General features: G+C 32.7%; 4 protein-coding genes across 10 annotated transcripts; 2 read left to right on the forward strand and 2 right to left on the reverse strand.

Annotated features, from left to right (window-relative positions):
* The first annotated feature begins 7,007 nt into the window (after nt 1-7,007).
* On the forward strand, nt 7,008-12,685 carry LOC107892180 (protein TPLATE). Its single transcript, XM_016817190.2, has 7 exons — nt 7,008-8,244; nt 8,597-9,193; nt 9,422-9,783; nt 10,131-10,434; nt 11,016-11,138; nt 11,240-11,695; nt 11,881-12,685. Exons 1-7 carry the CDS (start codon nt 7,123-7,125, stop codon nt 12,406-12,408), a joined length of 3,492 nt encoding a protein of 1,163 aa, XP_016672679.2. The 5' UTR covers nt 7,008-7,122; the 3' UTR covers nt 12,409-12,685.
* A 2,602-nt stretch (nt 12,686-15,287) lies between these two features.
* Nucleotides 15,288-19,279, reverse strand: LOC107892179 (COP9 signalosome complex subunit 3). Of its 2 annotated transcripts, none has more exons than XM_016817189.2 (11): nt 18,999-19,279; nt 18,426-18,541; nt 18,078-18,324; nt 17,921-17,978; nt 17,722-17,811; nt 17,457-17,480; nt 16,848-16,937; nt 16,607-16,765; nt 16,392-16,513; nt 15,615-15,687; nt 15,288-15,513 (listed from the first exon to the last, which is right to left on the reverse strand). In XM_016817189.2, exons 1-11 carry the CDS (start codon nt 19,181-19,183, stop codon nt 15,445-15,447), a joined length of 1,233 nt encoding a protein of 410 aa, XP_016672678.2. In that variant the 5' UTR covers nt 19,184-19,279; the 3' UTR covers nt 15,288-15,444. The 2 variants fall into 2 exon arrangements, with proteins under 2 accessions (XP_016672678.2, XP_016672677.2); XM_016817188.2 differs by having other exon boundaries at nt 17,457-17,522.
* Nucleotides 19,280-41,685: 22,406 nt separating this feature from the next.
* Nucleotides 41,686-44,543, forward strand: LOC107892178 (phosducin-like protein 3). Its single transcript, XM_016817187.2, has 4 exons — nt 41,686-42,739; nt 43,240-43,383; nt 43,790-43,995; nt 44,144-44,543. The coding sequence occupies exons 1-4, from the start codon at nt 42,498-42,500 to the stop codon at nt 44,296-44,298; spliced, it is 747 nt and encodes a 248-aa protein (XP_016672676.1). The 5' UTR covers nt 41,686-42,497; the 3' UTR covers nt 44,299-44,543.
* A 1,515-nt stretch (nt 44,544-46,058) lies between these two features.
* LOC107892177 (ankyrin-3) lies at nt 46,059-51,499 on the reverse strand. 6 transcript variants are annotated; one of them, XM_041101798.1, is made up of 4 exons: nt 51,021-51,499; nt 48,661-48,936; nt 48,218-48,355; nt 46,059-47,891 (listed from the first exon to the last, which is right to left on the reverse strand). In XM_041101798.1, the coding sequence occupies exons 1-4, from the start codon at nt 51,321-51,323 to the stop codon at nt 46,344-46,346; spliced, it is 2,265 nt and encodes a 754-aa protein (XP_040957732.1). In that variant the 5' UTR covers nt 51,324-51,499; the 3' UTR covers nt 46,059-46,343. The 6 variants fall into 6 exon arrangements, with proteins under 6 accessions (XP_040957732.1, XP_040957733.1, XP_040957737.1 ...); XM_041101799.1 differs by lacking the exon at nt 51,021-51,499 and adding an exon at nt 50,155-50,258; XM_041101803.1 differs by lacking the exon at nt 51,021-51,499 and adding an exon at nt 49,793-49,809.
* Nucleotides 51,500-72,089: the final 20,590 nt, after the last annotated feature.

The raw sequence follows: 72,089 nt of genomic DNA on the forward strand, positions 1-72,089 counted from the left end.
TTAAATGAATCTGACCATCCAAAGTTTTTGTGATTCCATCCTAGAAAATAAAAATAAAAATTTACATTTATTATCCAAAGCATTCTTTGGGTATTATGGGTGAAAGCCAAATAACTTGGTTTTCGGTTACCTAAACCTCAAAATCTAAAAAACTTGAAGGATCACCAAAGGGATCTGCTGTCAAACCATCGCCACTACCACGAGTCACCACTTTCATCATTGTCAATGCCACCGTCACCATCGCCGTCATTGGGTCACCGTCTACCACCATCGACAGCTGTCCAACCACCACTAGCCACTACCGAATGACCCACTGCTAGTCTTTTACCGGTTGGCTGGGTCAGGTTTGCGTCATCTCAATCAGTTTTGGATGTTCTCGGTTCTCTGGGATTTGTCGAAAAATCAGGTTACAAAAATTCCTAAGCTCTTTTTTGACTCACATGATTTATTTTAAAAAATTTAAATTTAAAACCTATGTGGAAATGATAGTCCACGATCTAATTACATATCCAAAATTTAATAAAACCTAAAATTACCCCCAAACTAATTTCTAGAAATCACAACTTTGAAAAAAATACTTTATCATATATAATTAAATAATTAAATATATTCATTCACATGCATAACCCAAAATATGCATATAATTAAATAATGTCACATCTTATGAAAATTAACCAAACATGAAGAAGAAAGAAAATTCGGTATCGATTTATACTATAAATATAGCATAACTTGGCTATGATTTCAATTGTTAGAAAAATCTAGTTAAGAAAATGATTTTCAGTTATAGCGGAAACTTAAAAATTTTGAAAATCGAGCCAGTTTGTGATATTTATAACAATAAAGTTTTCCCAAAAAGTACTTTTTCTTTGAGCAAGAAGGATTTAAATCATTCCCGGCTTTCAACTGAACGACCTTCTCCATCCTCATACCTCGAATTGTGTCGAATGTAGGCTTGAGCAACACAAATCAAACTCAGAACAAGAAACTAAATTATAACTTTCAGAGGGAAAGTAATTTCTCTCTCTCTGAACTGAAAAGTTTGTTATTTTGAAAAATAGAATTTATGCTTAGGAATAAATTCTCCTTATGTTTTTTGCAGAATAACAATAAATGGATCAAGTATATTTTCCCAGAGGTGTCTAGAGAGAGATCGGAGAATGATGGTTGAATAAGAATGACACAACTAATTTATTAATAGAAAACACACTTTTACTCTAACTAGGAGAGAGAGGGGCGACACTCCCTAAATAATAACACTAGGGTTTCTACATTGTCTCATGTAACATGAGAGGGTTTGGGTCTCTTCTGTATTGAGTTCAATTATATGTGTTTTTGGGGCTTTTAACTCAACACTTTATAATTTAATTCAACCTAATATTTATTTTCTATTTCCCAAAATAAATACTAATAATTAACTTCATTAATCAAATTAACTAAATTAATTTCTCAATCAAATATTTTTTTTCAACTCAATTCTAATTATGTTGAAGTCATGACAATTTTACTATAAAAGAATCTATAAGGAAATATATTTAATTTCCACATTCAACGAATTCATAATGGCTAAATTAATTTAATTCTATTTTCAAACTTCAATTATTTAATTATAATTAATTAAATAATAATTTTAAAACCTTAAATTAATTTTCAAGTCATTTCTATACTTAGAGAGAAAACGTATTAATTTGAAAATGTGACATGTTTCTCTAACTTTATCATTTCCATTTATTTTTATTTATTTGGTTCTACATGTAATTCATTTCTGATTTCAACGAGCTAGCGAAGGGACCGATTTGACATATATAATTAGGGCCCAAATAATTTAAAATTAAGTTCCAACTTTTCACCTATTAATCATAAACTTATTTAATCATGAAGTCATATTCCACTATAGTATCATGACTAAACAATCCCTAATTACATACCATTATAAAAGTTACTCAAGAAGTGTTCGTCCAATGACCTAGATATGTAATGGTTTATGATTTCTTAGTATTCCATCATCCTATTTCATGTTTAAATGCTTTGGAATGGTTGTTGAGCCATTAGTATGATTAATAAATGATATTTTAACATTTTGACATTTAGGGAAAGTTGTTAATTTTGTATGTATTTGAAGAGAGGTTGCTAGAGGTGATTCTAACAAGGGAAAGGAAAAAGTGATGGATTGAAGGCCTTGGAGAAGCCTCCAACCATTTTTGTTGCTTGTAAGTTCTCATACTAAACTTCCTTGTTATTGTGTGTACTAGTTAATTTAATGTATTTAATGTATTATTTGAATGTAAACTATGGTAGGAAAATCAATATAGTTATCATGTTAGCAAGGTAGCATGAAAACATGGTTTATGTTTTAAAAGGTATATTTATTAGTGGTGATAATGAGAAATTTGGAAAAGGATTTTGTATGTGTACAATGGCATGATTGACTTGTATAACGTGAATGAATGTTGGGTTCATAAGCTATGTAAAGTGGAAAACATGAATGCCTATGAGTGTTGTAACTTTAGACAAATGCACTTGTTGATAAATGTTCACTTGGTTCTTGTTCCCATGTAAACTTGGTAGAAAGGTTAGGATATGATTGGCATGCCAATTAGGGTCATATGTGCATTTATGTATGGGTTATTATAGAGTTGGAGTTATATCGTGTCATTTGATGGTTTAGCATTTGTTGTGGATCATCGAATGTACATCGTCTCTTTGGGACTATCTTAGTGTGGTGGAGGGATGTACATGATGCCTTCGAGCTTTGCACTTATGTACCTTGGTGTGGTGTAGTTCTATACTCTTATGAGCATTCTTGGTGTGGTGGTAGATTCTCGTGTGTCCAATTCCATTTTACTAAGCTTATATTGGGAAAAAAACTTTATACTGATAGATACTTGATTATGGGAAATGAATATGAAATGGTTATAGTATGAACTTTAAAGAACAACTAAAAGTCTTTACATGTGTTTCCAATATATATATAATTGTGTTCTATGAGATGATAATAATATATATGTTAACCATGTTAGATGTGCTACCCTAATTGTTGGTTAACATGATTATAAATTCTTATACTTAACTTGCCTTATGTGATGTAACTGAAAATGTTGTAGTAAGCATTTATGTTCTTATGGCATTTGGTATGCTTACCTCCAACAAGGCAAGTATAGTGAATTTCATTTGAAATTACTAATCATTATTTGCTTACGCTAATTTTTTTATGTGTAGATTGTTGATTTAGGGAGACTTGATGCCTAACTCAATTCGAGACATCACACTATCAATGAGACCTACAAGAGTATGAAAGTGACATATTTTTAGTTGTGGCATGTACTAAGTGTCACGGGGCTAAACCTTTCGTCTCATAATCCATGCGGCCTTAGGCAATTCCTTCGCTTCAAATGTGCTTAAGTCAGCCTAACTTTTGCAAAGTGAGGATTCTCGCAGAATTCCTGTAAGGCGCCAAAAATATAGCGGAAGCAATCTCAAAGACAAAAGAAGCTTGAAAGAACAGAATAACCACAAAAAAGAAATGCACACAAGGTGTTTGAGTAAATGCTCTCAATATATTCTTTCACTCAAATAATACAAAACAATGGATGATTACAAATGAGGGGGAGACTCTCTATTTATAGTTGAACCCCCTCAAAACCAATGGTATAGATCGAATTACATTGATGGACATGATCAAAGCATATCTATAATTAAGGGATTTACATAATCTACCATATAACAAAATCAAATATTATTAGATTACAAATATTCTATTATTAGTTTCTCTATTTACCAAGGCAGCCTTAATTTCCCATAATTGTCTCACTAGGCCATCAAGGCTTCAAGTAGATGGGCTTAGTCACTTGTTCATCAAATCAAGCCAACTTTCGTGGGTCAAATAAGCCCCATTTAATAGATTGACCTCTATAGGACGTTCTTTGTACCATGGTCATGGGCTTTGAACCACGGCCCATGAGTCTAGGTGCCTACATAAGTAAATATGTTAATTTCATATTACTTGGTCTTTGTGTTGAATGTTGTTTAAATTTGAGCTTGCAAGCTACACTTGTTATTTCATCATCTTATCCTTCTTTTGGTAAATTGATGATATGCATGGTTAATTCCTTTGAGGATTATAAATTGCAAATTTAAAGTTTGTTATAGTGGCTTTCATACATATTTGAGATATTTTTAAGCATGTGTTAGAGATATCATGAATAAAGGGACTTAATAAAACATTTTGAAATGTTTTGGACATATTTAATGAGTTATGTCGTGACCAAAAAATTACAATATCGCAACCTTGCCACCAGACATCGCATAATTCACATCGCAACATCGCTACTCAATAAGTGTTGCCGTGACGTCAAAAGTCCCCACGTTGCAATGTCACACCTGTTTTCAGCATTGTACTATTTTAAAGTTGTTTTGACCTTCCAGAGATCATTTTGGGTTCCGATCACCTCCAATTAACCCCGAATAAATCTTAAATGATTTTAAAACTTTGAACCTTGTCTAGAATATATTTTATTTATTTTATAAAAATGTTTTAAATTTCCAATCCTTAAACAAATCTAATATTTCTTACTCGTACATTCTTCGGTGACATCCTTCAACCGTACCGATCGTCTGAAAATGGTGAGGGATGTTACACATACTATCAATCCCACCACAAACCAGAATTTATAATTTGAACATAAAACAAACAACTCTTACCATATAATTATTCTCTTGCACTTAAATTTTCCTTTACTTATATTTTAACTTTTTTAAACTTTTAGCTTTTTAGCACATGTAACCATTTATGAAAAATTACATGGAATATGCGGATAATCATTCGATGCCCTGTTACGATATGATAAAATGTTAATTACGATATTTCGGTGTGTGCAAAGCACGACTTAGCCATCCGAATCCCATAATATGCAAAATGTGGCATTTTGATACTCCCAAGCGCTACAAGCAGCCAACAAACACTGTAAAGAGCTCATGTACTCTATAACATGCCAATTATATTCAACTAGCTTTCCAACAATGTTCACAACAGCTATTATTAACAATTATTGTTTTTATAAGTGAATTACTTGGTTTTACAAACTTAGTTTTCAGGGAAAAACTCAGTGGAGTGGGATCTAGATCTTTAATGCGAAGATAAGATTGCTATACCAATGTGATAGAAATTAAATCATTGCTTTTACAAGATTAAAGATAGTGAATTATCTTTCTAGATAAAACTCCAGCAAACGTTGAAAAATCAAATTGCGAAAGCAATTGTTTTACGTTTTTTTTTGGAGTTACTATTAGTACTTATAATTATTCCTTATAAGTACTTCCTCTATTTATGCAATAATAGATTAATTTCTTTCAAATTACGTTTCAACCCTATTTGTTATATTCAAAATTCAACATTTTACTAATATATTTTTTTTTCAAACTACTGATAATCTTGATGGATGTATACGTGTATTGTGTTTACCAAATGTCATTTTCACATTTCATATAATCTAATTGAATTTGGACCTTTATTTTTTTATGCTTCAACTATAGTTGAGAAAATTGTATTTGAGTCATCGGTTTAATAAGTTATCAATTTAATTTGGTACAAATCATTTAATTAAAAATCCTTCAAATAAGTTTAATTAAAAAAATAATAAAATATTGGGTAAATTATACTGCAAGCCACTCTAAAATAGTGTCGCTCCTATTTTGGTTACTCTAAATTTTTTGGTCAATTTAGTTACTTTAATTAAGATAATTGTTCGAATTGGTCACTGTCGTTAAAAATTTCTTTAAGCCACTAACGAATTGCTGACATGGCTTTTTTTTTTTACTTTTGAGTATAGCTAGAGACCTCTTTATAATTAGTTCAAAACACTTTCTTTTTTTGTTTACTAAGGTTTGTAAGTTTTCTCTTTTTCTTTGTTGTTGTTTGTTTCTTAGGAAAAGTAAAAGAGAAAAATAGGATAGTTGACTTGTTTGTTTGGCTTAGGTAACTGTATCACTCTGTTCTCTTCTTTAATTGATTTTCTCTTAACATGCAAAGGAGAAAAGAAAAAACTTAAAAATTCCTTTATAAATACCTTAAAATCTTCCCTTGGATACCCTCAAAATCATCTTTTCATTTTTAACATTCAATACCCAGTAGCATTAACATAATTACTATGAAAAGAAAAAAAAAAGGCAAGAAATATTTTTGAGGAATCATTATTTTCATCAATAAAGTTGAACACCCAACAAAACTAGATTTGTTAATAAACTAAACACGCACAATAAAACACAACACAACCCAATTCTAGAAATTTAAGAATTAAGTGGAAAAAATAAATTTTCTTAAATAAAAGAAAAGAAAAGAAAAACTTACCATACTAACATTAGATCTTGAAGAAATTGCAAAGAATCTTCAAGAAGCACATAGCTGAATCCGAGCACAAATCAAGCATGTACAAATAAACACTATGAGCAAATTACTCACGGTAAAACCTATTATCAACAAACAAGTCAAAACTATCCTCATTTACCTTTGGTACTTTTTCCAGGAAACAAACAAACAACAAAAAGGAAGAAGAGAAAACTTACCAACTTTAGCATTATGTTGCAAATGAAAAAAAAAATAAAGACACATCAACATCCATTAGTGAATTAACAAAATTTTTAACGATAGTGTCTAATTCAAGCAATTATCTTAACTAGAGTGACTAAATTGATAAAAAAATAGAATGATCAAAATAAGAACAACACTATTTTAGAGTGACCTACTGTATAATTTGCCCCAAAAAATATTATATGCCATGAAATTTAAACATTTACCCCCTTAAATTTATATTAAAATTTGTTCAATTTAATAAAATACATATTTCTATTAAATATATAACATTATTTAATATTTAAAAAAATTTTACAACCAATAACCAAAGCCCAAACCAACAAACATAGGCCGAACCGAAAACCGAAGCAAGTTCATATACAGACCCGGCCCAATTTGGTTCAACCACAATGCCAAGCTGGTCCGGAGCCAACATTTTCACTTTGATAACTGCTTTCTTGCACCTCTTCGTTGTATCAGATCAGATCTTCTAATTGACTAGTTCGAACTTCATCCCGATGTTCCATTGAGAAACCTAAAGAATTTTTTTGTTAATGGATATTCTTTTTGCTCAAATCCAAGCGGATCTCCGCTCAAACGATGCTCTCCGCCAGTCCGGCGCTCTTCTTTCCGCCCTCCAACAATCCGCCGCCGGTCGCGACATTTCCATAATTGCCAAATCCGCCGTTGAAGAAATCGTCGCCGCCCCTGCTTCCGCCGTCTGCAAAAAGCTCGCCTTCGACCTCATCCGATCCACTCGTTTAACCGCCGACCTTTGGGATTCTGTCTCCACCGGCATCCGTAACGACTTCCACTTCCCCGATCCCGATGTCGTTGCTGCTGCAGTCTCCATCCTCGCTGCCATCCCTTCTTATTCCCTCGCCAAACTTATCACCGATTCCAATGCCGAGATCTCTGCTTGTTTCGATTCCCCTTCCGATAACCTCCGGTTCTCCATCACCGAGACTCTAGGATGTGTTCTCGCTAGAGACGATCTCGTAACGTTGTGTGAAAACAATGTTAATCTTCTCGATAAGGTATCAGCTTGGTGGGCTCGGATTGGGCAGAATATGTTGGACAAGTCCGACACGGTTTCGAAGGTAGCATTTGAATCCGTGGGGAGATTATTTCAGGAATTGGATTCAAAAAGGATGAGCAGATTAGCTGGTGATAAGCTTGTTGATAGTGAAAATTCTTTGGCTATAAGGTCAAATTGGGTTTCTTCAATGGTTGATTTCGTTTGGAAAAAACGCAGCACTTTAATGGCAAGGTCATTGATTCTGCCGGTTGAGAGTTTTCGAGCAACTGTTTTTCCTTTAGTTTTTGCAGTTAAGGCAGTGGCTTCGGGGGGATTGGAAGTTATAAGGAAGATTTCAAAGGGTTCTAAAGTGAATGGGACTGTGGTGGATTCCAATGCGGAGAAATTAGTTGGTGTGTCGGATTTAGTCACTCATTTGGCTCCATTTCTGGCATCTTCGCTGGAACCTGCATTGATTTTTGACGTCGGGATTAATATGTTGTATTTGGCTGATGTGCCTGGAGGGAAGCCTGAGTGGGCTTCACAGTCAATAATTGCCATTTTGACACTTTGGGATAGACAGGAGTTTGCTTCTGCTAGAGAAAGTATTGTTCGAGCCGTTGTTACTAATCTTCATTTGCTTGATCTTCATATGCAGGTGTGTTTTTCTTTTTCTTTTTTACAATTCTTTTGCATAAATTAAATTTGGTTTTCTTAGTGTGTTAGAGATAGGTCTGAGTCATTGATATAGCGAGTTTATGAAATTTTACTGGTGTGAGCGTTTCAAGGTTAGCTGTCACACTGGGAAAGAATAATGAAATATATATGTTAGAATCCATCCTTAGAAGTTTCTTTATTTCTTCAGTGTGTTGGAAGTCAGTTCTGATATTTTTTCTTTCCAGAAGTGATTTTTGAAAGTGGTTGTGTTTGCTATTGCTTATAAGCCCGAAGGTCATAATGTTTGAACATTATGTAGAAAACTGCTTGATATTCTAAAATTTCTCATGAAGGTATCATTGTTCAAGAGGCTGCTTCTTATGGTAAGAAACCTGCGTGCAGAATCAGACCGAATGCATGCTTTAGCCTGTATTTGTCGGACAGCTTTATGTGTTGATCTCTTTGCAAAGGAAAGTGTTCGAAGAGGTCAGAAACCTCTTGCCGGAACTGATATAGCTTCTCTTTTTGAGGATCCTAGTGTAAAAGATGATCTTCATAATGTTACAAGTAAAAGCTTGTTCAGAGAGGAGTTGGTAGCAACTCTTGTTGAAAGTTGCTTCCAGTTGTCATTACCTTTACCTGAACAAAAGAACTCAGGTATGGAGAGTAGAGTGATTGGAGCCTTGGCATATGGAACAGGATATGGTGCATTAAACTGGACAGAGACAGCTCTGGAAGTGGTGGAAGTTTGCAGGCCTTGTGTCAAATGGGACTGTGATGGAAGGACTTATGCAGTTGATTGCTATTTGAAGCTTCTTGTTCGGCTCTGTCATATTTATGATACCCGGGGAGGTGTGAAAAGAGTCAAAGATGGGGCTTCCCAAGACCAAATCTTAAATGAGACGAGATTGCAGAACTTACAGCGTGATCTTGTAAAAGATCTGCGTGAGGTATGTGAGATCTTATTGAGAACTTAAATGCTACACTATATCTTACAAGATATGTTGTGCTCTGCTAATAAATTTTGTTTTGTAATATGATGTATACTATTTTGATGGTGAACTAGTAAGTAAAGAATAATTCTAATTTCTAAGGGTGTTTAAACATGATTTTGCTATGTTTGTTACTATTATTGTTATTTCATGTCGACCTCTGGTCTCTTGGTGTCCATTTGCTAGGTAAGTAGCTCGAGAATATGTGCACGTCTTCTTTGGGCTATTTCGGAACACATAAACCTAGAAGGCCTGGATCCACTTCTTGCTGATGATCCTGAGGATCCTCTAAACATCATCGTGTCAAATATCCACAAAGTCCTCTTCAATGCGGATGCATCTACTGATACAACAAATAGGCCTCAAGATGTTCAGGCTGCTCTTCTATGTGCTCAGCGGTTGGGATCTCGTCATGCTAGGGCTGGCCAGTTACTAACAAAGGAGCTCGAAGAGTTCAGAACCAGTACCTTGGCTGATTCTGTCAACAAGCATCAGTGCCGTATGATTTTGCAGAGAATTAAATACATCTCTAACCGCCCTGAAAGCAGGTGAGGTTTCTGTAAATAGCCTTATATATTCTGAGTTCTTCACTGATCACGTAGATGATGTTTCTTTAGTTTAAGTGCTTTAATGTTCCCTTCAACAGCATGCTTTTTAAAAATCTTTTGGGCTGAATGTTTATTGATAACCAGCATGTGCTATAGAAAGATTATTCCCTTATTGGCAGTGATATTTCCATTTTTGTTGCTATATTAATCTTGTTAAGATTAGTTCAACTGAAGTAGCTTCCTCCTAGTGTGTTTCCCAGGTCTTAAAATGAAAAGGAAAAATAGATCCATGTGTATAATTGACATTCTTGTAAACTGACGGGAGATATGGAATCTTTCTTTTTCAGGTGGGTAGGGGCTAGTGAAGCTAGAGGAGACTACCCATTTAGCCACCATAAACTGACTGTTCAGTTTTATGATGCATCAGCTGCCCAAGATAGAAAACTGGAAGGGTTGGTTCATAAGGCTATTTTGGAGCTTTGGAGGCCAGACCCTAGTGAATTAACACTTCTACTAACAAAGGGAATAGACTCCGCATCACTTAAGGTTCCTCCAACTGCTCGTACTTTGACTGGGAGCAGTGATCCCTGCTACATTGAGGCCTATCATCTGGCAGATGCCGGAGATGGAAGGATCACTCTACATCTAAAGGTTAAAACTCTTGTTTATTTATGTTTATCTTCTTTGCCTATTAAACCCTTTTTCTATATGATCTGAGGTATAACACAATTCTGTCGATCTTCCCGAAGCTTATGTAGAATAGAGCCAACTTAATTTCTTGAAACTTATCTAAATCAAATGCCATAGTTGTTTGACTTTATGGAGGCCTTGAAAGGTTATCTTGAGTGTTTTGTAAGTGGTAAAAGAGATTCTACCCTTTTATACAGTGAAGTTTTAGTAGAGGGTTACTAAAGCTAGAGTCATATGTTTATTGGTTGCTTACTGCATCAGCAGGCATCAAAGTACTTCATGTTTTTACCTCAATCTATTGGTGCAACTTTGACATATTTGAGAAATGAATAAATTTTTTTTCATGTTTCCATCAAGATGGCAAATAGTATGATCCAGTCAGTCATGTTATGTGCTACAAACCATTTTTTCTCATCAGGCATGATTGTCCAAAAGCAGTATCCATAATTACCGCCATCTCATTTCATGTGCTGTTGTTCTAGTTGCTACGATGAGTGATTCCTATTAATGATATTCCCCTGGTTGATTGGTGAATTTTGCAGGTTCTTAATTTGACGGAATTGGAATTAAATCGTGTTGATGTGAGGGTTGGATTATCTGGTTCTTTGTATTTTATGGATGGGTCTCCTCTAGCAGTACGGCAGTTGCGTAATCTTGTTTCTCAGGTTGCTTCTCATCTTTGTAAATAAGAATTTATTTTCCTTTCGGTTGTCTGATTCTATGGTTTCAAATGCACCCTTCTGAAAATTTTTGTTGTATCTTGCAGGATCCTGTGCTTTGCAGTGTGACAGTAGGTGTTTCTCAATTTGAAAGATGTGGCTTTTGGGTTCAAGTCTTATACTACCCATTCTTTGGAAGTGGTACTGTAGGAGATTGTGATGGTGACTATTCTGAAGAGGATCCACAAATTATGAGGCTAAAGAGAAGCTTAAGGCCAGAACTCGGAGAACCTGTGATTTTGAGGTGTCAGCCTTACAAAATTCCATTGACCGAGCTTCTCTTGCCACATAAAATTTCACCTGTCGAGTTTTTCCGTCTATGGCCTAGTTTGCCAGCTATTGTGGAATACACTGGCACATACATTTATGAAGGAAGTGGCTTCAAGGCTACTGCTGCGCAGCAGTATGGGTCTTCTCCATTTTTGAGTGGACTGAAATCACTGTATTCCAAGCCTTTCCACAGAGTTTGTTCACACATCATTCGCACTGTGGCTGGGTTTCAGGTAAGGATTCATTGCTTTAAAGATATTATTCTAATGTAGGCTGGATCATAGCTGATAATATTTCTTTCTTTCTCATCTTTTCTTTGATGGAACTGTCTCGATGTTTGTTGAAACAAATGTAGTTATTGTTTGAGGCTTTTCAGTTTGTTGACAAAACTGATATTTACTTGTCCAATATGTGACAGCTATGTTATGCTGCAAAAACTTGGCATGGGGGCTTCTTGGGCCTGATGATTTTTGGAGCTAGTGAAGTGAGCAGGAATGTTGATTTGGGTGACGAAACAACAACCATGATGTGCAAATTTGTGGTCCGAGCTTCAGATGCATCAATCACTAAACAGATCGAATCGGATCCGCAAGGTTGGTTGGATGACCTGACTGATGGGGGTGTTGAATACATGCCCGAAGATGAGGTGAAGGTGGCAGCCACGGAGAGGCTCAGAATTTCAATTGAACGAATAGCGTTGTTAAAGGCTGCACAGCCAAAGAAAACTCTGAAAACTGAGGATAAAGCGGAAGATGAGGAGAGCGACGAAGACGATGAAGATAAAGAGAAGAAAAAGAAGAAAGAAGGGGAGGAAGATGATAAGGCAAAAGGACCTTCAACGCTGTCGAAGCTAACCGCAGAAGAAGCGGAGCACCGCGCACTGCAAGCAGCCGTGCTACAGGAATGGCACATGTTGTGTAAAGATCGAAGCATGAAAGTGGGTTAAGTTGGTGTCAGGCATTAGTTAGTTGATTGGAGTTGCATTTTTTACCCTTTGTTGTAAGTCTGCGTTTGGGGCATTTCCCTTGTTCATCTACCGGCCTTGTCTGTCATATTCATTTACCAGAGATGGAATGTTAGATTTTAAAAAGCGCTTGGTTTCTTCTGTATTCAACACATTTTTGTATGTATATCATCAATCTCTGAAATTAACTCTTAACACCAGGTTCTTGGCATTGGAAGGCCTATGTTTTGATTCTAATATTACTTAGAAATATTTTTCACTTTTTTATAATTTAATTTTAATTTTAATTTTAATTTATATGTAAGTTCAATAATCCAAAATTATAAAATAAAGATAAAAAGTCAAGACAAAATTATTACTATTACATTAATTTAATTTAGTTGGGTGGAATGGATGGATATTGTGATCCATAGTAGACTAACAAAAAGCACAAATGACCGATATACATTTTAACAATTTTTTTTTTAAATATAAAATATCCAAAAGAATGAAATGACCAATATAGATTTTAATTTTTTTATAAAAATATAAAAAAAAATATTTAACTATATTAAAAGGCTTAAATGACCAATATACTTTCTAGAAATATTTTTATCAAATTTAAAGTATTTTTTAAAAACTTAACATTGGATTGACCAAAATGATATTAATTTTACCTTAAAAATAGTCTAAAAATTAATACCAAAGTTTGTCCTACGAAATCTGAAGAAAAATGGGAAAAGAAAATATTGATATTTGATTTGTCTGATACAATTGCAGTTGCAGTTGGTAAAACATGGTGGTAGGAGAACCATAGTGCAATAAAACGCGAGTTAAATTAATGTATTAACATTTGATTAAAAAATTCAGAGAATATATTCATACAAATTAACTTTCTAATTTGTTAGATATTCAAAAACACCTACGTATTTTACATAACACCAAAATTCACATAAAAGATAATAAAAACATACACTTGAAATATGATACATGCAATCCATGCAAGTTCAATAATCAAATTCATTACTTTTATTTACTTCATCTTACATTTTAGTTACTTACGTTAACATCTTGTAACATTTTAGTCACTGAATCATTAACGGTGTAATGATAAACTGACATGACACGTTAAATCATCATTTCAAACAAAAATTTTAGGTTAAATTATACAATTGATCCCCATATTTTTTCGTTTTGAGTAATTTAATTTTTTTCTTTATGTTTTTTTAACTTTCCTTTTTTTTTCTTTATTTTCCATTCTCTTCTGCTTCTTCCTTTGTTTTCCTCCTTTCTCCATCTCTTTTAATATAATTTTTCTATATTTTTCATTTATTAAAACTTTTTTTATGTTTATGAAAAGAGAAAACAGAAAGTTGAAATCAAAATAAAATTTGTTTTGCATATTCTCACCTTACAATTACAAACCCTCATCGTTCATCAGTACTTTAACGAACCAATTTGGATCTCTCAATGACCTAGTTCACAAGCTTGCCTCACTTGAAGACCTCGCCAATCATGACTTATGGCAGTCCACCCTCAACAAAGTTTTCTGAGCCCGCTTCCTTAACCTCCTAACCAACTCCCACAACCACATTATCTATCTTACCTACAACATTCTCGCCCTCTTGAAACTACGGTATTTCACGGATTCTTCAAAAGAGCTCTACACTCTCAATGACTAAAACGACCTCCATACGAAACTCACCATCAACTTTATCCAAACCAATTTTGTTCCATGCTCTTTTTCTCTCTTCAGTTCATCCATACTCAACTTCCAATCAAGCTTTCTTGAGAATATCTAAAAATGTTTAGATCAATTTTATCGTTTGCTTAATTAATCTACACAATTCTGTAGAAGTTTAGAAACAAAAATAATTTATTTTGACTATAAAGAATTCAATTTATGTTTAGATTTGATTAAGTATATTTTTTTATATTGATTAGCTAGATCCAATTTTAGTTTCAAAATTAGGTTATATTCAAACTGATATTTGATTAAGAATGATTGATATTTGATTTTCAGTAAAATTCAATTTAGGAATCATATGAAAGAAATAAGGACTTGGTTTATTTAGTACGCAAAAATTATGTTTCTGCAGTAAAGAATATGAGAAGAGAGAAAAATAAAAGAGAAAAAAAAGAAAAAATTAAATTGTTTAAAAAAATAAAGGTATAGAGACTAATTTTAACAAATGAAAAACAAAAAAAAATATGATAAAAGAAATGGAGAATAGAGGAAAACAGAAAGAGGAGAAGAGAAAGGAATAAAAAAAAGAAAAAGAAAAAGTTCAAAGAACATAAAAGAAAATAATTAAATTACTCAAAACGAAAAAAATATAAGACCAATTGTATAATTTAACTTAAAATTTACGTTTGAAATGATGATTTAACGTGTCACGTCAACTTACCGTTACACTGTTAATAACACTTAACGCTCAGTGATTAAAATATTACAACACGGCAACGTAAGTGGCTAACATGTAACATTTCAAACATAAGTGACTAAAATATAACCTGAGACAAACAAAAGTGACAAATCATTTAATGTTGACAAATATGCTTATTTAGGGTGAGTTTGGATGGGCGGTGCGTTTACCTACGGTTAGTGTAAAAACAGCAATGGCGGTGAGATTAGATACTGTAGTAATACTGTAACGTGAGAGAAAAAGTAAGCTAAACACACTGCACCGCACCCAATCGCCGATCCAAACCCACCCTTAATTTAAACCAACACAAACACTTGCATAATTTTCTAATTATAAGCTTTCCAGTTTTTCCCTTTTTTTTTTCTCTAGGTGCATGAAATTTCAAAGAGAAAAATGGGCACCTCCATTGCTTCTCTAAATTCATCTTAAAATTGGGAAAAGTTGAGCAAAGACACATGAAAATCAACTAAATCTATTTAATCAACAACACACACATGTTATGTCAGCAAAACTATATCAGAAAAAAAAAATTGGTCACCTCTTAAACAAGTTGGACCCAGTTGAACATATTTGTATGTCTTTACTATAGTTTCTCAATTGTCATTTTAACCATTCATATGTTAAACCTTTGAGGAACGTTGTCGAAGTCATCAAAGTCGAACCTCTGTCGCTCTCTCCCGGCCTGAACGCCAGATGCAATTAGCTAATAGACGATCATTGGTTCATAAACAATAGTATTTAAGTAACAACTAAACTTGCTTTGATGTGAAATAGCAGATTCACCTTAAGTAGATACAATGGATCACATGACATTAGTTCATCCAGACCATTCAGCTTCTTAGACAGGGTCATCAACCTGTAAAGAAACATTTATTCACAAAAATAATTCCATACAAGTATAAACATTATAAAATTATGGTGATCATCCTCGCATTATATTCAACTTCAACATTTAGTTCCTATATTTGATGTTTAAAGATTTGGTTACTCGACATACGTGGAAATTCTTTTTTAAAAACCCGAAAGCTCGAAATCCGAAATTCTATGTCATTTAAAAGATGAAATTATGGTTATTAAAATAGTTAGCTTTCACTAATTTATCTTTTCTTAAAAAAGTTAATGACATTTTGAAATTATAGCTCAAATTATGATTTTTGTCCATGTACTATACTATTCAGTCCCCATACTTTTAATTTGGCATCATTTGATCCTATTATTAATAATTTTATGCCTTTGTCTAAGTCACTAAAAATTTCATGTCTTATGGCTATAAAACTAGTTATTTTCCTCTAATTTGTCTTTAAAAATATTCCAACTCAACCTCATGATTTGGACTTTTTTTTATTATAATTCCACATCAATTAACAGAGTTTTCTAACAGTATTAGTGATTTGGACCAAGGCATAACATTAATAATAGTAGGAGGATCATATTATGTCAAATTAAAGTACAAAACTAGATCCTCGAGTTGAGCATAGTACAAGGATGGAAACCATAATTTGACCAAAAACTAATTATTCAAACAAAACATGAAATCAGTGTCTATTCTATAGAGTGCACCTTTGGATTGATGAGTCAATATGCTCAATCATTTCGCAGGTCTTATATTGTTCGGGATCTTCTAGGAATCGAACCATCCCATCCTTTTGGTTTATCGTTGCATATATCTCACCATCTTTAATCTAAAATTTGACACAAAAAACGTCAACAATGTAACTTTGTAATATATGAAATTGCAGACATTAATTAACCAAAACTGACAAATCCAGAATTACCATTTGAAGAACATGCATTTCCGCTTCCTTAGGGCTATTCAGTTGCACTCTATTAGCAATATCTTGAAGTGAGAGGGTTAAATATGTCTGTGTCAACCTCTGGATATTTCGTTTATACATAGATGATACAGCTTGCTTCACCAAGCCTAGATTGTTGTCCTGGTAAAAGTGTAAAGCCTCTTTCAAATGGTCAAACGAATAAAGGAGCAATAGCGAGTTTAAATTCAGATATAGCACTTACGCTTTCGAATTTATCCTTGTTTGCCTCTACATATGTCTCTATGTCTGCAATTTTGCCGTTGCTATAACTATTTGCCAGTTCGATATATGGCTACTCAAGGAATAAAAGTAAGAAGTTAATTAGTAAACCGAAGAGAACTAGTGAAGTAAACCATTCATTCTTTTTATGAAGGTATAAAGATACAATTTTTGAAGGTCCTAATTGGTCCAGAGCTTAAAAGCGCTCTAATTGAAACCGAAAGTATCAATATTGTATCAACCAGGCCCTTCCATCAATCTAGCCGTCAATTTGAATATAAAATGCAAGATCAGATCTGACATGGAGGCCAATTTAAACACGTGGAGCAATCAAGCCAGTTTAAACTTTTGAAGGTTTGAAATTTTAGGGATTTCACACCAGATTGGCCTTCACATTAAAATCTGAGCTAGCATTTAATGCCCAAGCTGACAGAAGGACTCAATTGATATGATACTAAGACTTTAAATACTTGATTATGATGTTTTGAAGCTTGGGACCAATTTGATATGTGGGTCATAATTTGGGAACTTTTGATGCAGTTAACTCTTCCTTTTTTAGGTCATTATAATCAATCTCGGAACCTATACGTACCTGACATAAGTTCTTCAAATTTCTCTGCGCAACTGAAGAAGCATACTTAGGGAGATTGGTAGGGGACTGTAACCAAAAGAATGTAAGACCATGGGAAAGATCACCGCTCGGAGATGAAGAAGAGAAAAGACAAACAACAGCTTAATACATAATACAATTTGAGAACCAATCTTATCATCCGTTCTTTTTTTCGTTCTTTTAAAGGATTTGTCTGTACATCCTTAATACATAATACAACGTGATGAATGCTGATTGGTGAACCTACCTGTCCATGGTGAATAAGGGAGACCAATATGTACTTTTTAAAAGCCTCGACAGCTATAGCATTAATGGTAGACATTGGAGCAGTCACAACCTAGAAAATTACCATACACAAATAAAATTAGACTAATTGGAAGTTAAGACTCTCGGAATTTTCGTACCTGACCAATAATTTACAACAGAGGTGTAAAGAAGTAACGTACATTGTGTAGAAGCTCCAATGCTTTCCGGAACCACTTTTTTCCAATGCTTATCATTCCCCTATTGTAATGTCAAATGGGAAACCCAAATAAGTTATTCCCCCTCAATGATGCTAAACAGTGTAACAGTAAAAATCGAACAGTTTGAGAAGCAACCAACCCGTAATAGCAAAAAAGGAAAAGGTCTCTTGGTTGATCAACCTCGAAAACATCTTCTTCCAGAATGGAAAGACCAGCTTTATAGCACCTTGACAGCAAACAAAGCAAGAGAAACTCCGGGTGTAAAGCAGTCAAATGTTCGGAAGATGACTGAAGCTTTCGAATAGCGGTCAGCATTGGGGCCACCCCACGCAAGGGCTCCTCGAGCAAAAGAACTTGGTCTTTGAACCTCTTACACACGGTTATAACTGCCAAATCACATTCAAATCAACATCGACGATATCAACAACTTAAAAACAGAAACTTTGCAAATCTCAAGAACAATTTTGATACGAAGAAAGAGTCATACACTTATCAGGCGCCAATCGAATTTGCTCAGCAATGCATGAAGTGATAAATCTGGCAATCATTAACACATATGAACCAGCTTGCTCTTTTGTAACTGGACCAGCAGTGCATGCCTCCCTGTTGAAATCATTAAACAAATTAAAAACTCTTACATGCATAAATAAGATTAAAAGTTAAGAGAAACTAACTACAAGTCCACAACAGCAATTGAACACCTAAAAAACCCTCAAGATTCGATTTTCTTCCTACTTTCTATTCTGTTCTCAGCAACCAAACATCAAATTCTAAACCAGACTAATAAAACTCATTTCCTTCTAACAAATTTTTTTTAATAAGAAACCCAGATTTTACATGTATAAATAAGATTAAAAGTTAAAGAGAAACCAATTATACCAGTATCTGAACATTAAAAAAAAAACCCAAGATTCAATTTTCTTCTAATTTCTACATGTTCTCAATAAACAAACATCAAAATTCTAAACAATATCCATATCACCCCCTCCCCCAAAAAAATTATAAAATTCTACGAAGAAAAGTGGATTTTTTAAAGACTCGAATTGAAAAAAGAACTCACAGGAAATAGAGGTAACCCAGAGAGTGCTTGGAAGGGTCGAGTTGGTCGAGAAAAGGCAACAACCGAGTGGACTCGGCATGGAGCGAGTCATCAGCTTGTTTAAGCAAATTTTGCAGCGATAAAACATCGGAGGCAGTGGTTGATAGTCCCTGGATTTGATTCACTAAACCTTCCACTGAGTTCATCCCTTTGCAGCAGTGTTTTGTGATCCTATCGACTCAGTTACCTGACAAAAAAACACAAATGTTCGATTTCCAGTTACTACAAGTCTCTGATTCACCAGAGCTTTGTCATTAAAGCTTTCCTTTATTTGAGGTAAATTCGCTGATAGGTCCCTGTCCTCTAGTATTTTCAGCAAATTAATCCCTTTGTTAAAAATGAGCGATTAGTTTTTTTTGTAAATTTAGTTTTAAAGCAAATAGGTAATTCTTTTGGGGTAAACTATTAAAATAATCACTTTTGTTTGCTTCAAGTTACTTTTTAGTTACTTATATTTGAAATGATCAGTGAGTTGTTAACTACTGTTAATGGTGTAACGACAATCTGATATGGCTTGTTATTTCATCGTATCAGACTAAAATTTTAGACCAAATCACACAACTAATCCTTGTACTTTTATTTTTTAAAACAATTTAATTTTTTTATTTCTTTATTATTTTCCCTTTATTTTTCTCTCTTCTCATCTTCTTCGCTATGTAATATTGTTTAAAATTAAAATTTTAATCAAATGTGAATTCATCACTCAATCCAAAATAAGAAAATTTAATAAAACTCTTTGATTTTCTTTTGTTTTTTTCGTCCCTTTCCTTCTTTATTCCTTTGTCCTTTTTCTTTGAATGTTTTCGGTTCATGTTTGTCTCACCTCATAAGCCATCGTGTTTCCTTAACTGGCCATGTAAGGGTATTACTTACAACTTCTTCTTTGTAAATTTTCTTGTTTGAATCTTGTGTTATTTCATCTTTATTCATCAAATTAGTAATCAAGTTTTTCATATTTTGTTATGTAAGACCTTAATTTGATCTTACCAGACATTTTAGTTTGTTGTCTAGCTTTCTCAGATTTTATGAGTTTTTTAGTCTATTGTCTAATTACTTTTAGTTTTTTTATTACTATTTTAAAAGTTTTTGGTTGTGTGTAGTTATTAATTTCACTCTAAATTTTCTTTAGCCGCAAAACATGGGGATCTAATACACCAATTGAATTTAAAAGCTATTAAATTTTAACATGATGCATTCAACTGTAAAAAAAAAAAAAAAAAAAGAATGGGTATACATTTCAGCACCCCAAAACTGAAAAATTCTCTGAAGATGGCAAGAATGATAGGGTTAAAAATTTAATTTTAACCTAAAACCTTTAGCCACAAAACTATCAAAACATAAAATTTTGTAAGGGATAAATTAAATTTGATCATAATTTTTTTTAAAAATAAAATGTAAATAACTTAACCAATTTCTTAATACGAACCAAAATTGGTACATCTCATGTTTTTTTTTGTATATCCTCGTATTTTTTTAGTAGCCCTCATGTTTTTTAGTAACCTGTTACATTTTTTTGTATTTCTTCATATTTTATGGTAATCCCTCAAAATTTTTGGCATTTGCTTTTTTTTTATAACCCTCATGTTTTTTGGTACACTCTCAAATTTGTAGGTATCTTCTAGCTGATTTACCAATAAAAGCTTAATTTTTTATAAATTTACCGAAATGGGCCCGATATTTTATTATTTTTCGGAATGGGCCATTTTTCGGCAAATCGCGTCCACGTCAGCGCGATGTCAGGGGATGTGCCAGGAAATTGCAGCCACGTCAGCGCGCTTTGCTGACGTGGCAACAAATCGCGTCCACGAGGGGGCGATTTATTGCCACGTCAGCAAAGGGCGCTGACGTGGCCGCGATTTCCTGACTTGTAGGTTTTTGGATTTTAGGGTTTAAGGTTTTAGGATTTTTAGGATTTTTAGGGTTTTGGAGAAAAAAATAAACAGATAAGTCGCGCCCACGTGTACGCGCTTCTTTATGGAAACATCTGCCCTTGAATCTACAAATGTTGAGCATGCATTCACTGAAGTACTAACTCAAATACATCATGTGATCAGTCGAAAAGCACTCGAAGGAGGGAATGATCAAACAACATTGCCCAAGCCATCAATGTCGACTCTAAGGATGATGTTTCAGCTGTGAAGAAAGACGGCTGTTGTTCTGCATAATTGTTAGATGATGTCGAGTGTCCAAATTTGCTTCCTCATTAAGCACAAGCTTTCGTCACCGTGATCTTTCTCGAGATCAAATAAATAGGGATAATTTAGGTATTATAAATAATTTAAATAATTTAGTGCAACTATATACATAAAATTTCATTAGTTCACGCGTTGGGCAAGTCGCGGCCACGTCAGCGCGCTTTGCTGACGTGACAACAAATCGCCCCCTCGTGGACGCAATTTGTTGCCACGTCAGCAAAGCACGCTGACGTGGCCGCGATTTTCTGGCACGTCCCCTGACATCGCGCTGACGTGGACGCGATTTGCTGGAAAAGGCGCATTCCGGTAAATAATAAAATATCTGGCCCATTTCGGTAATTTAAAAAAAAGGCTTTTTTGAGTAAATTGCCCGTATCTTCTCATAATTTTTGGTACCCCGTCATGTTTCCAGGCAACCTCTCATATATTTTGGTATACCCTGAAAATGGTTGGTATGGTTTAAAAGTTAGAATTTGGTAAGAGATATAATCAAAACATAAAATTTTGTAAGAGAAATTAAATTTAATCATAAATTTGTAAAAATGAAATTTAAATAAATTAACAAATTTTCTAATATGAACCAAAATTGGTACATCTCATGTTTTTTGGTATATCCTCATATTTTTTTTGTATCCTGACATGTTTTTCAGTACACTCTCTTATTTTTTGGTATCCTCTCATGTTTTCTAATAATATGTCACATTTTCCTTCTTTCTTCATTGTTTTGGTAATCCTACACAATTTTTGGCATTCGCTTATGTTTTTTTGGTAAACTCTCATATATTTTGGTATATCCTTATATTTGTTGGTAACCTCTCATGTTTTCTAGTAGTCCCTCACATTTTTGGTATTTCTTCATGTTTTTGTAGCTCTCACAATTTTTGGTATATACTTATCTTTTTTGGTAATCTTGTCATACTTTTTTTATATTTCTTCATGGTTTTTGGTATACCCTCAAATTGTTATTATGGTTTCAAAATTAGAATTTGGTTAAAGATATAATTTTATGTTAAAATTTTGTGAGGGATGAATTAAATTTAATCATAATTTAAAAAAATAATAAAATTTACATAAATTAACAAAATTTCTAATACGAACAAAATTTGGTACATCTCATCTTTTTCGGTATTTCTTAATGTTTTTTGGTAGTCCCTCACAATTTTTGGTATCTTCTCATCTTTTTCAATAATGCCTCATATTTTTTAATTCACTCTCAGATTTTTTGGTATATCCTCATATTTATTCATAACCCCTCATGTTTTTTCGTTAATAGATCACCTTTTTTGGTATTTTGCCATCTTTTATTTGGTAGTCCCTCACAATTTATGGTATTTTCTCATCTTTTTTGGTAATCCTTCATGTTTTTTTGGTAAAAGCTTTTAGATTTTTTGGTGTATCCTCATATTTCTTGGTATGCCCTCATGTTTTCTGGTAATCCGTCATATGTTTTGGTATCTCTTTTTGTTTTTTGGTAGTCCCTCACAATTTTTGGTATCTTCTCATCTTTTTCTATAATCCCTCATGTTCTTAGATTTTTCGGTACATCTACATTATTTTTGGTAACCCTTATGTTTTTGGTACACTCTCAAATTTTTTTTGTATCTTCTCATAATTTTTGGTTTTTTGGTTTGCGCTCATGTTTTTTGGTTTGCTCTCATATTTATTTATACATTTTTAGATATTTTGGTATTCCCTCTTTTTTTTATACAATAATAATTGTTGGTATGGTTTCAAAAAGGAATTTGGTGAGATATATAATTTTATGTTAAATTTTTGTAAGGGATAAATTAAATTTGATCATATTTTTTAGAATAAAATAAAATTTAAATACATTATCTCATGTTCTCTCAGATTTTTTTGGTATTTTTTTCATGTTTATTGGTAGTCTCTCATGTTTTCTGGTAGTCCCTCATATTTTTTGTCTTATCTCATGTTTTCTTTTTTCTTTTTTCTTTTTTTTCTTTTTGTATAAACTCATGTTTTTTGGTTTGTATTTTTTGGTATTCCCTCATACTTTTTAGTGTATCCTCGTATGATTTCAAAATTAGAATTTTATAAGAAATAATTTAATGATAATTTAAAAAATAAATAAATTTTAAATAAATTAAAAAAATTTCTAATACGAACCAAAATTAGTACATCTCATATTTGTTGGTATATCCTCATATTTAGGATTATTGTAATTGATACTTTTATATTTATACATTCATAAAGTTCAATTTTTTTACTACTGTATTGGGTACAAATTTCTCAACATCTAGATGGTATTTTTTGTCATCTAGATGGCTAATGGGATATTATGAATAATGGTGAAATCAAACAGCTTCCACGCCATCTTAATGATATTTTTTTTACCATTTAGATTTTATAAATTGTATTTTCATGCAAATGAAAACAAGGTTGATACATAAATGTAAATTGACCATATTAATATCATGTCTGAAAGAAAAACAAACATCAACAATAAAAGTAAAATAAACATCATGTCCAAAAGAAGCATAAAGACCTCCAAATATGGTTTAAGTTAAATCTTATCGGACAAATAACTCACATATGATTAGAACCAACATTGTCATCCTCCTCCTCCTCCTTCTCATGTTTAGGTATATCATGTGGTGGAAACTCTCTGTTTAGTCTAAATGTAGAAGGTTTAAGAACTGGATAATTTGCAAGATAGTATCCCGAATTTTCACAATTTGACTAAGGAAATCATGGAGTATCTTCTCATTCGCAATGCGGTACGCATCAAAAATCTCAATTCTTGTTCTCAAAATTTGCATTTCTTCCATAAAAGATAACAAATTTACATTGTTCGAGCTACTTGACGGTATTGAAGAAGATGGAGGAGCTTGCTTTGACGACAATGGTTGTGATGGTTCAATAGCAAAAACCCCTTGAGCATTTTCTTTTCGATTTTTCCAATGCTTGATATAATAATACTTTGAATTAATATCCTCATCATAACATTGGATTGTACTAAAAATGATATGCTTGGCAATCAGTTTGCTTGGGTGGGTCATTAATTCGTGACATCTTATATGGACTCCAACATCAAAACATAACTGCGTAATCAAACAAGGAAACCAAAGTGTGTGTGAAGGATTTGCATAGCTTTGGATTTGGTTGTTCAGAAAATTTCCAAACGTCTATACTGTGACCAACCAAAATGCTGAAGAGTAGTAGGTATACCGATTATGTCAACTCATTGGTCTGCTTCGTCAGAATGAGATGACACTAATGAATAAACTGTAATGAAGTTTTAGCCTCTCAAGAAAGATTTGTTGAGTGGATAATATCGTTCTTATACAAAAATACAACTCTACGGCCTTGTGTTAGGACATCATAAACCATATTCAAATTCAATGTTAGAATTGTGTGACCCAAATTCTTGTGAAAATAAAATATAAGTGGCAAGATAGGGGGATTTACAAGTGGTACCCATATACAAGTTTATTTTCTCTATTTGATGTTGATTAGAATATGGTGTTTTAACCTTACTGTATTATTTCTATTTAACTTTGATTAGAATATAGTTTTACAAACCTATAAATAGATGTAGTTGTCTCTCCTCTTGTATTATTCGAATTCGACATAGTGAATTATCTTCTCCTCTGCCCGTGGTTTTTCCTAAAAGGGTTTCCACATAAAATTTTGTATGTTCTTCTTCTTTTTCCGATTCTTAGTTATTATTGACGATCTATTTTTCACAAACTAGTATTAGAGCTTCCGGGTTATTTATCTCGATTACGGTAATGGCGTCTTTGAAGTGTGAAATTCCACTGTTGGATCACAACACCAGATTCGCGTTGTGGCAGATAAAGATGCAGGCAATTCTTGTGCAGATGAACTTAGAGGATGCCCTACTAGGGTAGATAAGATGCCTTCAACATTGGCAGAGGAAGAGAAGAGGCGTAAAGATTGAAAGGCGTTAACACAGTTACATCTGCATTTGTTTAACAAAAATTTACAGGATTTGATGAATGAGAAGACCGTCGTTACATTACGGAAGAGGTTGGAGTAGTTATGTATGTCAAAAACTCTAACCAGTAAGTTGCATATGAAGTAGTGTCTTTATACTCATCGTTTGGAAGAATGAGTGTTTGTACACGAACACTTAACAGTGTTTAAAAAAATTCTCTCAGACCTTGAAGCCATGGAGATTCAATATGATAAAGAAGATCTAGGGTTGATTCTGCTTTGTTCGTTACCCCCGTCTTATTCAACCTTTAGAGACACAATTTTGTATAGTTGCGAGTCTATCACAACTGATAAGGTTTATGATTCTTTGATCTTGTATGACAAGATGAAACATCTTGTGGTTAAACCCAACTCTCAAGGAGAGGGTCTTTTTGTTCGTAGGAGATAAGATCGGAATACTGATGATTGTGGAAGGACACAGGAAAGAAAGAAATCATGAAAAATCTAAGAGAAGATCGAATTCTTCAAATAGAGGTAAAACTTGTAACTTCTGTAAGAAGAAGGGGCACATTAAATCTGAGTGTTTTAAGCTGCGGAATAAGATCAGAAGGGGAGTCGCAAATCAAAAGGGCAAACAACCAGAAAATTTTGGTGAAGCTGATGTTGTAGAAGACTACAGCGACGGTGAACTTCTAGTCGCTTCTGTCAATAATTCTAAATTAAGCAAGGAGTGGATCCTTGATTCGAGCTGCACCTTCCACATAAGTCCCAATCGGGATTGGTTTACAACTTACGAAACAGTGTCTGAAGGTGTTGTTTTGATAGGAAATAATGATTCATGTAAAATCGCAGGTGTTGGAACGATTAAAGTTAAAATGTTTGACAAAGTTGTCAGAACACTTAGTGACGTGCGATATGTTCCTGAATTGAAGAGAAATTTGATTTCATTGAGTATTCTTGATTCAAAAGGGTAGAAATACACAGCTGAAAGTAGGGTTTTGAAGATTTTCAAAAGTTCCCTTGTTATGATAAAAGGGCAGAGAAATACTGCCAAGTTATATGTTTTACAGGGTTCTACTATTACTAGTGATGCAACTGCCACTTCCTCGTCCTTGTTAGCTGATGATGTTACTAGACTTTGGCATATGTGTCTAGGGCATATGAGTAAGAATGGTGTGAAAGAATTAAGCAAAAGATGACTTCTTGATGGGTAAGGAATTGAAGTTCTGTGAGCATTGTGTTTTTGGGAAGAAAAAAAGAGTTTGATTCACCAAAGAAATCCATAACACGAAGGGAACGTTGGAGTATATTTATTCTGATCTGTGGGGGATATCCAGAGTGCCTTTGAGAGGTAGAGCTAATTACATGCTAACAATTATTAGTGATATTTCTAGAAAAGTTTGGTTGTTTCTCTTGAAGAAGAAAAGTGATGTGTTTTTCACATTTAAGTATTGGAAAACTATGATTGAAAAACATACAGGAAAACAAATAAAACACTTCCGTACAGACAATGACTTAAAGTTTTGTTATGATGAATTTAAGGAACTTTGTAAGTCAGAAGGGATAGTGAGACACTTGACAGTTCGTCATACTCCTCAGCAAAATGACATTGCAGAATGAATGAATAGAATGATCATGGAGAATGTTCAATTTATGTTGTCAAATGTCAACTTATCGAAGTCATTTTGGGCCGAAGCGGTCTTTACTGCATGTTTTTTTATCAATCGATCTCCATCTATTGTCATTAACAAAAAGACTCCACAAGAGGTATGGTCTGATAATCCTACTGATTATTCTAATTTAAATATTTTTGGGTGTCCTGCGTATGCTCATGTTGATAATGGAAAATTGGAATCGAGATCCATTAAATGTGTTTTTCTTAGTTATAAAGCTGGTGTAAAAGGGTATAAGTTATGGTGTCCTAAAAATAGAAAATTTGTGATTAGCAGAGATGTTATTTTTTATGAAACTGTTATGCTACCTAACTTATCTCTTAAAGACTCTTCCAATAAAGAACAAAAAAAAGCATGTAGAGCATCAGATTAATTTAGAATCTACAATAAAGTCGACTCCTCAAGCCAGTACAGAAAGTCAGAATAGAGTTGTTTCTTCACCATAATACTCTATCACCAAAAAAAATTAGAAGAGAGATTAAACCTCCAAAGAGTTATGCCGAGGCTGATCTAGTTTCTTATGCTTTAAATGTGACTGAAGATATAAATGCGAACTAAGAGCCATCTACTTATTCTGAGGCAGTTAGCTGTGAATACTCAGAAAAGTGGATGATTTCTATGCAATAGGAGATGGAATCACTCCACAAAAACAGAACATAGGATCTTGTGAAGCTTCCTAAAGGAAAAAATGTTGTTTGTTGTAAATGGGTGTTTAAAAGGAAAGAAGGGACTCTAGGAGTGGAAGAACCCAGATATAAAGCAAGGCTTGTTGCAAAGGGTTACAGTAAAATTCCAGGTGTGGACTTCCCAGATATGTTCTCTGTTGTTAGGGGAGAGCAAAATTCGATTCGACTCGAAAAAATCGAAAAAAAATTCAAATTTTGAGTCGAGTTATTCGAGTTAATCGAGTTATTCGAATCAACTCAAATTTTTTTTTAAATTTCGAGTTCAAATCGAGTTGAGTTTTCGAATTCGAATAACTCAAATAATTCGAATAATTCGAATATCAAACTATAAAATTTTATATTTTTACCCCAAACTCTCAAACCTTTTTACTTTTCCCTCAAAACTTTTACTCCTTCCATTTTCCCCCCAAAACTTTTACTCCCCTCCCCTCCCCTCCCCTCCCAACCCCCCAATCTACCCAAAATCCATTTCTCACCAAAACTTTACTCTTCCATTTACTTTTTCGCAAAAATTTACTCCCAAAAACCCTCAAAAACTTTTATTTTCCCCCAAAATTTTTACTCCCTCCCACTTTTCCCCTAAAACTTTTATTCCCTTCCCATCCCACCTCCCATCTACCCCAAACCCTCCCCCCTCCAATTTTTTTTAATATTTTCCCTCCAAAATTTTGCTCCCCCTATTTACTTTTCCTCAAACGTTTATTCCCCAAAACTTTTTATTTTCCCCCTAAAATTTTACTTCTCACCCTTTACTCTCAAATAAAAAATCAAAATTATCCAAAAAAAATCACTAAACATAAATAGTAATAATTTTATTTATATCTACTATTTATATTATTAAATTAAATTTCACATTTTATATTATTTATATTATAGAATTTTTTTAGTCATATTGAATATTTATATTAAAATTGAATTATTAATTATGCCGTAAAATATTCGTGTTAAAATTTTATATTGGTATCAATTTCACATTTTATTTTTAAAATAACTTTTATTAAAAAAATTATATTTTTACATTTAATATATTTTTTAATTCCAAAATACATAGTGGCAAGAATCTGAAGATAACTGAAACAACTAAGCAAGTAGAGAAGCTAACCAATATTTAAAAAATTAATAAATAAATTATGAGGTGATGAAAGTTAATAAAAAATTTGATTAAGGTGGACAAATTTTATTACGATGGGTGACAGTGGTTACAAGAACCCAAAATTATTTTTTTAAAATTTAACTCGAACAAATGTATTCGATTTGATTCGATTCAAATTCCATCTCACTCGACTCGATTCGAGAAAACTTCAAATAAAGTTAGGATGATAAAATGAGATTCAAAAACTCGATTAACTCAAAATTTTTTGATTCGATTCGATCGAATGCTCACCTCTATCTGTTGTTGTGAAGCATAGTTTGATTCGAGCTTTGCTTGGTATTGCGACCATGCATGATTTGGAGCTTGAGCAGTTAGATGTAAAAACTGCATTTTTGCATGAAGAACTTGAAAATGATATTTACATGCAACAACTAGAGAGATTTATAGTCTCAGAAAAAGAGGACTATGTTTGCTTGCTGAAAAGTCCCTTTACAGTTTGAAACAATCTCTGAGACAGTGGTACAAGAGGTTTGGTTCCTTTATGACTTCTCATGATTTCAAAAGAAGTAGCTTTGACAGTTGTGTTTATTTTAAGAAAAACAGTGATGGTTGTTTTGTGTATCTACTCCTCTATGTTGATGACATGTTAATAGCAGCAAAAGATAAATGAGAGATAAGAAAGGTCAAAGTCGAGCTTAGTGAAGAATTTGAGATGAAACATTTGAGACCAGCAAAGAAGATACTTAATATGGAGATTCTTAGAGATAGAAAAGCAAGTAAATTGTACCTAAGTCAAAAAGGGTACATTGAGAAATTTCTTTGCAGGTTCAATATGTAGAATGCTAAGCCTGTTAGTACTCATTCAGAAACCCATTTTAGACTTTCATCGAATTTATCTCCACAATCAGTTGATGATATTGAGTACATGTCACATGTTTCATATTCTAGTGCAGTGGGATCTCTTATGTATGCTATGGTTTGTTCACGTCTAGATTTATCATATACAATCAGTGCAGTTAGCAGATACATGGTGAATCCTGGTAAAGAACACTAGAAAATAGTTCAATGGATTTTGAGATACTTACGAGGTACTACTGATGTTTGCTTACAGTTTGGAAGAACTAGAGATGGAGTCTTTGGGTATGTAGATGTTGGTTTTGCTGGAGACCTTGATAGAAGAAGATATCTCACAGGTTATGCCTTTACAATTGAGGGTTGTGCAATCAATTGGAAAGTCATTTTGCAAACTACAATCACTTTGTCTACCACTGAAGCTGAGTATATAGCGTTACTAAAGCTTATAAAAAAGCTATTTGGTTAAAGGGGCTCTTTAGTACACTCAATAAAGACCTTCAAATCAGTATAGTATTTTGTGACAGTTAGAGTGCCATCTTCTTTGTGGACGACCAAATGTTTTATGAGAGAACAAAACATATTGATGTTCGGTATCATTTTGTTCGTGATATTATTGCTCCTGGTGATATTGTTATGAGCAAAATTAGTACTTATGATGATAATCTTACAGATATGATGACTAAGTCACTTCCTATATCCAAGTTTGAGTATTGTTTAGACTTGGTTGGTGTTTATTGTTGAAGATAAACCCCTAAGGGTTTTCCTGAAAAAGGTGGAGAGCTTGTTCGTTGAGAGTTCGTGATGAAGAACTTGTTCGTTGAGAATTCGTGTCAAGGTAGAGATTATTAGAATTGTGTGACCCAAATTCTTATGAAAATAAAATATAAGTGGCAAGATAGGGGGATTTATAACTGGCATCCATATAAAAGTTTAGTTATTCTATTTGATGTTGATTAGAATAATGTGTTTTAACCTTACTGTATTACTTCCATTTGACTTTGATTAGAATATGGTTTTACAAACCTATAAATAGATATAGTCGTCTCTCCTCTTATATTTTTCAAATTCATCATAGTGAATTATCTTCTCCTCTGCCTGTGGTTTTTTCCAAAAGGGTTTCCACGTAAAATTTTGCGTGTTCTTCTTCTCTTTTCGATTATTAGCAATTATCGACGATCTATTTTTCAGATTCAGATCATAATTTATGAACTCAATGTAAACACATTTCTTAACCATAAGAATTTCATAGTAATTATTAATAGTTTCTAGATTGAATGCTACATTCTTCCCTCTTACAACACATATATTGCCAGCAACATTAGGAAGATTTGCATAAAACTCGCATACAATTGGATGAGAATAATCAGAAAGAGTCCCATAAAATGTTTTCTATCCTTTCCTTTCAATATTTATTGTGTACTCAACTAAATGATTATATTTTGCCATATCTTTTGCATATTTTATATCCAACGAGAGACCAACATCAGAAATAACACCTTAATGTAAGAGTTTCTCAAGCTTTTCTTTGGCTACATTCGAATGAGATTCACTAGATACCTTATTCCTTTTCATTGATGTCATCTACACTGTGAGTAAATAATAACAAGACATCTTACAGGCTTGATGGTAATAAATAATAAAATTGAAAAAGTTGATACAGAAAAACATAACAGAAAAAATAGCATAAAAGCCTATCATAAGCTTTTTTTTTTCAAAGCTCATAGCAGACATATGTTGAGTTGAGATATAACATGATGTTTGGCACAAAAATAATCTGAAACAATAAACCGGGTGGATTAACCGTAGATAACTTTACCAGTATGACTTTTGACTCCCTTGATGAAGCATGGGCTTTCTATAATTCATATGCATCTTAAATTTATTTTAGTACTCATCGTGCTAGTATACGTACTAATGGGAATGGATCTCTTATCGGCCAACAATTTTGTTATTCAAAGAAAAGGTTTAGGATTAATAGTGTCCAAGAACATGACCAACAACGAAGCCCTAGACCTCTAAGTAAAACTGGATGCAGAGCTTTTGTGTGAGTTAATATTCAAGATGGAGGAAAATGGGTTATCACATATTGTCTTTTAGACATAACCACAAACTGTGTGAACCAAGGGGGAGACAATTTCTTTGATCTTATCGATCGATTACGAAATTGGATTTAGCCCAAGCAAAGTTGAAGAAAGATGTAGGTATCTGAACTTCTCAAATCATGAATTACTTTGTTCGTCAGTCAAGTGGGTACTAGAATGTTAGATTCATTTTCAAATATTTGTACAATACCCTCCACGCAATCGAGCAGAATGAAATAGCAAAAGGTGATGTGGATGCAATCATGTCATACTTTAAAGTTAGGATAGAATGTGATTTTTTATTTTTACATGAACTACAGTAACGATGATGAAATGCACCTGCACAATTTTTTTAGGACAATGCAACCTCTCGTTCGGGCTACACATTCTTTGGTAATGTCATTAACTTCGACACCACTTATAATAAGAATACTAATGGAAGGTGTTAGAGTTATGTAACCCAAATTACTATTAAAAATAAAATACAAGTGGCAAGAATAGGGGGATCTACAAGGGCGAAGGCCGTAACCCATCATAGATCCCCAAGAAGCAAAATACTGGACTAGCAGCCCCGCGGTACAATACAAGTTGCACAAGTGAAATCTGTATAGAAGTCTACTTCCTCTATTTGATGTTGATTAGAATAAGGTGTTTTAATCTTTCTACGTTACTTCTATTTGACTTTGATTAGAATAATTTAAACCTATAAATAAATGTAATCGTCTCTCCTTTTGTATTATTCGAATTTGACATGGTGAATTTTCTTCTCCTTTGCCCGTGGTTTTTTCCTGAAAGGGTTTCCACGTAAAATTTCGTGTATTCTATTTTTCTTTCTTTTCTTTGCGATACATTGCCATTATCGACGTTCTATTTTCACATAAGACATCTAATGCCTATAGTGTGTATTGACATTCTTGAGGACGAGACGGTTGATATATTTCAACGGGTTCTCCACACCTTTCTAGATGTCATGCATAATAAGTACCTCATAACAATCGTCACATATGGGGATAGAGTAATGCTCGGAGCAATCAACATAACTTTGCACAATGTTAGGCATAGACTGTGTACATGGCACATGGAAAAAAACTCATAAGCTAACATTATTAATATGATGTTCGCTAAGTATTCTTCAGCTGCATGAATTCATGTTAGACACCACATGAATTTGACAAAGAGTGAGTTGCAATGGTAAAACAATTTAACATTGATGATCATTCATGGGTTCTAGAGAAGGATAGGAATCTAGAGTTATGGACTTAGGCATATATTACAGGTCACTTTGTTAGCACCTTAAGATCAACACAAAGGTGTGAGTCTTTCAATGCTTCTCTCACCATACATCTAAAGTCCATGAAGACATATTACGACTTTATTTAAGTGATAGACCAACCCATTAGTAAACTACGAATTAAGGAGGTCCAGGCTAATTACTTAAGTACATAGACAACTCCATGTCATTTAAGAAAGTTGTCATTGAAAGGCATGTAGTAGAGGTTTACACGAGGCAATCATTCTCTATTTTCCAATAGGAACTGCAACAAGAGACATTGTATCATCAATGAGAACTAGTTATTGAATATGGGAGTAAACAAATCTACTCATTAGGGAAGTATAGGCCACCAAATCGAAGGATACAAGTAGTTTTAAACGTTGTTGCCGTTACACTTCATTGCTCGTGCTAGAAATATGAAACAATCGGATTTCCTTGTAGGCATAAGATTCATGTCATGAAGCTTGAAGATTTGTCTTGTATACTAAATTCATTGATATTGCACCAATGGACAAAAAATGAAAATTTAGGTCCTCCACCATTTTTAATGTTGATGTCTCTTAAGAAACTATGCCATTGACTCATTTCGCTTCGCTAAGCTAGAGCTCTAATAAAATGTGTTACATAACATCCTAGATAAATGAGTCTTTCAAAGTCATACGAGATGAAATAAATAGACTCACAGTTACAATAGAGGAAATGTGTCAATTGCAAGATCCCATCTTTGACAAGACAAGTGCGAATAAAGTAAAGGACCCTACAAGGAAAAAAAGGAAGGGTAGACAAGTCTCGAAAAAACAAAAGGCATCCCCAACTCAAAAATGCAGTTACTACAAAATGATAGGACATAATACAATGACTTGTCTAACGTTGAAGAATGGAATCTCTACCTCGACACATGAGTTCAATTCAACAAATTTAGGCAATGAAATGTCATATTTAGGAAATGATTAATTTACTTCTACTAGACAGTACAATGTAAGAATCAATTATTCTTTGATGATATTAATTTCATACCATATCGATTTTCCTTTAGTAGCCTTTCGATGATGATTTTTACTTGCTAACAATTTTGTTTTCGTTTATTAAGCTTTCGAGTGATGAAGCATTGCAAACGTTGCTACAGTTGCATAACATGTGGATAATAGGTAAACTCCATTTCATTTATCTAAACATTTCATTTATCTAACTCAATATTTTACGTTTGACAATGAGATTTTGGAATTAGTTGTTTGGTTTAGTGGTTAGGATTGAATATATAGTCAAAAATTCTCTCTAGATTTTAATTTTGTTTTACATCACTACTTTTTGATATACAAAATATATACATGTTCCTAATTTTCTAGCATGTATATGAATTTTCATTTACTTGAAAAACCCTAAAATATTTGGTATTTTACCACTCGGTAGAAGAATGCACTTCGATTTCAAATATATAAGAGTTCTCTGATCTTTTATAAAGTCACAAAGATAGACTCCCTCACCATATGCAAAAAAATAACATGTTCAACCAATTTTTTACATGTATAATAATCCTCATAATTTTTTTTCCCAGGAAATATTTGGTATTTGACCACATCATGATGGTTGCGCTTAGGTTTTGGTGATACACGAGTTATTTGATGCTTTTCAATAGCCGCAAAGAAAGTCTCCTTAGCTATGACACTCTACAAGTTTAAACATGATAAGATGAATTAATGAAAATTGACAACTTTAGTATCATTCATATCACTTTAGATTAGTCGTAATTTACTACATCTTTGATTGGACTATGAGGTAGATACATCATAAACTTTATCGTGTACAAACTGCAATCATCTCCGTCAACGAGATGAGAAAGTTAATGTTCAATGGATGGGAAAAATTTCAGATGAATTTACTTTATCGTGTACATGTTCCAGTTTATTTTGAATCTCTGTCAAGGAGCTTGTAACCCATCAAGATGAGTTTGCTTACCATTCGATGGCATTACATGACACAATTATTTAATAAATAGAATTATATTGGACGCCATCTAGATGGTTTATTCTACCATCCAGATAGTATTACAAGATAAATTTATTTACCTAACCAAAATAAATTGGAACCCATCTAGGTAGCTGATTCTGCCATCTAGACGACATTACAAGAAACATTTATTTAATAAACCAAAACATATTGGAACTCATCTAGATGGTTGATTCTTCCATCCAAATGGCATAATATTCTTGAACATTTCTCCTACTACATTAATGTATGAACTAAACTAACCCATTTTTTTATTGTTCTGCATTCATTGCAACGACATTAAGCTTCTCAAACAACACCATTGGTTGGCTAACATATGATGCAAAATTTTCATTCTCCCACAATTTAGCATAAGAAGTGAATTGTTTTAAGTTAATAGTAAGTAGAATTATGTTAAATAAAGTTAAATAAAACAAACAAAAGGAAGAATAAATAGATTCAAAATAAACAATACCAAATGTTTTTCATCGGTTACTCTTCTAACATTATTACTTCCTCTTGCCATGCTACCCAACACATGTGCTTTCTTTTTGAACATGTTGATCACACACATATACCAGTGTACTGTTGGTAAACTAGAACTGAAAGTATTTTTAAAGAACTTGTTGAAATCATTTCATTTATTGAATTTCCAAGGCATCTATTTATACAACAAGTTTTTGAATTCAAAATGCAGAAAAAACTGCTACTAAATCATAATCTAAAATTTTTTTTTGACTACTTTATTTGCCTAAAAATAAGGGTTGATATTTGCCTAAAGACTATGACAAATTATAACTAATGGAGCTTCAAAAATCATAAAGTTAACACTTATTGATGTTGGAGTTGCAAATTCCATGCTTTTTTCTTAAGAACTCAAATCTAGCTTTAGGAAATGCTTTTATGAAAATGTCAGCATATTGATTTTATGTATTGCAATAAACCAATTGCACTTCTCCTTCCTTTTGAACATAATGAAGAAAGTAGAATCTCATGATCCCTTCTGACTTGCACAATTCATTAAACTCATCAGAATAGAACTCTAAGCCATTGTCTATGCCGAGGTGTTTTATTTGTTTTCCTGTTTGTTTTTCAATCATAGTTTTCCAAGACTTAAATGTAAAAAACACGTCACTTTTCTACTTCAGGAAAAAGCCTAAACTTTTCTAGAAAAATCATCAATAAGTGTTAGCATATAATTAGTTCCACCTCTCGAAGGAACTCTAGATGGCCCCCACAGATTAGAATAAATATACTCCTATGTTCCCTTCATTTTATGGATTCCTCTGGTGAATCGAACTCTCTTTTGCTTCCTAAAAACGCAGTGCTCACAAAACTTCAATTTGTAAATTCCTTACCTATCAAGAAGTCTTCTTTTGCTCAATTCTGTCATGCCATTCTCACTCATATGCCCTAGGCGCATATGCCAAAGTCTAGTAAAATCATCATCTAAGAAGGAATAGGAAGCAACAGTTGCATCACCAGTAATAGTAAAACCCTGCAAAACATATAACTTGACAGTCTTGCTTTACCCTTTCATCACAACGAGAAAACCTTTGGAAATCTTCAAAACCCCACTTTCAGCTGTGTATTTGTAACCTTTTGAATCAAGAGTACTCAACGAAATTAAATTTCGTTTCAATTCTGGAACATGTCGCACGTCACTAAGTGTTCTGACAACTCCATCAAATATCTTAACTTTAATCGTTCCAACACCTGCGATTTTACACGAAACATTATTTTCCATCAAAACTACACCTTCAAACACTATTTTGCAAGTTGTAAACCAATCCCAATTGAGACTCATGTGGAAGGTGTACCCTAAATCAAGGATCCACTCCTCGCTCACTTTAAAATTGTTGATAGAAGCGACTAAAAGTTCACAATCGCTGTAGTCTTCTACAACATTAGCTTCATCAGATTTTGCTGGTTGTTTTCCCTTTTGATTCGCAGCCTCTCTTTTGATATTGTTCTGCAGCTTATAGCACTCAGATTTAATGTGTCCTTTCTTCTTGCAGAAGTTCCAAGTTTGAGAGAATTTCTTTAAACACTGTTAAATGTTCGTGCACAGACGCACCTTCCTCCAAACAATGAGCATAAAGATGTTGTTTCATGCGCAGCTTACTGGTTAAAGTTTTTGACATACATATTTGTTCTAGCCTTTTCCATAATGTAGCGGCAGTCTTCTCTTTCATCACATCTTGCAAAATTCTATTAGACAAATGCAGATGTAATTGTGTTAACACCTTTCGATCTTTACACCTCTTCTCTTCCTCCTTTAATGTCAAAGGCATCTTATCTATCCCCAGCAGGGCGTCATCTAAGTCCATCTGCGCAAGAACTGTTTACATCTTTATTTGCCACAACGCGAATCTGGTATTGCGATCCAACAGTGAAATTTCATACTTCAAAGACGCCATTACCGTGATTAAGATGAACAACTCGAAAGCTCTGATACCAATTTGTATAAAAATAGAACGTCGATAATGACAATTTATCGCAAAGAAAAGAGAAAGAAAAATAAAGAACACACAGATTTTACGTGAAAAAAACCCTTTCAGGAAAAAACCATGGGCAGATGAAAAGATAATTCACTAAGTCGAATTCGAATAATTACAATAAGAGTAGACTATGTCTATTTATAGGCTTGTAAAACCATATTCTAATAGAAGGAGTGTAGTAAGGTTGAAACACCATATTCTAATAAATATCAAATAGATGGAGTGTAATAAGGTTGAAAAACCTTATTCTAAAATAAAATAAAATAAGTATAGTTCTATATGAATTTTACTTTTATTTTATTTTACCACTATATTTTATTTTAATAAGGATTTGGGTTACTCAATTCTAACAACCCTAAATTTTTTTCTTCTAACAATGAAAGACGGTGAGAGGAAGGAAAAAGTTCACGTCAAAAAAAATATAGAGAAGAAATTGAACAAAATTAAATTTTACATGAAAGTTGTTTTAATCCTTTTAATTTGAGTTGGAAAAAGTTGTTGATGTGGCATAAAATAATTGGCTAAGACCATATATGAGGTGATGGGAAGGGTCCATGGAATAATTTCTCCTTAAAATCTATATAACTTGTCAATAAAACTAATTGAAAACTTAAACCAAATTACAATATACACAGATATGGATATCTACCTTCATTTCAACAAGGTATTCAGGCATCGGAGATTCTTCCAAAGGCTTTCGCATAGCATCATCCTCGGTCCTATGTAATTCATAAACAAAAGTATGTACAATTTATTATATATAACATAACTACCTTCTTATTTGAATCTAGTTCTTCCTGGATAACAATTTCTTAACCTTGTCATTCCCCCAAACACTAATGCGAGGGGGAAATTCATAGCTCTCATATCCATACCAAGGAATGGTATTACCTTGAACTTTGATAGAGCAGCTTGTTGGATCAAACTTTTTGATCAAGTAGCTCAGGACCTCCCTCTTCATTGACCACGAAGTCAATTGAATCGATGATTCCATACCAAGAGCACGAAGGATGTTCTCTATCTTCGTATCCTTCAAATCCTTGAACAACTTGATCGTACTTCGAGAACTACAAAGAGTAAGCATGCCTTACAAAAAAAAAACATTTATTGTCAATATGTTTGCTTGTATCATACAATAACTTACTTTTTAAAATTAAGCACATGAGATTATACCTTATACTTTTCATCTTGGCCTTCTACTTCCAACTCTTCTTTCTCCATGGTAGTACTTTTGAAAGGCTTCTTCTCCGAATTCAATAGTTTTGAGCGTTGTAAGGCCACCTTTGGACGCTCCTAGCTCAAAATAACACCAATGTTCCTATAACAAAATCTTCAATAAGTCATTTCTCAACCTCTCAACTAACCTCTAATTCAAATTTCCCTTTCTCATCAGTTATCTCGCTGTTGTTTCGCTCTCGGACACTTGCACTGCATAAACGGAGCACATAATAAACCCTACTACTTTTTCTAAAACGTTAAGCATTTTGTGTTTACATTAACCGAATTTGCTCCTTATTATATGAAAATAGAAAACCAAATAATTTAGGGGGGATAGTGGCTTCATTGATTTCTTCTGCAACCTACTTGCTATTAGAACCGTTATTGATATCACTCGGCTGATTAAAATCTATACTAATTACGTCGAAAAATATAGTATAAATACCAAAAAAACAAAGCTACATATGAGAATATATACCTCCAAAATAGTTCACAAGTCATCTAGATGGAATTCTGCCCATCCAGATGACATTTTATCATCAACACATATGGCCACGTGCCCTAAACAATGCAGAAACACAATTAATTCCATCAATAATATATGTAATTTCATTACCCAATATGACATCATTAAATCACTAATGCTCTAATGTCGATTCCCATGCAAGCATTCATGCGTTTACTATAAAAAAGTTAAACATGCATCGCCCTATAGTGCATCGTAATCATTAAAGAAAACCAGTGCATATGCTAGAATAGAATTTGTGGTTTTAAACCTTTTTACATAAAAATGCAATGTACTCCTTAATGCCCTCAACTCTAAAGTTGTAATAATTTCATACAACCAAATAAGAGGAGATGTGAAAAAAGCAAAATTCAACTACTAAAGAAAGGCGAGCTGTTAAATGGCGATGAATTATCAATGGAATGGAGCAAAGACTTACATTTTGAATAATTATTTAACTAATATAAAACCTATAAAGCTTATTCTGTCAATCACTAAAGATTCCAACTCCCAAACAATCGTTGTAAAACGATCTGATTTTTCATGGTATCAAAAAATACAGTTTTAGAATCTCGTTTTTGTAAACCAAATCCAGAGATTAAGTTATTATGAAAATATATTAAAGCTCGATTAAGAAATTTAACCGAGAAAATTAGTTAATTAAATTTTAGAGACTAAATTGTAGAAGTCTAATCGCTATTGAGTTTTAATTTAAAAAAGGCTTGAGAATCTAGATAGCAATTATCTAAAGAACCAAAATAGTTATTTAACCATTGTCCATCAGGAATTAGTGGCTGATAATATTGATTTCCACTTTGTTTAATTAATGGTTGATTAAGTATAATAATAACTTAATTAAACTAATTAAGTAAGCTTAATTAAAGTTTAAACTAAATATAAATAGGAATATAGTGAGATTCTCATCTTTCTTCCCATCATCCATAGAAAGAAAAGAAGAGAAAACTTCAAAGTTGTTCATTCATTCGGTCATACCAAAATTACCAAGGTAATCAAACTATTTTCATCAATTTTTTTATAGATTTATGATAATGGGAGCTTGATTTAGCTAGCTTGTGTATCAATTTATTTTATTGTTAAGTTTTTAGCAAGTTATCATTATAGAGAAATTGATGAATTAGACCTTAATTTGATAGTTAATAAGCTTAATCATGATAAAGACTAAATTGTAAAGCTAATTAAGCTTGTTAGATAATTTTGAAATATTAGGAATTAATTGAATAAATTGAAAACTGTCATGAGATTATATGAATATGGAATGAGCCATGCTTTATGATATTAAGTAAAAAATAGTATGATATAATTGCTACATGATATGATATATGAATATGGAATGAACATGCTTTATGATATTAGACATATATGAGTGATGATAAATTGAAAAAAGATTATGATATTGAATATGAATTGATATGTGAATTGATTATAAAATGAAATTGGATCATCGGTACTCTATTAACTATAAGCAGAGTCGAACATAGTTGGTATGCTATAGGGTTAGATTGTGCACGGGTTATACTTTGACTATATGTCAATGAGCGTTGGACGCATGTTACTTCAAACGTTCCAATGAGTGCTGGACACACCTTTTACTTTGGTTATACCTTTAAGCGGTAGGCACAATTTATATACTTTGGACGTTCCGATCAGACACTACTGGATGTCAAATTGGTATGTTGGTTGGATAATGCATGTACCCGTCCTAGATCCAAGTCAGGTTAATATGGGTATAAAGTATGAACTCGATAAATGATATTGAATTGAAATGATAGTATGAACCGGTACACATGTAGATATATGTAAAATATGACTTAAAATGTGAAAGACCATACGAACGAATTTATACAAGCCTGGAGGGTTGATATGGTAATAGAGCGAATCAATAGATTCGAGAATAAGATGAGTTAAAGAATGAGAAATTGATATGAAATGAAATGAAAATATATGTACCTTATTGTTGACTGGTATGACATGATAAATTCTAATGCAAATGATAAATGAATTGTTATACAAAATTGTTATTTCCATGCATTATATGTTAATGGAAGTTCTTGGCGTAAATGGAATGTGATTTGGCTAAATGTTAACTTATTTGATTAATGTTATTGTTATATTGACTTAAATCATGAAAAAATCACTAAGTTTTATTGTTCAGTGTATGGTTTGTTTATTCTATGTGAAGGTATGATCGTAAAATTTCGGCCCAACAATGTTTGTACAATACTTTACATTGCAATAGATGACATGTAACTAGGTTTGAACCATTTTAAGGTTGTAAATGGTGAATGGAGTGTTTTGATTATGGAATGATACATCTGTATATATGGCTTAAAGCTTTTAAAGGATGGAGATGTGTAATTGAACATCAACATGGGATGCAATGTTTTGCGTGTTGAGTTGAAGGAATCTACCTTCACATTGTGCATTTAAAGTCGCAACCCCGAGCCTATGTCAATGATGTCACAACACGGATCTATCATGGTCATAACCCCAACTCATTAAGTTATCAAAAGAGACTTTTGTAAGCTGATTATAAATCATGTGATGAATATGTATTAAACTTAATAGTTGAATTGAATGGTAACCAGCTATAGTTTCTCCGGGAACGAATTTAAGATCTCATAGCTCGGATCGAATGCTCAAGTTGATTTCAGTTGTAAGCTCAAAGCACCGAAAACCCATCATAATTTCATCCATTCCAAACAATTTTATTTAATTACACTAATAAGTAACAACACAGCAATCTGAAAATATAAATTATCTTTCAATTTTTTGGTGAGTTTTAAAGAGATCATATATTCTTTAACCACTGTCAAAATGGGAGTTCAAAATGAAAAAGAAAAGAGACAAGGAATTGACAGATTACCCGCTGTCAAAAGAGACGGGGAAGAAGAGGAACGACTAAAATGCACCAATCGGAACCTACGGCACTAGGCTTCGTTAGTCGTCGGAAAGCGAAAGACACAACAACGATGTCCAATGGGATCGGTTAGAACCGCAGTGAAAAAGATGAAAGCCTGGGATGGCATAAAACGTTGCCTTAAATGAAATCTACGGCATTGATGATGCAGCGGGCTTCGACCGGTGTCGGAGAGCGGCAAACACGACGGTGGCGTCGACCGGAATGGGTTGGAAGGAAGGCCGACAGGAATTGGTTTGGACGAGGAACGGGAAACGACGGCTTAGGGAAGAAATGTTTTTTTTTTTTAGCTTTAGTGAATTTATTTGATTACCTATAACCGGTAAATCCCGGTTTTGCTTTTATTTTAGGCTTTATCCTCTCTTTTTTTTGAATCTAAAGCCTCCTGCTTTTTGAAGCTTATGGTAAGCTTTTTTTAGCTTTCTGTAGAATTTCCCCATTATATCACCTTTTCGTTTTATGTTCTTTAAAAGCAGAGAGCCAAAGAGAGAAAGAAGGATCTGAGAAGGGAAAACATAGAGAAAAAAGCTTTAAAACAATGGCGGATTACCATTTCGTTTACAAAGACGTGGAAGGTGCTTCCACTCAATGGGACGATATTCAAAGAAAGCTTGGTAATTTACCCCCAAAGCCACCCGCTTTCAAGCCTCCTCCTTTCGAACCCGCACCCGACCCGGATTCTGCCCCCAAGGACAAGTCTTGGGTCGATGCCAAGACTGAAGATGAACTTGATGAACTCGAAGATGATCTCGATGATGATCGCTTCCTTGAAGAATACAGGTTTCATTTACATTTTTTCTTCAATTAATTGGATTTGTTTTGCGGATTTCAGTTTTAGGATTTAGACGTTATTATTTTGATAATTGGATTCAGAGGTGATTTTTTTTATTGAATTAAAATATTGGTTTAGATTATTTGGTTAAATTTGTTAGATTTATGAGCTGAAAGGGAAGTTTCACGTTGAAGCATGATAGCTTTAGGATTAATTCTGGTGATATCTTTTTTGTTCTTCATTTTGCATCAAATTCACGATTGCGAAATTGTTGGAACTTTTGCCTTGTGACTGGATTTTTATTAGCTATGGATCCTTCAAATACACATTAAAATATATTTGAGACATTGTATCTAACACTAACACTCAAGTTGGAGTAATACCATTAAGAAATCCGTGTGGGACATACACCCGAAACCGGCACTCGCACCGGAATTCAATTGATACAGGCTTCCATTGATATCAATGTTTGTGCATTTTATTGGAAAATTGGTGTTGTTTTTGATAGAAAGAAGAGGCTAGCTGAGATGAAGGAAGCAGCTAAGGTTTCAAAATACGGATCGGTGATGCAGATTTCAGGATCTGATTTTGTGCGCGAAGTTTCACAAGCTCCTCAAGATGTCTGGGTGGTTGTCTTTCTCTACAAAGAAGGGTATTTTACATTTGAAATATTGCTTGCTTCTTATACAAGTTTTAGTCATCAAAACTGTGACAAATTTGTTTCTTTTTGTGTGTTAAGTAACAATTGTTTCTTTCCTGAGTTCGTGAATGGGCTTTTTTTGCTTGGTACAATACAATAGTTGATGTTTCCTTCTTCTAATTGGAAGTGAATTATATAAATATCCGTTTTAGTACCACTTGATCTAATCGAAAGTTACCATTTTTCTTTTCTCTGTTCTATATTATATAGATGTTTCTTTTGTGGTCATTGATGTACTTCGAATAAAAACTATATGACTTGTGAACCAAGGAATTTTAAGATGCTTGTGCTTGTTGAAAAATAGGCATGGATGCTCATTGTATTGATTGATTTTTCGCTTTATTGGTAATCTTATTAGATCCCCAGAGTGTGGGCTGCTTCTGCGGTGTTTGGATGAATTGGCAATTAAATACCCTGCAACGAAGTTTGTCAAGATAATATCTACCGAATGCATTCCTAACTATCCAGATCGTAATCTTCCGACTCTCTTGGTGTATCACAATGGAGCAGTGAAAGCAAATTATGTTGGCTTGCATAGTTTTGGCCGGAGATGCACACCGGAAGGTATGCTATCGTAATCTTGTGTTCTTGTCAACCTGAGACTTAATCAAGTTGGTTCGTGCAGTCACACCATTACGAGATGACTTAGTATATGTTTGGGGTTCGATATCGATTTTATTTACCATAGTTTTTATTCACTCTGAAAACATAGGTGTGGCCTTAGTTCTGTGTAAATCGGATCCTGTATTAAATGATGGTCAAAGCGGGAGTGAGCAAGCTGTTCTTGAAGGAATTCGGAGGCAGTTTATTGAGAAAGTTGTGACGGAGCATGAAGACGACGATGAGGGAGGATCTTCAAGTGATTAGATGTTCCTACATTCATTCAGGTTCTGTTGGGTTTGGGAAAGACAATTCTAATGTCTGGTTTCTTGCTTCTTGTTTTGAAGTTTTCTTTGGTGATTTTGATGTTGTGTCAATATAGTATTATTATAACCCTCTACTATGGTTTGACATCCATTGATGGAATTTTGTGTTATCACTTTTACCTTTGGGGCTCACTAATCTTGATGTATATTAATGGAGTGAGTAAAATATTATGTTTCGATGTATAATTTTGGTGTTATTGTTAATATATGTAGTTAAAATATGAGATTAAATATAAAATATTAATTAATTGACTGCAGTTTATTTTATTATTAAATATTAAATAATATTTTATTAAAGTTAAAATTATGGGTTAAATTTATTGGTATTTTAATAATAGGTCACCTAGATATTGGGCGAATCTAGAATTGTTGAAATTAGGTCTGGCCCAGTAGGCTCGGTTTGTAGGGGTTGGACCTACTTTTAACAAGGTATTTAACTTCTTTCTGGAATGGAAGGCAAGAGATTGAAATTATTGAAGATTAAAATTGATTGATTTCAACTAAGAAAAAATTCCCAAAAATTTTAAAATGAAAAAATCCCGAAATTTTTAGAGTAAAATTGTCAACCAAATTTTTCAGTTAAGAAATAATAATACCTAATACCCAAATTTATTTTTTTTTAAATACAATTTGACTCATCTTAATAACCTTAATCGATTAACCAATTTTTTTCAAAGAGCGAAAGATTGGGTATTGTAGTTTATATTTTAATAAGATAAGTTAAATATGAAATCTAAAGCTTAGAAACCTTTATTTTGATCTAAAGGCTAAAATCATTTTCGTTCTCAAAGCCCTCATTTTAAAAGTTCTCACTATAATTGTTACCATAATATTTATAAGCACGAGTTAGAAGAAACTTTTGAATTAATAAAAAAAAAAACCTTTATCATTCAACATATTACCAAATTGACATTTTTAGAAAATGTATGTGATAAAATTTCTATTCATTTTGATTTGAGGTTGGATTTCAAAGTAAATGAGTACTATTAATTAATTAATTATTAATAATAGTTAAATCATATCAATTAAGGTGATAAAATTATTTTTTTTATACAATAAAAATTTTATTCATTTGAATTGTAATAGTAATTAACTTTAATAATAGAAAAAATATATTAAAATTAAATTAAACTTTTTTACACAATTATCATTTAATTAGTGATTATATTATTGTTAAATTAGACTTTTCATTTATATTAAACTAAACTCATTATTTTAGAATTATTATAGTTAATTAATTATATAGTTATAAGCTAATTAAAATTAATACTTAATCTTGGAATGCGTGGTCATTCCTATTGAGAGGGGTTTGACAGAATAATTATCTTTTCAGACAATCTAGAGGCAGTACAAGCTGTACAAGAGGTAATACATCCTCTTCTATTGGAAACAATACCCATATCATACTCAATCAAGTTAATACTCAAACCTTTTTTTATCAATTTCCTTTTTTATCTTTAGAGTTTTATTCAAATAATAACTCTATTTTAAAATTAGCATAACATTTTTAACTAATAATTATAAATTAAATTATAATATTTTTAAATGTGTTGTAATGATCATAATTTCTATTAGAAGTGTACAATTATCACAACTTTTACTTTACAAATTTAGTAATATGATGAAAAAACCAAGAATGGTACCGGAGGTTGTTTTAGTTGTGTCGTTTTAAGAAGCCATTGGAAGCAGACAGAAGCAGTGTCATACGAAAGGGAAGTTGTATTTTGGAACACTGCAGCTCGAGCCTTAGCGAGGAAGCAGCAATGAGAAAGACGTTTCGGAAATTTGCAGTAATGAAATATGCTCCACAGATTTATGCGAGGATGATGGCAAATAGAGTTTTGGCTTTGGTCATCTTCAGATGACAAAGCAGTTACTAACTACGGCAGATCAAAACCTTTACAGCGAAATACCATAAATTCTAACTACCACCACCATATCATACTCCCCAGTATCTATACAGTACACTTTCTAACTCATTTTTACCTACTTTTCTTTCTGGCTACCAAAAATAGCCTCTCTTGTTATAAGCTTTATTCCTCTCACCCATAGCTCTGCCATTTCGGACCCGCCTTCGCACATGAAATGAACCTCTTTGTTCTTGGTAGTCACCACTCGAAATACTCCGGGTTTGTTAGCATCACCCTTGCTCTGCCGGTTCTTCTCAAAGGCTGCACTTGGTCCCAATTCTGCCTCTCTGCATATAACATTTCTTCGACTTGATTTCCCCCAATGCAGCAGTCCGGAACTCTGCACCATTTTCATGTCTTTCGAGTGAGGATTTCCCTTTCCTCCCTTTGTATGCTTCAGGATACGGGCACCCCTGACAACAAGGTTGCGAGCGAGCTCGTTTAGAATCACATGTTCAGCGTCGTTTTTCAATATGACAGTTTTTCGAGCAAGAGAGAGCGCAGTCTCCCCTTTACCATTCTTGAAATCACAATCTGCCCCATGTGAGATTAAGAGCTCACACATTGGACCATGACCTTCCCTTGCTGCTAACATGAGTGGAGTGTATCCATCCCCATCGGGGACGTTTACATCATAGCCCCTTCTCGTCAACAATGTCACAGCATCCAGGTCTCCATAGCGTGCTGCGCAATGCAAAGCATAAAATCCTCCAGAATTGCGGTTGCCTTTTTCGAGTGCCAATTCGAGCATCACTTTCTCAAACAGGTCACGGTTCTGGTTCAGTTCAGACAACGTAATTGCTGTCTCACCAGATTTATTTAACAGCTTAACATCAGCTCCCGCATAAACTAGCAGCCGGAAAGCTTCAACATGACCTTTTAAGGCAGCAACCATGACTGCTGAGAAACCATTCTCATTCTGATGATCAAGATTAAATTGTCCACTTCCAATCACAGCTTTTAGAGCCTCAACATCACCAGTTTCGGCAACAATCATCAAGGGAGAGAAAACCGATACATTGCTCGACTTCGGAATCCTTCCAACCTTGATTGCGTCCAGCACTGCTTGCTGAAAACCGCGGGACCACTGGTTTGAACCAGCAATCGAGCTAGCAGACTGACCAGAGATGTTAACTAAGCCAAAGTCAGCACCAGCCCCAGTCAACACTTTCAGACATTCTTCATGTTTGTACTTTGCGCAAATCATCAAAGCTGTGTCACCAGAGTCTGTCTTGGAGTTTAGATCACAACCGGAATCAATGAGTGATTGAAGGGTTGCCGACAAGCCAAGACGAGTTGCCATGTGTATTGGTCGGAACTCAGTTTTCATGGTTTTAACTGGGCATTCTACATTTGCACCACAGCTCAAGAGCACTTTGACAGCTCCTGTACTGCCACATAGGACCGCATGGTGCAGGAGGGTTCTTCCATAGTGAGGTGTCTCAAGGGGGAGGTGCTGAAGTAGCATGCGCAAGATGGCACCACTATCTTCAAAATATTCTACCGCGCACCAACTGATAGCATAGGGCTCAGCCAGTCCTGCACCTACTCGAAACTCTTCCCCAGTAGTAGTGTCCCATGACCACGCTCCAAGACTTACTTTAATATCAGTTGGGCCCCCAGACTGTCAATGAGCCAAAGTAGGTTTTAAGAAAACAAATACGAACAAGAATGGAAAAGGATTATTCGAAGCATGTTGTTCCTTAATGCAACTCTTTAAACTCTATGAGTTGATTTATAGGGGAAGATAATATCTTTCTAAAATGACTCTTCTTGAGGGAAATAAAGTACGACAGGGGTTGACCAGATCCAAATATAAACTAATATTATAATACTCGAGTGATTTAGATTCTACTCATAAAAAGCTTTCAGCTTAAAAACTTATACACCAGAAAGACATTTAGTGCCAATTTTACATTTATTTAGAGTTTCAAAAATTGTGTAAATCACCTGTAGAAGCAAGCGGACAACAGAGACCTGCCGACTAACCACAGCAGCAACAAGTGCAGTGCAGTCAACGTTTGTGTATAAAGAAGGTTTAGACGACCGAAGCAGCTCCCTATGACTTGCAGTTGCATCAACACCACACTGTTATTGAGCAGGAGACCATTAGATTATCATATAAAATTTAATATAAAAAATACTCTTATGCAAAATTACATCAAGACCTGGTAACTGGTCCTGGAGGGCCAACTGAATAAGGTTAGTATGGAATTGATGGCTAAATCAGCAAAACGGGCAGCAATGCTAATCAATGTTGAATTACTTTGTCTTTTGAATGGTTAAAAACTGTTGAAATGTCCCATTGTTTTCTATTATGGTCGATTTTAGAGCTTTAGTCGTATAAACTGCTGCTAACTGGTGCACATGATTAGTTGGTATGATGGTTTTACCTTCATTAGGGTGTCCACGACTTCCACAAATCCCCTGCAGCAGGCGGTGACGAGAGCATGAATAGCAACATGCGGCCGAATTAAATCAGACCCCATGAGCAGTTCGGCAAGCCTTGCTTGCCCATGGCAGCTTGCCTCTAGAAGAGCCTCTTCGCAAGCGGGTTGAGACGCCCCAGCTTTAAGCAAGATTTTCAGAATCTCAAGATGACCCTCTCTGACTGCTACTGTTGTTGCAAAGCCCTTGAAGAGTTTCTGATTCACATCAGCACCTACGCTCTGTCATATGAAAAGATATGCACTTTTAGCACATCGATAGTTCAAGCTGGTAAAAAGGAACTTAAACTAGACATCTTTTTGCAGCTAATTTTACCATCATCCTCATAAGTCTACCAAAAAATGGAGAGAACATCATATAATACCCAGTATATCTTCTTTTCTTACTTCCCTTTTCTTAAAATCTTACAGTGGTCCATAAGAAGAAAATAATACAACTAGCATAATAAGTATTTGGATCGTTCATAAGATACAAGAAATCAACACAGACGCAAACAGACAAAAATGATCAAAACAGCAACGATTGACAGAAAGAGAAAGTACTGAACGTTCTTCAAGATATGCATGATGATTTCAATTAAAAACGGTAATGGGGGATGCATCATATATACGTGTACTATTTTGTACTACAAACTCAAGCCAATGGTCGGTGACAACTCAGTATGGGCCTTGCAGAGCATGTTTCTCTTGAATAAATGTGGTAGGCAATAAACTACTCGCTCTTATTTTCTAATGCTATAAGATAAACTTCAAATCGCTTCAAATTACTTCTGAAATTATAATTGTCTTACAGAACAAGAAAATCTTTATTGGGTTTCCTTCAGAAAAGAAAATTTTTGCTTCAGTGAAACAGGAAAAGGGCAAATAAAAAGCCAAACATATGATTGAATAAGACACTCTAACATCTTGGGAATATTAATATTTGCATATCCCTATCATTAACTTTCTTACATACCACTATTCCATCGAAATCAAGAAAAAGGATCATCTAATTCAACCAAAACAAAAGCTAAAAACAACAACTTAAGTTTTGTTGAAGCAAATTAAACTTATTTAAGAACTCTTAAAATAGCACCACCTCCCCGGAAATGAAAATACGACATAAACTCCTACTTGGACCAAAAAGATTCTAAGCTTTTTTGCCCATAAATAATAAGATAGCCATATATTTACAAAGATTTTTCATAAATAAATGTGAAAGATGAGGGTAGAACACACATTTACTCCTCTATTTATATGTTACAGTAAGGAAACCAGTAAATTTGGTGTTTCAAACCAAGTCATGGTTTAAACAGGATTCTTGGTAGAGATTTAAGGCAAACATAAATAAAAGTACACTGAATTAAAGAAGCAAACTTAACCATAAATGAATTTTTATGTCACTATTCTAAAGGTAATTGTACAGTTGGTAAAAAACATAAAATTGTAAATTTAATTTACACTGAGGAATTGTATTTTGGGGACCAGAGCAGCGGAATGAAATAAAGCATGAGGAAGAAATATTGAATCTTTGAACATATGGAAATATTTTGAAGAAAAAAAGAATATCAGTTTCCGACGATTATGCTAGGAGAATATGTAAGATGTAACCCTTAAATTCATAAATAATAAATTTGAAAACTTAAAAAAAAACATAATAATATAATTATATCAACGAATCTAGGTAATTAGAGAACGCAAATTACGTGCAATTTTAAATTTAAAATACTTTTAGCACTTCGAAAAATTAGGAAATCACCAAAATACTCGGCTGAAATTTGAATTCAAAAAAGTCATTTTCAAAGTGAGCATATGTATACTACGCAACTTTGTTCTTTTCTCAGTAGCCAAACAGAGTATTAAAGACAGCGCCAGTGAAACGCTTCAAAACCAAGAAATGAATGGTTAAAATTTTAAAATCATTTTGACTTTTACTGAATTCTATCAAGTGGCTTTAAAAAACGGAGACCTGAAAAGCAACGATCTGACTCTGTTGGCCTAAAACGTTGGTTTTTAGTGACCACTTACTGATTTCCAAAACATTCAAATTTAAAGCAAAAATGGAGGGAACCCCTCAATAATCATTAAAATGATTCTTAAAAATCAGTATAAACAACTCAAATTTAATTTTGAAAAGCGAAATGCAGAGGAGATTAAAACGCTTACGGAACACACAAAAATAAAATAGATAAAAAGATTTCAACTTATAACCAAAATGAAGAAAAACCGCTGTAAAACGCAACGTGAATGGAACAGTTTGAGTCACAAACCGATCAAAACGATAAATAAAACAGGGAAAAAAAACGGATATTTTTTTATTGCATTACCAATAGTTTCTTTACGAGAGAGACATTTCCAACATGAACAGCGAGGAAAAGAGCGGTGACGTCAGTCTTAAACTCCTCATATTCGACGCGGACCTCACTCGCCGATTCTTCTCTCAAAACGACTTCTGTCTTCCTGGTTTTCAAGCAGACAGCACCGACGAAGTTGACGTCGACGAACGGATCGGCGATGCATTCGAGAGCTGACCTCAGATCGCCGGTTAAAGAAGCTTCGAGCAGACGCTGAGAAACTTCGGCCTCGTAATCGACGGGAACCACCTGTCTGCTGCCGGAAAACACCGTCATTGTTAAGACGCGGCGGTTTCTTCAAGGTAGCACACAAAAGTCGATGTAACTACAGGAGAGGGATGGCATGCGAAAGATGCGCGTGGCTCGAGAGAGAAGAAGAAGAAGAAGAAGCAGCTCTCTTGGAAGTAAAACCCAGAAAAAAAAAAAGAAGTTGAAAGAAGTGAGCGCCACAGAGTGAAGCACATACAAGGTGGCTTATTTATTACAAAAGGATTTTTTTACCCTTTTTACCACGGTTATATCCACGATAAAATTATGGTTATAAAACATAATTATTTATCATTATGATTTTGACTGTTTTTAATTTAAAGAAATTTCACAGCATTAATGGTTTTCTCTTTAAATCAAATTAAGCATACTGTGAGTTGGGCCCATGATTTGTATACTGTTGGCCTAAGAATATCCGGTAATTAGATCATGGATTCCAGATCTCAAATCAGGACCGTTGATAAGAAAAATTTTAAATCTGGACAGTCCTGATTTGCTATAAATTGGACATGAAAAATGTGAAAAATATTGAAACATCCCCCTAGGATTTTAATTAATTCCAGATTAGGAGTTTATTATGTCAGCTATAAAACGCACAAATGAAGAAAAAACGGAGATATATTTGAGCACTTTGATTACCAAAACAAAATTGTGCATGAATGTCGGACTAGGAATCCCTCCTATTTTTTACAATCCTTCAAATTACACATTGTAATTCCTTTCACCTTTAAAAAATTTTAATTTATGTATCACATACTGTAAAACAAAATAGTTAGCACTGGTAGGATCAATAAATTAATCATTGTGTTGTGGAAGAATCACTGCCTTAGAAGCAAATCTGCCTTAATCGATGTATTCATATAGAGGAAGTCACCTCCAAAGGTTAACACAGTACTTCAGTATTCATACAAGCGAATAAAGAAGGTGAAACACAATTGGTATTACTCTTCTCAAAAGTATTCGGAAAGTAAAACTAAAGCCGAAAACTTGGTCGAATATTTGATCAGAAAAGTTTTCTGAACAGAAAACAAGCGAGCTAAAAAATGCAGAGAAAATATTGTTGTTTGCTTGCTGTTGTGTAAAATGAGAAGAACGGCTTGCTATTTATATTGTTTTTGGAAAGGATAAAAATGATAAAATAGCAGTGTCAGTTTCCAAAAATAGCAGATGATTTTCCTCAACTTGAAAATAAAAAATATTTCTGATAAAAAGAATAACTTTTTTATTAAAAAATATAACATGTGTTGACATGAACATGAGCTAAACAACAACCAACTACTTAGGGTGGATTTGGATGAGCGATCGAGTGTAGTGCGGTGCGTTTAGCTTACTTTTTATCTCACTATAGTATCTAATCTCACCACCACCGCTGTTCTTATATTAATCGTAGATAAACGCACCGCCCATCCAAACTCACCCTTAGTAAGGATAAAAGGCGAGCCTATATTTACACCTTCTTAAAAGCCTTTCCTCAACCAATGTGGGATTACCCACTTTGCATTACCAAAACATCGAATTCAACTCTTCATTTTTAATTACTATAAGAAGTTTAATTGATTTTTTTTTATGTTAAGGTTTAGACCCAAGATAATCATCCGTCTCAAAAATTCAAATCCTACAAATATACAAATGGCACTAGATAATTGAAAAATACGTGATTGTCAAAACCCAACAATGACACCTAATAATAAATTGATGATAGAACTAACGGTGTTCAAATGGTTAACCAAACCGAATTAGTATTAACTGAATTAATCAAAATTTTTAACCTTTAATCGCTAATCGAACCTTAATTTTTTCAAAAAAAAATTAATCGAACTGAAATATTTCGGTTGACCTAACTAACTGAACTTTATATGTTTTATTTATTTTTGGTTAAAATAAGTATAAAAGAAATAAAATAAATAAATTTATAATGTTCATTTGACCGAACCAATCGAATTAAACACACTAATAATAGCCTAATGCATATAATATATAATATATAATATTATTTATTAAGTTGATTAATCGATTTTGAACAGAATTAACCGTTAACCGAAATTCTAAAAACCTTTTAACCGGTCTCTAACCGAATTAGATCAATCCGATCGGTTAATTCGATTTTATTTAAAGTTTAAACATTCCTAGACAAAACCAATAAAAAAATTAGAGGTAGTCATGTACCGTGAACAACGACGGTAGAAATAGCCAAGGACTCAATGATAAAAGGCTGGGATATATTAATCTGCGTAGGTAGGATAACTAGTAGGACGACATTGTTAAAACATTCTCAAACATCCCTCATTAATTTAAGTACATTATATTGTATGCCAAAATGTCTAATCAACTTAGATATCACCTTCCACCCATCAACAATTAAGTAAAAGAGATGAGGTGGGACTTAATTCCATCCTAATATCTAAATTAGTGATTAAAATGTTGGAACGTGAAATTGATCCAACTTTATAATATAAAATAAATGCTCATCGGATTCCCATTCTTCTACTCTGCCTTCTTCATTGCATCAAAACAAATCTCCTTTATTTATTCACCCATATTATTATATAAATTCATTTTATTTTTACTCCATCATATCTTAATTCAATTAATATAAATATTATTGTTAATATTAAAAAAAATCGAATATGAAAGATGCTGTAACCAGCAATTTGCCATGCAACAGCTTTCAACACATGGCTGTCAGTTTTTCTTTTTAATTTTAAAACAAAATTATTTTCATAATAAAATAATAATTTTTATTTTTAAACTGAGATTTATGAATTTATTAGATTAATCGTCAGTATTACTTTATTTGCTACTTCAATAAGACATAATGATTTTTCTGACCTTTTAAATTTTTTAAAAAATAATTATTTTAACCATTCATTTATTTTTTTGATTTTTTTTAGTCTTTGAATTTACATTTATTTTTATTAAATTATCCTAAAATAGATGAAAAAGTCAACATTTGTTAACTATACTAATATGGCATACATGTGGGTTGCCACATAGATGACATGTTAACATTTAATTGATTTTTTAAAATTTTAAAAATATATGTTTATAATTTTCGCACTTTTTAAAAATGATTTTAATTTTTTTAAAAAAATAATTTTTTATTTTAAAAATTTTAAAAATTAATTAAATGGTTATGTGGCAATCATATGCATGCCACATCAGTAAAGTTAAAATACCATAATCATATCATGATCTCTAATATTACTATATTACTCTAATTATTATAGTTTACTATATATTAATTCATAATGTAATATTTAAAATGATAGATAACACAATTTTTTCATTGAATTCGATAAACACGGTCAGTCAGATCCATAATAATTAGGGTAAACTATACATATAGTCACCTAATTATTGGTAAAATAAATTTTGTTACTCAACTATAAAAAGTTAGAAAATGATCATTCAACTTCATCTTTTTTGTGATCAATCGTTAAATAACTAATGGAAAGATGACATGATAACTTTTAAAATTAACATAATAGCAACTTTAACTCTCAACATTTATATATTATTTTAATTTAGTATTGATTCTAAAAATTTAACATCAACGTTTACACGTTGTGTAATTTATTTGTTTTTCTTTTTTCAATTTTGCTTTTCTTTGTGACTTGACTTTTTCATCTAAAAAGCTAAAAAAAAGAGTCTATCAACTAAAATTGATCGAAAATATACCAAAAATAAAAACACCCAAAAATTCTAGTATAATAATTTTTATCTTTTCGCATTCTTTTAAAATCAACTCTTAATTTCATAAATAAAAGAAAATTTGCTAGAAGAATACAAATTTATACAATATGTAAATACTGAGAGTTAATTTTTTAATTTTTTTGGAATCAAGACATTATGTAAAATTGTCGAGAGTAAAAGTTGTTATTATGTCACTTTTAAAAACTATAAAGTTATCTCTCCGTTAGTAATTAAATGGCCGAGACCAAAAAGAAAATTTAAATAATTAAATGAAAAAAAATACTAATAGTTAAGTAACAATAATTGTAATTTACCCTAATAATAACTATAAATTAATTATAGGTATATCAAAAACAAGATCAATAAAAAGGTTTTAGAACTGGTGGAAGCTCTGTGATACCAAAAAATATTTTTTATGTTTTTAGTTTTAGATAATTGTTTTATTTTTTATTTTCATTTTTTTTACGTACAGTGAAAGTTAAATAATAAAGTTTACTGCCAAAATATTCCAAAATACTTGGCAGTCAATATGAGTAACCAACAAGCAACCTTGTCTGGCTTGACGAGTCATGTCTCTTTTGAGTTTGACCAACAATTTTCTTTTCCTCTTTTTGTTTTTACTTTGGTCATCTGATCCTGTGGTTACGAATCACGGATGCACAAATATCTAGATCAAAAGGAAATATTTAGAACCCTTCCTTTGACTACGTCTTGCAACTGTGATCTTGAGGCGTGGCAAATAAGATGATAAATCAGACGTACATCCGGATATATAGTACATCGCTGTATGATTTTATGGTAATAAATAGGGTCATGACGGTTGATATTGATGATATCAGGTACAACTGGATGTTCTGAATCCTTGCTACCGAATAGGATCCTATCTTGGCCTCCGCTTGAGTGCACAAGATATCGTGGTTTGTACAACAGTTCTTGCCACGTTGCAATTCAAAATTAGGATTTTTTACCTAAATAGGATAGAAAAAAAAATTACTGAAATAGTATGTCAGAAAAAAAATTTACTAAAATAGGTTACTTTTTTATTGAAACCTATTAGATAGGCGTCAATGAATAAAATAATAATATTTTTTTAAATAAAATATAATTTATACTTTTTTAATATTTTTTAAAAAAAATACGGGTCAGAATACTGTTAGGTCGGGTCGGGTGGCGCCTGTCTAGTAGGCGCCAATGGAGGAGCCTCATGGAGAGGCGCCAATGAAGGAGCCTCATGGAGAGGCGCCAGTGGTGCCCTCTGCCCACTGTTGCAGCCCCTGCATGCTGCTGCATGTGTTGTCCCTTCATGCTTTTTTTATTTTGCCTATAAGTAATGGCAAATAGTCCCAATGCAATGCCACACGGTAGAGAAAAAAAAAAGAGAGAAAGGAGAAGAAGAAGAAAGAAAAAAAAAGGTAATGTATTTTTTTAATAAATAATTTTGTTTATAATTTAAAAAGTTTATAGTTTGTGAATTTTTAAGATATATTTTAGAAGATATTGTGAATTTTTTGTTATTAATTATTAATTATAAATTATCTATATTTAGTGTTTATAGTTTAGATTAGAATTTTGTAGAATATTTTAACTTTTTTGTATGAATATTATATTTTTTTATGAATATTGTAATGTTGTATGAATATTGTAATTATTTTATAATTAAATTTGTATTTATAGTTTTGGATTAGTAATTTTTTGTATGAATATTGTAATTTTGTAATTTTGTATGAATATTATAATTTTTTTGTATGAATATTGTAATATTATAGTTTTGTATGAATATTGCAAATTTTTTGTATGAATATTGTAATTTTGTAATTTTGTATGAATATTGTAATATTATAATTTTGTATGAATATTGCAATTTTTTTGTATGAATATTGTAATATTGTAATTTTGTATGAATATTGTAATGTGGGGATAATTGTAATATTGTAATTTTTTGTATGAATATTGTAATTATTTTATAATTAATTTGTTAGTAATTTGAGATTATGTTATAAATTTTTGTGTTTGTAATTATTTAAAAATTAATTTATTAGTAATTTAGGATTAAGCTATAAGTTGTTGTGTTTAGTTTAGTATTTGGTGAGTTTAACATATAAAGTTTATAAAAAAATTAAAAATCATTTCATTAAAAGTTTAATTATAACTGACTTTTTTAATCATATAGTTGTTGTTAACTCATTTAATTTTTATATAATGTAACTTTTATATAATTAAATTTTATTTGATTTTGTATTTATTTAACAGTAATTATTGATTTTTTGAAACAAATTAACTGAATTAAATTTTTTTATTGCAGATTTGCAGGAAATGGGTTCTCTAATTAATAATCACATATCAAGTACTATTAATGAGATGGTAATAAAATTTATTTTTGATATTCATGTTATTTGTTGAATTAAATTATATTGTATTAACTATTTTGCTAATTTAATAATGTCAGGGTCCGTACCGCGCATTGAGGGGCCGTGTTAATAGTGTAGGGTTTCGGCCAGATGAATGCCTAATACCATACTTAGAGTTAGCCGGGTTCGGATCAGTGGCATTGATTCAGACTTTTGATCTGCGATACGACTTGATTTCCGCTTTAGTCGAGCGATGGCGTCCGGAGACCCACACATTTCATTTGCCGTGCGGAGAGTGTACCGTCACTCTAGAAGATGTTGCAGTACAGCTCGGGCTTCCCATAAACGGGAATACGGTCACGGGCGTAATTTCAATCTCTAGGCCGGCTACCATTTGCAATGAATTACTTGGACGCTCGCCAAGTCAGGGGAAATTTACCAGTTTGAGATTTTCATGGCTACATGCCAATTTTGAGCATTTGCCAAGTACTGCTAATGAACGGGAGGTGATGCAGGCTGTTCGAGCTTACATTATGCACCTTATAGGAGATGTACTCATGCCGGATGCAAACGGCAGTAAGGTCCACTTGATGTACTTACCCTTATTATCCAATTTGCATAACACTCGTTCATACAGTTGGGGGTCCGCAGTTTTAGCCATGCTGTATCGCGAACTTTGTCGGACAACAAATCCTTCTGCGGTTGACATAGGCAGATGCCTCATACTGCTGCAGTCGTGGGCATTTTACCGGATGCCATTCTTGGCATCCATTAGTCATCAATCATATGTATTTCCACTCGTTAATAGGTGATGAATTTTTACTCATTATAATAATTAGTTGACTTTTTTATAATATATTATTCTAACAATTTGTTTTTGTAGTTGGAGTACTAATCCGGGTATCGGGAAGTCACCGTCGGTTCCGATAAACTTTTTTATAATATATTATTCTAGCTCGTACGCTGCATATGTATTAAAAAAAATTTAAGTTACAGTATTGCTCTAAAACATTAAAACTTATATTTAAAAGATAAGGTAATTCTTTACCCATTCTCACAACTTGTCTCTTCCAGTCTGCATTCTTATAATCTCGCTGGAAGTTAGCCGCGATGTACCGGATGCAGTAAACAGATTGCCATGGTACACCAGAACGCCTAATGGCTGCAATTAATCATTTTCCTCTATCGAAAATGATGCAAATATTATCATTGCTAATCACATACCTCCGCAGGTTGGTAAGAAAAAACTCCCACGATTCCATGTTCTCCTTATCGACAATGGCAAATGCTATCGGGAGTACGTTCCTGTTGCCGCCTTGAGCAACCGCAAGAAGTAAGATCTGTGTGTATTTTCCATATAGCCAGGTTCCATCTACTTGCACAAATAGTTTGCAGTGGGGAAATGCGCGCACACATTGATCAAAAGTCCAGAACATCCGATGGAAAATTCTTTTTCTCGATTGTAGTTGGTCATTTGGCTTGTCATAAGATCGTGTCTGCAACTCAATTACAGTCCCCGGCACGTGTTCCCTCATGGTGGCTATCCATCCCTGTAATTTATTGTACGATGCATCGAAATCTCCGTACAATTGCTCAATTGCCATCTGTTTAGCTATCCATGCCTTCCGGTATGATACTCGATACTGGAATCGTGCTTGTATTTCAACAATCAGTACCGAAAATTTAATGGTCGGCATGTTTTTCACCATTGGCATGATGCATGTACAGATAGTTTTTAAGTCAAGTTTTCGATGATCTTCTGTCATACGTGTTGAAGTGCATGTGTGGGGCCCAACAAATTTTCGTATTTCCCACATCTGCGACTTCTGCATAAATGCAGCTTGTACCCGTCAATTGCAGCCTTCTACCGACCTCCAACACTCTCCAATATATAATGTTGGTTTAGACTCGATGACTTTGTAATCTACTGACATATTCATGCTATACCGCTTAATCGCAAACATACATTCTTCCTTACTTTCAAATCTCTGGCGCACGCGTAACTCATCTGGATCAGAATATACGCCCATTCGGTAAGCATATGGTATTTCAGGGTACTCCGAAAACTCAGCTGCTTGTGCCGCATCGGGGTCTATCCGAGACATGTGTGCCCCAGGATTATTGTGTATCACAATACGACGAATCTAGTTTCCGACTGAAGACGCATTAACATTTCTATCCTCATTCACCCCTTCGTCGTCAATATCATCCGGGACCTCGTCTGTGTCGGGATCACTCTCACTATCCACTTCGTAATCAACAGGATCACTACTATAGTATACATCATCACCAACCACATCAGTCTCGGCTGCAGCATTAAGATCAATATTTATCCCATGTATAGGTGATTGACTATCAACATACGATACCGGAACCACCATACACGGCGCTTCAACTCCATCTTCTTCACCTAATGGAGTGGGATCTTCAGTTGCCTCCACACTGGCTAACTCAGCAAATAACTGAGTCGGTGCATTTTTGTTACTCGAAGTCCCACAATAAAGAGCGACCATTGTTTCCACGTCTTCATCGTCTACAAGTTCCATTTCGGTAAATTTTATTAGATCTGTTGATACTGGAAACTTGTAGAAAACTTTTGATATCCTTCTCCCACAACGTCTATAAATTTTTTCACTAATTTTTTCCTTCATATCATCAAACAAGATATTTCTATCAAATCTCATTGCTACTTGTTTGCGACATTCAAATATACATCCCACAGTTGTTGTTAAAATTTCTCCATCGAAATAAACGCATACAAAAAACTAATTCTCCATTTTCAATACTAGATCTGTAAAAAAGAATTTCAAATTTCTTAAAACAGTTTCAAAATGTAAACAAAATACATAAAAATTTTAATGCAAAATTTTTCATTCAGAAGCTAACAAAATTAATAGCATGACAAAATAACTTTCAAATAATAAAATTACTAACAAGACTCTACATTCTATTTAAAAAAAAAACCAAAATACCTAATTTTTTTTCTTCTTTTCCTTCCTTCTTTTCTTCTGCTTCCTTCCTTCTTCTTTCTTCCGTTTCTGAAGTCAAATTTATGTCTGTGTTGGGGGTATTTATAGAGAAAAATCACAGCATTGGCGCCTTTCAGTATGGCACCACCATTGGCGCCTCCCAGATAGGCGCCACCATTGGCGCCTCCCAGATAGGCGCCACCATTGGCGCCTCCCAGATAGGCGCCAATACTATGTATTATACGGGTTATATACTAACCCGAAAAAGTATAAAATTATATTTTATTCAAAAAAAATTATTATTTTATTCATTGGCGCCTATCTAATAGGCTCCAATGAAAAAGTAACCTATTTTGGTAAATTTTTTTTCTGACATACTATTTCAGTATTTTTTTTCTATCCTATTTAGGTAAAAAACCCTCAAAATTAGATCGAAGATGGCCAAACAAAATAACATTTTTTTAATTTTGGTTAAACTTAGTGAACCAATTATAAAAAATTATAAAATGCTGATGGAGTTAATTATGTTTACCTTTTGGGTAAATTCCCTAGTTAGTCACCAAAATTTTAAAAAAAACTTTTTATTTTAGTCATTATCATTATAATAATTTATCATTTTGGTCACTTATCCATTGCCTCACTAACAAGGTTGACGTGGCATGGCAAATAATTTTTATTAATTAGATTTATTTCACATAAGCCCACCAAGTGGTTGGGGGTTTTAGACAAAACGATATTATTTTGAAATTTGTAACCCAAAACCAAATAAACAATTGCAACTCAAATTTTAATTGGAAAAAAACCCCCAAAAAGTAGATTTAGGTTTTCCAAAACTAGAGACACCATTTGGGGTTTTTGAATCAAGAACTGATTTAGGGTAATCAAATTTGGGGTTTAAAGGGTTAGTTAATCGACCCATTGGTGTCTAGGGTTTGCTTGTAACAGTTGTTGGATTGCAATGGATGGGTGTGTAGGAGCCAATCAAACTTGAAATCAAGTGCTACAAATGGTAATTTGAATTATTCATTTAATTTCTTAAATTTTTTTGTTTATATTAGTAATGAGTTTGATGGGTTAGCATTTTTTTCCCCAAATCCCTATTCGACTGTTTGTGATGTTCTATTTGCGAATTTTTTTTAAAAAAATTACTTTCGATTGTTTGTGCGTTTATTTTCTTTTATTTATGATTTTTTAAATTAGCTTAATATGATTAGGGAATCAAAAATTCTATATACTTAGATGGTTGTAAATGTTTGCTAAGTGAGATTATATTTGTGTTATTTATTGACATATTTGATTGGCAATGAGTAAATAATCATCAAAAGTGCAAGTTATATATTGAAAAATTAACATGTGAGGCATTTTATTAACAATTAGGATGACCATTTTTATTTGTCTTTTCTGATAAAAATAATTTGAAATGGATTTATTTTTACATTTGCTCCACCCAAAAAGTAAGTTGCAGTTGCTTCTTCACCCAAACAGCTTCCATCTGCTACAGTTGTTCCAACTACACCTCTAAATACAAAACCTACTCCAATTAGATGGAGACTTAATCCTCCGAGTGCTACTAGATTGTCACACATAGTATTGGCGGGTCTTGAGCTTAGGCGAGCAACCTGAAGTAATCTGAGTGGCGGGATCCTATTCGTCCAATCGATGCTTTTGGTGGATAGATCAGGCGTATAGTTAATGATAGAGTATCATGAAAAGATTGTTCGGTGAATGGGTTGAGTCGTAAAGGAGACGAGATTGGTAAGTGTGTCAAGGGTTCTTGGGTAAAGTGGGTATCACCAAAGTTAAGATACACCTAGTTTGTCTAGTTATGGTACAAGTTACGTTCTAACGAGATGGTCAGAAATCAACAAAAGGATAAATCAAGGATACATAAAGATTTTGGATTCTTGTATACGTTTCTCCACAACTGTAAGCTACTAATAAGGAAAGTTTTGAAAGTTTGTGACACGTGTCAAGTTCCGCTATGAGAATATGAATTTTACATATATATTGATGTGAGCTTTCTAATAAAAGGGGAGTTATCTTCTTCATCTATTTGAAAACACCACTGCTTACTTGCTTTGAAGTTGATCAAAGATCTTTCTTGCTAAACTGAAACTAAGGATTGGAGTTCATGTAGAAGGTTGCTTCATATCCTGGGTAAGTATTATGGATTTGCATGTTGACTTCTGAAAGAGTAAATCTGTTTTGAAGGTTATTTCAATGCCTATGTGGCACACTCTAAATAATGACCATTGTGGCAACCATCCGAAGGAAACGCTTCTATGACGGACCCTGAGGGAAAGAAATGACATTTACGGCGAACTCTGAAGGAACAATAGTTGTAATGAACTCAGAAAGAAAAGCCCATGTGGTGTACCTTGTTACACATTTGATGAGATATTCTAATGAGCTTCCTTTATGGCAAGCTTCGTACGAAATATTATGGTATATCCTACATGGTTTTAAGACAAGAACAGAGAAATTGGAATGCGCCAGAGCATGTGGCGATTTCGAAGTATGGGTTAATTATTACTTGAAGAACAAATCTAAGTAAGGGCTATGTCTGGTAAATTAAAGAATGTTATCTATTTGTAATTATTAAAAGAAGAACGGTATTCTCTAAAAAGGATCAAATCGTATAATTAAAGAATGTATCCGATATCTATATACGAAACCATTCATGTATTTCCAAGAAACAAACTTAGAGTATGTATGTAAGAATAACAATATTTTGTCTGTCTGGGCCTCTGGAATGGATATGGTTAAGGAATCACGAAAATGCATAGTGAAGACGTGAGTAATGTATTGAATATGCAAGAGGTAAGGCATGATTTCAGAGTCAGGGGTGACATCTATGGTATGAAGAGTGACATTTTGGGAAGGTATTCGCTAGAGACAAGTTGAAGAACAAAGAACAAAGAGATGGCGAATTGAATCACCAGATGTGAAATACAAAAATGATTCAAGAAAATGGGTGTTTATCTCACTAATTCTCATGAAGTTACTATTGGAAAATCGTGTTTGGAAAACGCAGCGGAAAATAATTTTAGGGAAAAAACCAGAGTTTAAAAAAAATTCCAAAACAAGAACATGATTGTGATATCTAAAGTAATAAACACTTAATCAAAATTATACCTTTTCGATTCATCTAGGATGAACGCTTCGACCAAGTAGTCTTCTCTGCTATCCTTAAGCTCACGTCTGCCGAGTGTGGGCTCACTTCGAATCAGAAAAATTTTCACAAAAATTATTAGTGAGGTAATTTCGCAATTTCTCTGAACTTTTAGGCCAAGTTTAAATAAGAAAAATATCTCTAGAAATTTTCTAAAATAATTTCTTCAAAGATTTCTCTATAATTTTCTCTTGAATTCAAGTGTGTAAATAATGATCGAAGACTCTCTTTATATAATGAGAGTTCAATTATAATTGAACTTAATCACCTTAATATTAAATTAATATAATATTTATATCTTGATAAATATTATATTAATTTAATATTAAATCTTATTAAATTAATAGAATATTTATATATAAGATAAATATTAAATTAATTTTAATATTTAGATAGTCACTTTAATCTTAAATTAATAAAATATTACTAAGATAAGTATTAAATTAAATTTAATATTAAATCTATTAAAATAATATTATTTTTGAAATAGTTAATCTGAAATCAAATTTTCTAGTAGAGTCAAGTAGAAGTGTAATTATTCTACTGTTCAACCATCGAAGAACCATCGCTGCCAACAATTTTCCAACCACTAAAATGCCACCGTCGCAGCCACCGACACCCCAAGCTAGTTTGGTTTTTGCCGGTTCGGTCAGGGTCAGTCACGGCTTGACCGGTTCGGTTCAACCATCAGTTGGACTGTCGACCCGATTTCACATACCAGGCCCGATTTGACCAGTTTTTAGGTCTTAGTCTCGATTTTAGGCTCTCAGACCCAATTTACTATCTCAAGTCTAATTTTCAAGTTCAATTAGCCAGTAGGCCAATTGTCTGACTTGAAAATTAATTTCCAAAAACATCATATTAATTTTAATTAATTTGATTAATTTAATTTTATTTGATTAAAATTAAAATTCCCAAAAATCACTTAGATTTTCCAAAAAAAATCTTTAATCAAATTCTCTAGTTGAACAATTCTTACAATTGCCCAATTTAATTCCACATCGAATAAATCGACTCAATTAGATCATTTCCAAACTTGTAGAATTTTCTTCTAATTCAAATACAATCTAATCGAGCTTTTGTTGAGCTAGCAAAGTGACTAATCGAACATATACAATTAGGCTCTAGTAATTGCAATTATGTCTAGAAGCATCGTTTCGATAATTTGCAATTACTTAATCATGGGGTCAGTGCAAAAGAAGCATCATGATTGAAATCTCCTTCTTGTATACTCTTTATGAAAGCAATTCATCCAACTGCTTTCTCCAATAAACTTGTCATTTGTGTGTTACCCTCATATGATATCCTTGATTCATTTGACTTAAATTTGTTCACTCAATACAGTTCTATTTTATATCATTATCATCATTGTGTCTTTTTAACGATTAATATGATCACTGTCAACAAATGACTGTGATTAAATTGCTCGTTCAAGAACAACAACTCGTGGCCAAGTTCTATATTTATCAATCCACACAATGTTAATGAGAGGATATCGTTAACTTTTTAATTGAGTTATAAATTCCATTGTTGCTAGTAAAGTCATGCCAACGAGTCATGTACCCAACATACCAGCTATTAGCTCGATCATCTTTAGAGATAAGCCTCCACTTATATCAAAGCACGTGACTTACATACACATGGTCAGTGACTAACCCATGATTTAGGTAAATCACACCATGAATGTCACAAGTGTAACAACCCGTTTTTAGTAAAATCAGAACAGTGGTTTTGGGACCACAAATTTGAAGTCAAAAAATTTATTTTAATATTATTTTATGCTCTATAGTATGATTGGAATATCATATAAAAAATTGTTAAGAAATTTTACCGTTTACATGCTTAATTTGATAAAAAGGACTAAATTGCATAAAATGCAAAGGTTGTGTTCTAATAGCTAAAGGTATTAAATAGCTATAGAATTTTAAATTGGAGGTCATTATATAGTAAATAGGCCATTAAAGTGCTTAGTGGTTAAGCATGAGTAGTCATAATTGGAAATTGAATAAATTATTAAGGGTAATTTTGGAAATTAGTGATTAAAGTTATAATAAATAAAATAAAATAAAACAATCTATTCTCATCACCTTCCACTAAAAAAAAAAGAAAGAAACCTAGCCATGGAAGCTTGAATTTGGACAAGCTTATTTTGCTTAATTAGGTATGTATTTTTGTCCCGTTTTTGATGATTTTTATGTTTCCAAGATCGTAGTAGCTTAATCTAGCTAGCTTGGGGATTAATTTGCAAAATTGTTAAAGTATTAGGGTTTTGCCATTGATGAATATGCTTGAATTTTGAAGTTTAATGATAGAAAATGAATGGTTGTTAGATAAACAACTTTTGTAAAGAGAATTTTGAAGAAATTATCTATTAGGGATTAAATTGAAAAAGATGATAAATTTATGGTAAAATTTATGAATTTTGTAAAATATGTGGGCTACTATTAATATGTATAAAATCAGCTAGGCTTGAGTAAGGATTAAATTGTATGAATTTCATTTTTCGAGCCAAGGGACCAAATTACAAATGAATTAAAAGTGTAGGGCAAAATGGTAATTTTTCCAAAATTCCATGTTGGATTAAATTGAATGAGAATTATATTGAAATGAGTTAAATTTATTTGTATAGATCCTGTCAGACCTCGTACAGAGTTAGATCGAGGTAAAGAGAAAATATCAGATTAGTCGCCTCTGTGTTTATATACACTTGTCGAGGTAAGTTCATGTAATTAAATTAAGTATTTATATGTTTTAATTGAATCATATGTATGTGATTTGTATAATTGCTATGTATAAATACCGACCGCATATCCGACGATTACTGAGTCTCGTTTGAACCTTAGAAATTCGTAGGATATAAATGACATGTCATTAGGGTTATCGATTTAGTTTGGGCCCTGCATGTGTTGCAGACATACCACAGCTCATATGAGCTTCTCGATTTACAGATCGTATGAGCTTCCCGATTTACAGCTCGTATGAGCTTCTCGATTTGCAGCTCGTATGAGTTTCCCAATTCGCAACTCGTGAGAGCATACTGATTCATAGCTCGTATGAGCATACATGAATATGAATTGACGGATTACAATTCAGTACACCTTGTGTGTACTACCCGTGTATCCAACGATATTTGAAATGGTTTAATGAACACAGTTCTGTTACGAGATTATATGAGTTCGATATGAACTGTTACTGGTATTTACATGAAATACATGAAATATGATTATTTGATGAATTCAACCATGTGTGTTGGATCTTATATGTGATTTTCATGGCTAATATGTTGGTGATCACGTGTTTAGGCTTTTGGCCAAATTGCTTCGAGCTGGTATATCAGTTGATTCGTGATCCATCTAGTCCAATTTCAATAACTTTATCTTTTTGGATCCAACTAACAATATATAAATCCATACACTATCAATAAATCATATTAACAAACTTTATAAACAAATTAAGGGATAATATAACTTTTGACCCCTAAACTTGATAATTAGGTTCACTTTGGTACTTGTACTTTTTTTATCCACTTTGGTACCTGAACTTGACTACTAGATTCATTTTGGGCTCTAAACTTGAAAAATATAAAAAGTTTGATGGTGCTACAGTTTGAGATTGTGTCACATCATCACTTGAACATTATAAAAATTATATAAATTTTCAAGTGATGACGTGATACAATTTAAGAGTGTCACATACAAAGTTCTGATAACCAGACTAGTGGTTGAATAGGTCAGACAACTGATTTCGGGTTCAATCGGTTTGGATCAATTCAACTGCTAGACCAACAATGATTAAGTAAATAATAATTCATAAAAAAATTTAAAAAATAAAAAAAATATTAAACCGATTCAAAGATTGGTTTTTGTCCCAATTTTTAATTTTTATTAGTTTCGAGTAGTTTCCAATTCAATCGGTTCAAACCCTTTGTTTGGACCAGTATACCAATCGATCTTGATCCAATCGGTCTGATAGATCAATCCAGTTATGTTCCAAGAACATTGGTCACATCATCAAACCTTAATAAAATGCATGTTTAAGAATCAAAATGGATCTAATTATCAAATTCATGTATCAAAATAAATAAAACAATATAGATACCAAAATAATAGTGTTAGGATCGTCCCGATTAAGCAACAAACAAGTAAAAATAGCAGAAGAAATTGAGAAGATGAACACACAAATTTAACGTGGAAAAACACCTCAAAAGAGGATAAAAAACCACGGGCAAAGATAATTTTACTATAATGGCAAAAGAATGAAGAGTACAAAAGATGGAGATAAAACTAAACCCCGAAAACCCGAAAAACAAAGAACCCTCAAAACGTAAACAAAAAATTCTCTGAATGTGTTATGAGTTCTAATCTAATGGGTATTATTTATAAGATTGTAAAAGAGCCTATTTATAGGCTAAATTAGTAAGTCAAATAAACTATACTAATAAATGTCAAATATATTATACTAATAAATACTAAATCTTCTAGAAAGAAAATATATTTTTGTTTAACTTGACTTGCAAGCAATCTCTTAGAATTTGAGTCACACAACTCTAACAAATAGAAAACCCAATATTTAGCTTAACTCAATTTAAATAAATATAAAAAAAAAACTCGCACGTAGACTCAAATTCAAACACTTAAGCTTCACCAACAAAAACCTCATTAAAAACTATTTTTAAACTTTCCGACGTAGGTAATTGTAGTCATATGATAAATACATTATACACTTAAATTTATTGAATTTACAAGCATATATCTATTATACCTTTTATGTTCTTGTTATGTTGAGCCGCCTCTCGTTCAAAAATCCTAAATCAAATTGATGATCCAATAATCAACTTTCACTTTGATTTGGGTCTTAGAAAAGATAAATTAGAGTGGAAGCATTTGAAAGTTGTTTATATTAAATACATGAATTTAATGAAAAATGTGATTCTATAGCGACAGATTTAAAAAGAAGGTCCAGCACACGTGCTCTCTCGACCACATGGAATATAAAGAAAGGCAGGATGACCTGACACGTGATGGGGAAAATAGGAAACATGTTTCTCACTCTCTTCAATACTACCACCTTTTTTTATTACAAAAAGAGAAACCAGACACGCCTAGATGGTTCAATTTTAAACATTTTGACTCCATTACTTCATCATAAATAATTAACTATTTCAATCAATGCATGATCAAACCCTAAAGAAATAACCCCAAGGAAAAAAAAAGGTTAGATGTAGGGAATTGAGCAAGAACTCATGTGCAGATAATTAATTATGGTGGATTTGGCGGAAGGTAAGGGACACACTTCTCTATTTTCTCCGGACATTGCATTGCATATTTTGTTTTAAAGTCAATGCCTGTGTGGATGGTCTGCTATTATTTTTATTCTTTAATTTCATCTACAAAATACCTTAAAGAAATATTCACAGGCTGCTATGTGCTATGCCATCAGCTTTTATCTATGTTTTCTATCAGTATCTTTGAATTTAAACATCATACAAACGCCACCTATTTATTTTATTTGGTATAACTATAATTACTCCGTTCTCGACATTTTTAAGGCTCTAAGTAAAATAATAAATTGGGTTCCTTTTTAAAAAAAAATAACTATAAAATGTAATACAATAAAAGCTGAAATTTCTTTGAACTTTAAGAGATGAAACATTTATGGTGAAGAATTGAAAGTCCTATACATTTAGTTAATTTGTTTTAGTTTAAAAATTCTTTTTCCCCCGTTAAAAGCTAAAAATATATTCTTTTGGGCCCCTTTCAACCTTGGGCCTTGGACAGCTGCACTCTTAAACAACCCCTAAGATCGAACTTGACTATAATTCGAACTTGGTTTATTCTTGAAGAAAATGAATAACTTGAGATTATATTTACATAATTAATATGATTAAAAATTAGTATAAGTTACACTATATGTTAGGTTCCTGTACTATAAATTTACGAGTAAATTAATCTTTTTATTACAAAATTAAGCAAATTAATCCTTATATGTGTGTGTTTTTGTCACCACATAATAATTGCAAGGTGTAATTAAACTTTTGTGTTCTATAACTAGAAAAGAAGAAAAGATAAAAAAAAATATTAAAACCGTCAAGTACTTACATTCAGTACTTCTCAACTAATTACACTTAATTTAGTGAAGTCCACTAACTACAATTGTTAGTGGAATATGTCATACATATGTTATAAGCAATTGCAGGTAATAGATGGGCAAGTTTGAGCTAGTTCGGATCGAATTATCTTCAAATTTAGATTTTGCATGTGTGTGTTTCAACACTATATATAGTAATTACAAGAAAGTGTAATTATTATTTTCTTTATTTCTTTAGACATGTGTGTCATATAAAATATGATCACATCTCAATTCTTTATATTATGTTTGATAGTATAAAAAAATTTAAATAATTACATAAGTAAAAAATATTTGAAAATAATACTTCTCATCCCTCTATAATAATTGGAGCAAGTAACTTGGTTATATATCGTAATTCAGCAATTATTACATGTGTAATTACAAGCATTATCCAATAGTAAACATAAATAACAATGGAAAAAGTAGAGTATTAGAGAGAGGGTTTGAGAATGGCAAATGAAGCTCAAAATTTGAAACTTTATCCAAAGTGATAATCATGGTTTGGCACCAACATTAGCCAATCTAATTAATCCTTAGAAACCACTTCATTAAACTATGTTAATTAGAATTCATGTTCAAGCCTCCAACTAACCCCATTTGTTATTGAGTTCAATTTAAGCTTTGCTTTGTGTGTTGAACTTCCATTACTTAAGCAACCAACATCTTTGAGCATTTTTCTTCAACCCTTTTAATTACTAGATTTGTTTTTTATAAGTGGAGGGGATTTGGTTATTTAGATTCTAAGTTTAAATTTAAAGGCTCAACGTAAAAGTTTTTACGAATAATATTTTCAGTCTTTTTTTTATGTTTGTTTCATGTAAAAAAGGATGGTCAACGTAAAAGGCTTTCTAATCAACGTAAAATAACTCTCCTATTCCCATAAAGTGTCTTACCAAAATTTTTTTTGGTAAGACATTTTCCAAATTGATAAGGCTCTGTTCATTGTAACACCCCCATACTCGATCCGAACATCGAGCCAAAACCCCAGGATGTTACATTCTCTACTACATTCTTTGCTTATCAAATATTTTCTTATAAACTTTCATAAATTTTTAATTTAGTCCCTCTTGTCATAAAAGTTCAATATTCACTACTTAATCATATTAAATCAATTTTCTTTCTTGTTACACTTTAATCACATAATTTATCTCAACATCTTGTTTCACGTATAAAATTTCTATGTATTTCACTTCTATTATTTCATCTACATATTTTCTCAAGTTTAACAATTTAGTCCTTGTCATCATAAAAATTTCATATTTTTCTACAATTTCACTTTTACAATATTTTATGCATATTCCATCATCTCATAACACATTCATTAAACTTTCATCATAATTTCTTTATTTGTCCCTATTGCCATGTAATTTATTTTTCATCGTATAAGCACTTTAATCAAATAATTCATTATAATATCTTATTTCAAATAACAAATTTTCATGCATATCACTTCTCTTGTTTTAATTATAAATTTCACAAAGTTTACAATTTAATCCTTAACATAATGAATATTCATTATTTACTATAATTTTACCTTAACACCACTTTATAATCAATTCACTACTTCATTTAAAATCTTTATTATAAATCTCAAATGTATGTTTATTTCATTGAAAACAAATTTTATAAACATTTTCAAAAAATCTACCAAACAGCAAAAAACATTTTACACAGATTCATCCAAACACAAAAAAATATTAGCTTTTTCGAAAATCATTTTCCGAAAATCATTTTTAGTGAAACATACAGAGCCTTAATGTCAACTAAAACTCCAAATAAAATTCTTTCATTTTGATTAAAAAATAAAAAAAATCATCAAATAACACCTTCGTAAAAAGCCCATTTATAACTTAATTTAGTTGATTCATATAATCATATTATTAAAAGATAAAAATTGATATATATAAGGTTTGAGTTTTAGTATTGGTAACCCATTCCTCTTTTTCTATTATATATATATATACTCATGATCACAATCACAAATACACAATTTTTTAAATAAAATTTTGTAGTGGGATCTTTTTTAAATAGGGGAAACTTGAAGTATACTTTGTTTCCAAAAGCAAGTTTAAGGTTGTCTTACAAGTTTTGTATTTATGTATTGCCTTTTATGTATAATAATTTTTTGGTCCTTCAACTTAAAAAAAAAATCATTTTAGCCTTTCATTTAAATTTTCATTTCTTTTAATTTTTGAATTTGTATTTTTTGTCAAATCACCTCAAAATAGATAAAAAAAAATTAACTTTTGTTAACTTTGTTGATGTGGCATATATGTGGATTGCCATGTGAATGACATGCCACCATTTAATTAATTTTTTAATATTTCAAAAAATATATTTTTTATAATATTTATACTTTTTAATAATTCCAATGGTTTTAATTTTCTAAAATAATTTTTATATTTTTTGAATTTTTAAAATTTAAAAAATAATTAAATTCCGATGTGTCATTCACATGACAATC

The sequence above is a fragment of the Gossypium hirsutum genome, chromosome D09 (assembly GCF_007990345.1).
Source record: "Gossypium hirsutum isolate 1008001.06 chromosome D09, Gossypium_hirsutum_v2.1, whole genome shotgun sequence".
NCBI lineage: Eukaryota > Viridiplantae > Streptophyta > Magnoliopsida > Malvales > Malvaceae > Gossypium > Gossypium hirsutum.

What these genes read in the sequence shown, in the direction of transcription:
- LOC107892180 (XM_016817190.2), top strand. Translation starts at nt 7,123, where the DNA reads ATGGATATTCTTTTTGCTCAAATCCAAGCGGATCTCCGCTCAAACGAT. An exon ending in TTGTAAAAGATCTGCGTGAG is followed by an intron (nt 9,194 to 9,421) that starts GTATGTGAGATC and finishes TCCATTTGCTAG; the next exon opens with GTAAGTAGCTCGAGAATATG. An exon ending in TGCGTAATCTTGTTTCTCAG is followed by an intron (nt 11,139 to 11,239) that starts GTTGCTTCTCAT and finishes TGTATCTTGCAG; the next exon opens with GATCCTGTGCTTTGCAGTGT.
- LOC107892179 (XM_016817188.2), bottom strand. Translation starts at nt 19,183, where the DNA reads ATGAACTCAGTGGAAGGTTTAGTGAATCAAATCCAGGGACTATCAACC. An exon ending in ACAAGGATAAATTCGAAAGC is followed by an intron (nt 16,766 to 16,847) that starts GTAAGTGCTATA and finishes CACTTTTACCAG; the next exon opens with GACAACAATCTAGGCTTGGT. An exon ending in ATTGACTCATCAATCCAAAG is followed by an intron (nt 15,688 to 16,391) that starts GTGCACTCTATA and finishes GTTTCTTTACAG; the next exon opens with GTTGATGACCCTGTCTAAGA.
- LOC107892178 (XM_016817187.2), top strand. Translation starts at nt 42,498, where the DNA reads ATGGCGGATTACCATTTCGTTTACAAAGACGTGGAAGGTGCTTCCACT. An exon ending in CGCTTCCTTGAAGAATACAG is followed by an intron (nt 42,740 to 43,239) that starts GTTTCATTTACA and finishes TGTTTTTGATAG; the next exon opens with AAAGAAGAGGCTAGCTGAGA. An exon ending in CCGGAGATGCACACCGGAAG is followed by an intron (nt 43,996 to 44,143) that starts GTATGCTATCGT and finishes CTGAAAACATAG; the next exon opens with GTGTGGCCTTAGTTCTGTGT.
- LOC107892177 (XM_041101798.1), bottom strand. Translation starts at nt 51,323, where the DNA reads ATGACGGTGTTTTCCGGCAGCAGACAGGTGGTTCCCGTCGATTACGAG. An exon ending in CTCTCGTAAAGAAACTATTG is followed by an intron (nt 48,937 to 51,020) that starts GTAATGCAATAA and finishes TTCATATGACAG; the next exon opens with AGCGTAGGTGCTGATGTGAA. An exon ending in TTGTCCGCTTGCTTCTACAG is followed by an intron (nt 47,892 to 48,217) that starts GTGATTTACACA and finishes GCTCATTGACAG; the next exon opens with TCTGGGGGCCCAACTGATAT.